The sequence below is a fragment of the Tauraco erythrolophus genome, chromosome 25, assembly GCF_009769465.1.
Source record: "Tauraco erythrolophus isolate bTauEry1 chromosome 25, bTauEry1.pri, whole genome shotgun sequence".
In the NCBI taxonomy this organism is placed as follows: Eukaryota; Metazoa; Chordata; class Aves; order Musophagiformes; family Musophagidae; genus Tauraco; species Tauraco erythrolophus.
In genome coordinates this window covers 8,168,377-8,240,465 of record NC_141489.1, presented here as the reverse complement: position 1 = coordinate 8,240,465, position 72,089 = coordinate 8,168,377, and the positions used below count along the sequence as shown (strand labels likewise).

The 72,089-nt window shown below is 47.4% G+C and overlaps 2 protein-coding genes across 2 annotated transcripts in view; one reads left to right on the top strand and one right to left on the bottom strand.

Annotated features, from left to right (window-relative positions):
* Positions 1 to 35,997: 35,997 nt before the first annotated feature.
* LOC104380242 (long-chain fatty acid transport protein 2) lies at positions 35,998 to 65,945 on the top strand. The gene is given in 10 exon segments (XM_086626358.1): positions 35,998 to 36,200; positions 36,293 to 36,371; positions 52,316 to 52,517; positions 53,068 to 53,226; positions 53,683 to 53,807; positions 53,906 to 54,100; positions 64,640 to 64,730; positions 64,966 to 65,167; positions 65,263 to 65,360; positions 65,926 to 65,945. Coding segments are annotated over 10 exon segments (1,374 nt in total).
* Positions 65,946 to 71,748: 5,803 nt separating this feature from the next.
* LOC104380243 (olfactory receptor 6B1) overlaps positions 71,749 to 72,089 on the bottom strand; it is a 954-nt gene continuing 613 nt past the window's right edge. Inside the window, exon 1 of the mRNA XM_009987694.2 lies at positions 71,749 to 72,089. This exon is cut by the window's right edge and continues 613 nt beyond it. Within this exon, the coding sequence (XP_009985996.1) occupies positions 71,749 to 72,089 (341 nt within the window).

Below are 72,089 nucleotides of genomic sequence, written 5' to 3'. Positions count from 1 at the left end.
TCTAGATCTTGATAGCTACATGCATTCCTCTAGTTCTATATAGGTATCATAAATCAATTTACAAATCAACTTGTGCTTTGTACTACATGTTACTACATGTTCTTACTAGATGATTCTGACCGATCCCTTTGGTCCTGGTACAGGGCTATACAGGAGTTCCATAGCAGCAGTTTCATAGCAGCATGTGTTTACTATACGAGCATACTTTTCATTAAAAGATTTCTTATAATTCTATATTATTAAAATCAGCTACTAACTAGTTTATAATTAAAACTATTGATTAAACGTTAATTACCAAAAATTCTAAGTATCAGTAACATGTGTAGTCTTAGTGTGTTTCTTAGTTTGTCATTCGCTTCGTCTGTCTCCAGCTGTTTCTGTCACGGGAGAACAGAACCGCGGATTCAGACTCCGCACTCGCTTCGTGCACAATTGCACGTCTCACTCACTCACATGTACGCTTTTACGATATCACACGCTTCGTTTGTCTCCGGCCACTCTCCTCACGGAGAACACGGAACCGCAGATCAGAACTCCACACTTGCTCCACAGCCGGGCTGCATCTCACTTGCTTAAACACTCACTCAGTGATTAATCACACAATCATACATATCAGGGCTGGCCCAGCAAACTTATACAAACATCAAAGGTCTTATTATATGCGCTGATATTAGACGGTATAAACTTTACGAAATACATGGTACCAGATTTTACAACAGATAGCAGTATACAGAGATTTCAAATCATCCCCCTTGGTTTCTGACACCTCTCACCCTTTTCGGGGTGTAGGGCCAGGTGCGGCTGGAATGAAATTTCTTCTTGTAGTGGTTTTAGGCTGATCCTGCAACTAAAACTCACACAGTCTCTCCTTCTCCAGTAAAGTAGAGAGGAGAGAAAAAAAAAACAAAGGGACTGAGGGTTGAGACAAGAACAGAGGGAGCACCCACCAACCATGGTCCTGGGCAAAACAGGCAGAGCTTTTCTCAAAGCAAAACAGTTTACTAATGATTACTTAGAAGGACAAAGGGAAACAAAAACCGATTACTTGAGAGGACAGAAAGAAACAAAACCAGATCTTAAAACCGACACCTTTCCCCCCCCCCACCCCCCCTTTTCCTCCCGGCTCTACCTCCTCCCCCCAGCAGCACAGGGGGCAGGGACTGGGGGAGTGCAGGTCAGTTCATTCCGTGCTGTTACTGCTGCTTCTTTCTTAAAGGAGAAGGAGTCCTTACACCCTTTTCCCCTGCTCCAATGGTTCCCCTACCCACGAGGAAAAATCCACAAACTTCTCCAGCGTGAGTCCAGCCCACTGGAAACAATCCTTCCCCACAGATTGCTCCGGTGTGGGCTATACCACAGTCTCGGATACTTAGGGAGCTGTAGCCACTCGCTCTGGCGTGGGTTGTCACGAAGACTCCAGATGCCTTTCTGCCTTGTCGTGCACCCCAACACGACCATCCTCGGGCTCAGGCATCTTCTCCCCATGGGCTGCGAGTGGGTCTCTGCTCCACCGAGGCCGTCCTGGTTGCAGGGGGGCCGCCTGCTATCTCACCATCAGCCGCAGGGGAAACTCGGCTCCGGCACACCTCCTCCCGCTCCATCCTCACTGACCTGCTGTCGATGCAGCTGTTTCTCTCAGATCTCAGTCCTCTCCAGGTGAACTCAGCCCAGTGGGCACCCCGGGAGTGGGATGTCCCCGAGTTCCCCAGCTGGCTCCGCCGCCGCCATTCTCCGTGGGCGGCGCCGGCCCGACGCAGGCAGCCGCCCGGCCGGGAGCCAGGGAGTGGGGGCAGTGCCCTCCTCCCTTCTCTGCTCGATCCTGGGTGAAGCACCTTTTCCGGTCCCTTTGTCCTGACTTAAATAGGGCAATTCGCAGAGGCGCCCTATTGGCTCAATCCCGAGGGGGATGGCAGTCTGATCTGGTGGCCGGAACCAAACCTAACCCGGTTCCAAAACCGGGGAGGTCGCAGGGAGCAAAACCCCTCTCCTGCCACCAGAACCACCCCCCCTCCACATCAAACCATGACACTTCTCTTGTTACTTACACAAAACATGGAACCCAGAGAAAAGTGGGATGGTTCCAGGATGGCCCGAACCACGAGGCCACACAGATGAGTGGCAGTCTGTGGTTGTGATCTCTACAGAACCTGTGGTTGTGACCTGCTACAGAACCTCCTCTTATTGCTGCATTTATCTGTTGATAAGATTGCTTCAAATCCCTTTGTAAGTCTTTACAGTAATTGGTAGGGGTGGGTTTCATCTCCTGTCCCTGCAGCCCTCTACAAGTCAGACCTCCGGACAGAAATTAGGCTCTACGTAGACAAATGGATGGAAGCACTCTCCTCCTAAGGCAAATGACAGCAACTGTCTATGGCTCACATGCTATGAACTTCAAAGCTAACGCTTTTAAATGGATAACATTTGGACTGATGAATCACAATCATCACCAAGAAAAGCCACTAAGAAGGTTAAAGACTAGCCAGGTAGATGCTGCTTAATGCCTGAAAGGTCAGAGGCTGGAAAAAGGAGAAGGAGAAGAGGCTGGGATCCATATCGGATGATGCTGTGCTATCTAGTTCAGCCAGCGTGATTCAGGCAGGTGGCTACAATGAATATTTAAAGAGATGCAGTAGGTGAATTGTAGTGGAAGCACAAGTAATGCTGGTGTCAACACAAAACCATACAAATATTGCTCAAGACCATCAGTTTGGAAGTTTTAACTTTTTAAATTTATCTTTCACTGTCCCAGGATCACAATGTCATTTTGATGCCATATCATATGAAAGATGTCTAACCAGAATGTTTCTACTCCCGTTTGTTGTTTGTTTGTTTGTTTTTTCTCCAAGGTGCTCTGTAAAAGATTCAAGTGAAAAATTTACTTTGCAAAGCAGGGCTATTTCCACCTCCGGCGGACTTACCAGCAGCTTGAAGCGCATGTCTGTCTACTGCAGACACACAGAAGCACACTTATCAACAGATTAACGCAGCATTAAGAGGAGGTTCTGTAGTAGGTTGCACACCACCCTTTTGCTTCTTAAAATACAAAACAGAACAAACAACCAGAATATATGTTCAATAAGATAGAAGCATTTTTTCTGTTGCTTTTCATAGTTAAATTAGGCTTAAATATTGTATTAAAAAGAAGGATGAATGCTTGAGTGTAACTAAAATTACTGCAGTGATCACTGTGCGGGGGTCCTGCTTTCATAATTCTTGCTTTACACAGCTGATCCAAACAGAGTACAGAATAACAAAAAATTGCAGACATAGAACTGAGTACGTCTGAGGCTTAACATCTGTAAAAACCAAATTAACTGTGTTATCACACACAGTGTAAATCTACCTGAAACTTTTTTTTCATCAACACCATTAAAAATCTACCAAACCAAGTTTCCATCCAGTTCTGACTGAGTTTTGTTATCCTGTTCTTACAGGTGGAGATCACAACCACAGACTGTCACTCATCTGTGTGGCCTCGTGGTTCGGGCCATCCTGGAACCATCCCCACTCGCTGCGCTTCGATTCCCTCCCCAGAGCAGTCACAGCGTGCAAACCAGATTCCTTTTGGATGTAACTGAACCGGAAAACGTGCTCCCAGAGTTGACCTTTTTTTGCTCCAGTTGCTTGTGGGTGCAAAGCCCATGGGACGGAACCAAAGTGATTCTAAAGCGAGCAAGATTCTAAAGCATCTGTAACGCAGACGCTGAATTTCCAACACTAGTTGCTTTGCTGCACTCGCACCACACCTCTCGCTGATGCCAACTTAACCAGACTTCACTTTTCTCTGTGTTTCAATACCTAGAAATCACTCCAGAATATGGATTTCTGCCACCTCACTCTGGTATGGTTGCACAAAGGTCAGAGTGTGAGGCAGAGATATTAATTTCATCACAGGAAGGTTTTGTGTTAGGTATTTTTGTCTGTCTTTTTTTTCCTCTTGTTTTTTGGTGTGGGGTTGGTTTTTTTCCAGTTGTATTCTGTTTTTATTTTCACAGTTCAATCACATGATGGAAAGATTCACAAGACATAAATTAAAAAAAAAAGCTGCAAAGAGTTATATTCATTTCTTTGCGACAACCACATGAAGAGGATGTAAAGGAAGTCTATGCACTGGTTGGCCCCAAGCACCTTTCCATGTATGGTTTGCAGCGAACCATCTCATTCACAAGGACATTGTCACCTTCATGTGTGTATCAAGTCATTGTGGTGCCCAGGGCGCTCAGAATAGCACCAGCTATGAATTTTCTGCTTCATTGTCTTTCTGAAACCTAACCATCTGCCATTCAGTGAGATTTAGTGGCCGTTTGAAGTGAAGCAGGAATTGGACTGTTGCCTTCTCAGGATTGCCACTACCTTGAGTACGAGCTTCTCTTGTACCACTGGGTAGCCTGACGAGCAGAAATGGTTTCAGTGTGATTTTTCTCGATGACAAATTTTGGCAGAGTGAAATCCTCAATTCTGTTTGCTTTCATGCCAATGACCCTGTGGAAAAACAACAGGAATTGGGGGAATGGGAGACTATTGTCCCCCAAAATTCAGCTTACATCTTAAACAATGAGCTGTAATAGTAGAGCAGCTTTGAGGTGATACACAGTTGCTGTTCCCAGGAATGGGTAAGACCTGCATCTGGCCGGATGGAACGTACAATATCCCTGAAATGGGGAGGAGAGTGGTGCGGAGGTACCATGGCTCGTCCCTGTTATCAGAGATAAAGAGGAAGATAACAGCACAGCTGCTGTCAAGAAAGATGGATCGCAACTGCCTCCTCAACAGCAGTGGTGGGATCATGCCCTGAAGCTGAACTTTGCTCATTATCATGTCATTGTAATATGTATGACTAGAGTCACTCAAGCTCCACCTAAAAGTAATGAAATAGTATAAAATGGTTAAAGAGAAGGGGGATGTTAGGGGAGAAGACCTCCATTGAAATGTCTGGGATCAGTCGACGGGCTGGACCTCTCTACCCGCCTCCACAGGGACGCCTGTTGGGCAAGAGCTCTGTGTTCTGCGTATTTACTTACCAACATCTTGCAGCTATTTAGTGTTATCGCTGATCAGTTCTAGTTTATATTGTTCTAAATCAAATCTTTTTTTGCCACTCCCCGTGCCAAATCCCACACAGCAGTCAGCCAGAAGTCTGCTATGGTGAGATGCAGTCGAAGGGAAGAAAAGAGACAAACTCTGCAACAAGTCCTGTCTTGGGAGAAAGAAAGATCGGAATTTTCTACAGTGAGAACATAAAACGAGGGATCCAGTTTCACTTCTTCTCCATGCTCAGAGGAGGAATGCTAAACTGCTGTTACTGGCTCCTTCACCAGGGAGAGTTTCCCATCCCAGCGCAGCGTGTGCCCAGCGAAGCAGACCAACCAGCCTGGGGCAGGGGATCTGGTGCGCTTGTGCGCGGCGAATGCTGGCACGACTGCCTGGAGTGAGCTGCCACCGTGGCAGATGGGTAAGCATCTGACACTGGGAGGAGAGGAGGGAAGGGAAGGGAAGGGAAGGGAAGGGAAGGGAAGGGAAGGGAAGGGAAGGGAAGGGAAGGGAAGGGAAGGGAAGGGAAGGGAAGGGAAGGGAAGGGAAGGGAAGGGAAGGGAAGGGAAGGGAAGGGAAGGGAAGGGAAGGGAAGGGAAGGGAAGGGAAGGGAAGGGAAGGGAAGGGAAGGGAAGGGAAGGGAAGGGAAAAGGCTGTTGCAGTGTGCTGGTGCAGAACCAGCCAGAGACATGCACAGCTGTCATGGTTTTAGGCTGATCCAGCAACTAAAACTCACACAGTCTCTCCTTCTCCAGTAAAGTGGAGAGGAGAAAAATATGATAAAGGGACTGAGGGATGAGACAAGAACAGAAGGAGCACCCACCAACCATGGTCCTGGGCAAAACAGACTTGGCTTTCTTAAAAGCAAAACAATTTATTGACAGTTACTTAAAAGGACAAAGGGAAACAAAACCGGTTACGTGAGAGGATAAAAAGAAACAAAGTCAGATCTTAAAAAAAAAACCACCTTCCGCCCCCCCACACTCCCCCACCCCCCAGTGGTGCAGGGGGCAGGGACTGGGGGAGTGCAGGTCAGTTCATTCCGTGCTGTTACTGCTGCTTCTCTCTTAAAGGAGGAGGAGTCCTTACACCCTTTTCCCCTGCTCCAATGGATCCCCTACCCATGAGGAAAAATCCACAAACTTCTCCAACGTGAGTCCAGCCCACTGGAAACAATCCTTCCCCACAGATTGCCCCAGTGTGGGCTTTACCACAGTCTCGGGTACTTAGGGAGCTGTAGCCACTCGCTCCAGCGTGGGTCGTCACGCAGACTACAGATGTCTCTCTGCCTTGTCGTGCGTCCCAACACGACCATCCTCAGGCTCAGGCATCTTCTCTCGGCTACGAGTGGGTCTCTGCTCCACCGAGGCCGTCCTGGTTGCAGGGGGGCTGCCTGCCATCTCACCACCAGCTGCAGGGGAACCTCCTCCCGCTCCATCCTCACTGACCTGGTGTCGATGCAGCTGTTTCTCTCAGATCTCAGTCCTCTCCAGGTGAACTCAGCCCAGTGGGCACCCCGGGAGTGGGGTGCCCCCGAGTTCCCCAGCCGGCTCCGCTGCCGCCATTCTCAGTGGGCGGCGCCGGCCCGACGCAGGCAGCTGCCCGGACGGGAGCCAGGGAGCAGGGGCAGTGCCCTCCTCCCTTCTCTGCTCGATCCTGGGCAAAGCACCTTTTCTGGTTCCTTTGTCCCAACTTAAATAGGGCAATTCGCAGAGGTGCTGATTGGCTCAAGCCTGAGCGGGATGGCAGTCTGATCTGGTGGCCAGAACCAGGTCTGACCCGATTCCAAAACCAGGGAGGTCACAGGGAGCAAAGCCCCTCTCCTGCCACCAGAACCCCCAACCCCTCCACATCAAACCATGACAACAGCACAGGATTTCTGCTGACACTCCGGTCGCTGCCACAGAGTGTAACCTGTGGGCTCCACACCTGGATACAGGACACTCGCCCCCAAGTCAGAAGTCACTGAGGTTCCACAGAAGGGGTTTTTCAAAGCTGCATCCTGCTTCTTCAAAACATTTTAATCGACTTTAAATTGGCTTTAAAATAGAGTTGCTACCTTCGAACAGCTTTGAACGGAAAAATGTTTACTCCGGTTCGTTAACCTGAAAACATCTTTCTCCCATTGCAGGAATCATGGGAAACGAGTGTGTACTGGAAGAATACACATCAGAAGTGAAGATTCATCGAGGACTGACTGAACCTTTGCATGGAGCCATTATAATCCCACCATCATTGCTCTTTTGTTGGTGAGGCTTGTATTAAAAGTTAGACAAAGATCTTTTGTGTGAAGAAGGAGTGGAGAGAAGCACCACCACACAAAGAGGCTGCAGAAAGAGGCTCTCCTTCGGGACCAGTCCAGCTTAATGCTTGAGTGTAATTTTCTTCTGGTAGTTTTAATGCCATGTTTCCCGACTGTAATTTTTGGTTGCGTTGAGTTGAGTAAGTAAAATCTCTTCCCATTAATGGCTTGGAGGATCCTGGTAAGTATAAGAACTGGTGAATTCCTCACTTTTTCCCAATTTGGTATTTTAGGGGTTTTAGAAAATAGGCCCGTTCTACTGACCCTGTCGCTCCTTTTACATTTATAATATCTTGGTCTGGGGGTAAGAGCTTTTCATTCAGCACTGAGAATGTGGCTCTGGTATCTACTAGAAATTCTACTTTTTGTTTATTTTTCCCCAGTTCTAATATAACCAGTGGATCCGCTGGGGATGATTCCCCTGGTCCCCCCTAATCTAGGTTTGCCTCTACATGATATGGCCGTTTGGGTTTCAGGAGTGGGTTTTGGGGAAAATCATTTTTCCAATGCCCAAATCCTTTGCAAAGGGTGCATTCGTTCTTTTTCAGGTGCTGCAGTAGCCTGTTTTTATTGCCTGGAGTCAGAGTTTGAGTCAGGGCTAGAATTCTCTTTTGTACTTACCGAGAATCCTCCTCCCTGTTCCGAAAAACCCTCCAAGCCTCTTCAAGTAGTACCTCTAAATTCCTTCCTTCATCTGCTCTCAATTTCTGTAATTTTCTCCTAATATCCTCTGTGGATTGACCAAGGAATAGCGAAACCAGTTGTTGGATCCCTATTTCAGACCCCAGGTCCAAGGGGGTGCTACACCTCATAGTTTCATGAAGGGGTTCAGATGGGGTTTCATTTGGTCCTTGTTTGATCGCATACATTATGGCCCAGTTTACTGATTTAGGTATTGCTTTTTCCATTCCTTCCGTGATCCAGTTTTGGTAATGGGAGAGGTATTCCTTACCGGTCGCAGTATTCGGGTCCCATTTCGGATCTGGGAGGTGGAAATACTCTTTTTCATCAAGCTCATGAGCTTTCAGCTCGTCTTTTGTTAAATCATTAGCAGTCTTAAGGACTAGTTGTTTTTCCCTTTCTGTCATTAGGTCTAATAACAGTTGTATGTCTTCCCAGTCGGGGTTATGTTGTTTTACTAAAAACTTGAATTGTTTGGTGACCCCAACTGGGTCTGATCTATAACCCCAAACAATTTCTTTCCCATTTTGCAAATCTACTGAATTAAAGGGAACCTTTATGAGGAGGGTTCCTCCTTCTGGGACTACCACCTGCCGGAGAGGTGTAATGGTAGTCTCTGTGTGACTGCGTGTTCTTAAAGAAATGGGTTGTTCCACATTCTTATTTTGGTCCATTTCTTTTTCCTCATTTTTATGAGTTTCCATTGCATTTCCCCGTGGCTTAACAGGAGGACCCAGAAGGTCTATTAGGTCCTCATCAATATTATAGTCTTCGACCCTACCCCCTGTCTTTTTATACATCTATGTCCTATTGAACAAGCAGAACAACATCTTTTCAGTTTTCCTTTATCATTTGCCTTAAAATCTCTTTCCATCGCTAGAACCAGGGGATCACTTGGTACGTGTAACCCACAATCCCGCTGCCATTCTGGATGGTCTCGCAATGTGAAAAACATATCTGCATATGGGATCTCATCCCATTTTTCTAATCTTCTCAAAAACATTAACTCTAATATAGTATTATAATTTAAGCTCCCATTTTGGGGCCATTTTTCTCCGTTTTCTAATTTGTATAATGGCCACCATTGATTACAATATTTAATTAGAATATTTTTGCTTTCAGTCCCACCCGGACCCCCCACAATATCCCACCAATGTTTCCTTCGAGCCTCCCAAACCCATATTCCCAGTATCTCGGAGATGTCAGCCTTGTCCATCGCCACCCTCTTATACAATCACTGGATGGTCCTTGAGATGCTGACGAAGCGAGATACTGGCCCCAAGGCGGACATCTCCGCACCCAAGGTCCTGCACCGGTGTCCCCAGCGACTTACGGGCCATTCCCTTAAAGATGCTCCAGCGCTTATCCCAGAAGGCGGCTCCTCCATGTTCAAGGATGCCCCGGAAAGCGTCTGGCCGAGGAATTCCTCAGGGCACCCCCAGGACCGCAGTCCGGTGCCCGCTGAGCACAGAGAAGACTCCTGCCTGGCTTGCCCAAACTGACACAGTGCTGGAAAAATTCAACTGACAAGCAGCTGAAAAACACCTTTATTTCTGCACAGGACACACGCCGGGGTCACCCCACCATACGTGTGTGCCTGCTTCTTGAAAGCGTGAGCCTTAAATACATTCCATTGTTGTGCAAGATACGCCTATACATACATCATTCCTAAGCCCGTCCTCTTCTCTCCATCATCTACGTGCTCTCTTTCCACCTTCTTCATGCTCTTTGTCCATCTTCTGGTCTTCTTGCAGTGGTGTTGCTAAGTCACTTTCATAACCTTTGGTTTCAGGTTTACACAAGTTCTTCTTTCTATTTCCCTTTTGGTACTTTTCCATCCCTTCTTTGAAACTCTTACAAATTTAACTTCTTTTATTCAATTACCCTTTTTTTTCAATTCCCTTCCTTAATTCAAGGGCAAGGGGGAGATGACCACCTACTTCCTCAACGCTGGCCCTGGAGGGAGCTAGGAGGGGCCCTGTGGTGTGTGTCCTGCCCCCCCCGGGCTGGTGCCCCCCCAACCTGCTCCGAGGTAAGGTGAAAAAGGAAAAATCCCCAAATCCACATGTTTAAAAAAAAAAAAGGGAGAAATGGACATAAGGGAGGTGGCTGGGGAGGGTGGGTGTGCCCCCCACCGTGCCTCCCCACCAGGGTGTTGTGTTGGGGGTACGTTTCACAGCCCTGCACCGAGGTGTTTGCCGGGGGGGGGGGGTGATAAATGATTGAGTCCCAAACAAAACTCCAATTCAAGTTTACCATTTATTAGGCGAATAAAAGCAAGCAAACAGCGCTGGGTGCGCCGGGAGTCTTCGCTCCACCAAGACGCACACCGTATAGTTCCTGTTTCTGGTTTCTATTTCTTTTACTAATACATATTCTTAATTATTTCCAAGAAAAGGTGGTCTTATTACAATGAGCTCAGAGAAGTCATCTCCATAGTCTCCACCCCTAACCCCCCCAGTTGCGCATGCGCAGTGTCTCCTGGTGGTCGTGAGTAGGGGTCTCAGGGATGAAGGCTGTATGTCTTCCTCGTGATGACTTTTTCACCTCCCCAGAAAACTAGCCAAGTCATCATGACTGTGCCCTGCGAAGTCATCAGGACCGTCCTTGTTCTCCATCTTGGCTCCTGCTTATCTTACACAAGGGTTATGCAACTTACAGATCTATGGCTTGAGCAAGTTAACTCAAAAGTGGTTAAGCGAGACTAGAGACTAAGTGTGTACAGGCCCCCAGGCCCCTCTTGTCTAACACCTTGCAACTGGCAGCAAAGCAAAAATGTTAGGTGGCTTTTGCAAGAAGCGAGAACTATGTACACACCATTCTGCTTCCTCTAGGGCTGCGGTTATACAAGAATGAACAGAATGGTTAAAGGTTACATATACAGAGAAGGTCATATTTCACAATTGGGGCTCCTGGTTAGCAGCATCATGAGGCATTTCGCAGGTTCACGTTTTTGCATTTCACAGAGATCTTTAACAAAGACAATCACGTATCTTGAATAGGCACACCTTGCTCCTCGCCACCTATTTGCACATCCATCCTTTGTCCCATATTGACACGAATCAAATGAACATTTTTCACAACCCCTGTTTTCTTTTTGATGGAATTGATTCATGTTTTTGTTTCCAATCGTGTCAACACTTGCTGAATGGGTGTCAGCCCCTGATCTTCCCTTGTTTTGACTGCTAGCAGGGGATGAGTTTTCCCTTTCTCTGATTCCGAATTAACAGGTACTGCAGATATCTGCATTCCCTGTATAGCCGAATGTACTAATCTAATGACACAAGGAATTATTAACAACCCTCCGAATGTTCCTAGTATAACTATTCCAATTTTGGTTAGCCAATCACCATTCATGAAATTTAAAAAAAATCCTCCTAACTCTCCTAGATCAATTCCATTCCAAGTTTGAACTGGGACATGAGCTACTTTTTTCATTCCCTTTACAAGTTCATCTATAGCTTTTCCTTCATGATCAATTGATAAACAATTACTAAGATTAAATTTTCTGCAAACACCTCCCTCTTGTGCCAACAAATAGTCTAAGGCTAGGCGATTCTGATACAAAGCTGTTCTTATTTTGGTCTCTTGTTTAGCAATTAATCCAAGCGCATCCCCAGTTTTGTTTACTATTTCCAGCACTGCTTGTAATCTTATTATCCTATTCAGCATATATATTGGGGTTCTGTAACCCCAGGACCCATTCTCTGCCCATGTAGCCGGTTCATAATAGGAAATAATTCTTTCAGGTGGCCATTCATTATCTTTCCAATTTCCAATTTGTAAATCCCGTCTTTGGCGCCTTTTTCTTAACTCCGTAGCTTCTGCATATCCCTGCACTCCCAACCGCTCTCCCCGACTCATGGGTAACAGAAAGAAACCGGGTCTTATTGTTCCCAATATACAGGATCCTGTCCAATTTTTTGGCAAATATGCATAGGCTAGTTTGCCACAAATCCAATAATGTCCTTCTGGTGTTAGCCACCCATTCGGTATATTTGTCCCATTGGTCCAATTTTTAAATTTTCTATTCATCCTCAGAGGGTTTCCCCACTTATTTCTTGTTCATTCCATAAGTATAACCTTCACATTCCAGGTTACCTACTTGCTTTCCACCGTCTTTCAGATTTTGCCAACAACTTTTTCCAATTATACTTGTTTCGAGTACCCATTGTTGCTTTCTGTTACCCTCTGTTGTAAGGTTTTCATTCTTCCATTGTCAGGGATCACTTATATTACTTTCCATAGCCTCCCATAGCCATTGGTCACCTTGATTTGTTCCACCACAAACATAACGGTCACATGTAACGACTTAGCAATGTTTTCACCAAGATTCACAAATAAATTCTTAGTCATTGTGGGAATTTCATATTTCACCCCTGTTTCTATTTCATGATGAAATGAATTAAAGAGTAGCTGATTTTTCACCAACTTTCTAGTCTTTTCTTTATATTCTATGAACAAGATGATCCCAGGATCCTTTCCTAAGCCATAAATTTTTAATCCCAGCTTCGCTTCCTGTTGTTTCCATTTGCCTAGGTTTATGAGTGTTAAGGTGATGGGATTGCAAGAGTGAGCTGTACAATTGGGTAAAGCTTTTCCTTTAACAATTTTTGCTTCAAGCCCTGTTCCTGCACAGAGTTGAGGCCATCCCCAGCTGGAAGCCGTGCTCCAGCAGGCACAGGCCCACATTCCGCCTTTCTCCCATACATGATTCTCACAAAAGTGAGTATCCCCATCTACACTTTCATATCTGTTGGGATAACAATAAGAGGGTCTATCCTTAGATCCAGGGCAAAGGTATTTTTCACAATTGCTATAATACTTTCTCCATTCTAAATCACCAAAGTTGGTAGAGTGGTCCTCATCAATGGCGGCACAAGCATCAAAAGCTATCGATACTAATAGTTTCCTTCCACTACTCGGGAGGAGCCAGCTATAAACAATACTTCTCCTTCTTCTAATTCAGCGTCTCTTAAATCTTGTCTCACTTTAGTTTGGGTTTCAATTGCCTCTAAACAGTTATGTTGCAATCCCCCCTGATGGTTCTCCAAACAGAAATTGTGCTGGGCTTTGAGCAGAGGTCACCCTCAGCTCTAAGTCAGGGGAGTCAATTAATATTGCTTCATATTTCAGGATCCAGCTATCCGTTAGCCATTTTTCTGCTTTTTGCTTTAAAATACTCCTAACATTATGTGGGGTGTATGCCTTTAAAGGAGCACTAAAAGTAATTTTTCTGGCTTCTTCTATTAATAATGCTGTGGCAACCAGAGCTTGAAGACAAGCGGGCCACCCTCTACTTACTGGATCTAATAATTTGGAACAATAACTCACAGTTTTTTTCATCCCTGTCCAGTCCTGAGTAAGGACTCCATCTGCTGTCTGATTTTCTACATTGACAAAAAGATAAAAAGGTTTTTCTAAATCCGGGAGGCTTAATACAGGTGCCTGTATTAATGTCCTTTTTATTTCTTCAAATTTTTTGTCATCTTCTGTAGACCACTTAAGTTGGTTATTAGTCAATTTTTCATACAAAAATTTTACTTTTTCACTGTAAAATGATATTGGCCACACGCCAACAACAAGGGCAGGATTTCTGTCACTGAACATGGTACCTACTGTCTTCCTCAAGACTACATGTGGACTGCATAGCCAGGCTGGGTTTCTCAGTATGTAGCACACAACAGGATCTACTCTGCCCACAGAAAACAGACGGTGAGGCTTTTCTCTCCAGGTACAGACCAGTTCCATCTGCAGATAGACTGTATCCAGGCAAAACATGCCTAGTTTTCACAGACTAGACACCATGAAGGCAGGGATTTTGGTCTGCTTGTACAGTGGACCCTGGATGTATAGAGAACAGAAAACAACAGAAGGGCGAGGGGAGGGCAATGCCTTTCTGGCACCATACGGATGATAAAACGGCTGTATGAAGAATATGTGGAGAGCACATTCCTGTCGGGACGCAGAACATATTCTGCCAGAGCAGAGACTGGCCAGGTGAGGGAGGGCTTTTCCACCCACCTGCATGTGAAATCTAGGGAGCCTGAGGGGTGAAGGGGGAGGTCTCTCTGGACATGAGGCACATTCTGCCTATAGCAGCACACAGACAGGGCAGGGGAGGCTCTCCTCTCTGCAGAGCACACAGGGAGTACGGGGCTCTTCTGCCTGTACGTGCAATGGAGGCTGCCTATAGACCAGAGCGGCGACTCACTGGCTGCTGTACTACAGTCTGTTCCAGAAGAAAGAGAAAGCAGAGATTCATTTCTGGGCTGCCATACACCAGAATACAGCAAATTCTGCGCCTTCCCGGCGGTGTCACCGGCGTCTGTGGGGAAAACGGGGGGGGTGTCAGTGCTGGCCTGGAGGGCCCCCCACAACCCCGCTGGGGTGCTGAGCCCCCATTGCAGCTTACCCAAGCGTGGGAGCATGCCTGGCACCATCGGCGGTGCCTCGCACACCCCCAGCACGCGGCACAGCGGGACACTGACCTTGGGGACCGGTGCGGAGGCTGTGTGGGCCACGGGGGCAATGGCGGGGGGGCTCCTCACCTTGTCCGGAGGCTCCCACACGTGTCCCACGATGCCATTGCGGGGCGGGTGGCAAAGCCGGGGGTCTTTGGCGTTGGGGAGGACCCACTGGAGGTCACACAGCTTCCATTCTACTTTGAGTAGAGGTCAGGGAGGACTTTTTGCTTTAAAGCTACAGTACCTGCCATTATGGCTTTCACCATCCCGCCTTTCACTGAGGTGAGGTATGTGTTTCTAGTGAAACATTGGATATTAGGAAAAATTTCTTCACCAAAAGGGTTGTCAAGCATTGGAACAGGCTGCCCAGGGAAGTGGTTCAGTCACTATCCTGAAGGTATTTAAGAGACATGTAGATGTGGCACTTGGAGACATGGTTTAGTGGCGGACTTGGCAGTGTTAGGTTAATGGCTGGACTCGATCTTACAGGTCTTTTCCCACCTAAATGTTTCTATGAGTCTACATTTCTCAGCGCAGGCAGAATCGAAACCGTCGTGGAAGAACAGGTAGATAAGTCTGATCCGTAACAGTTACATAAGTTGGACAACAGAGAGCAACACCAAGTCAAACTGCTTTCGAAGGCATCTGTGAACCAGCCATGTGGAGCATACCACCACAGCAGTGACCCACAACAGCCTTCTGCCCCAACATCAGCAGAGCAGCAAGCTGGGACTTACCCAGGCAGTCATAAGAAGGGAATGAAGTCTCATTGGTGATGGTGGAGGTAGAGCGTAGATGTTGGTGAGACACAGCTCTTTGAACTTCTTGCCGATCAGGCTCAGTACCTTTTCTACTTGCTGCATGGAGCCTGGAAGACAAAAATCCCCCAGAAAATCTGTAGCACAGATATGCTGAGGACACCCTCAGCTTGTGAAGCAATCGAGCTACCAGAAGCCTTCGGCACTACATCAACAATTCCCGTTTTAACAGATTGACCGTGTAACCTGGTATCAGACCGACATGAGCAGCTTCGACTGTGAGGCCTCAGTTTCAACAGCTTTAGCCTCCAGTATGAAGCCAATTCACTGGCAGATATTTTTCAGCCACAATTAATCTAACATCCTTCACGGTCAAGACCACGTTTGCTGATAGACATCCCAGAGCTCCTCCTTTGAGCCTGAAGTGACCCTGCAAAAGGTGCTGGTTCAAGTACAGCAGCCAAAGACATTAAAATGCATTCTCGCCTCTAGAATAGAGGGTTCCCACGCCAAGGCACAGGTGACTTGGCATCTACCTGTACTGTGACAGCACTGAGCAGAAACGTTTTGTAAAGCACTGGACTCTCGAAGACACCACATCTGTTTAAATTCTTTGCCCACCTAATCAAGGGCCCCGAGCTACGTATTAGACGATCAACAAAGAGACATTCCACTTACCTTCAATGTGACAGACTTTGGAGTCACGGAAAGAAGGCAGCTTTGCGACATAGATTTTGGCACCAGACGCTTGCCTCAAGCTGTTCATAAATATTCCTCATTTGCCAATCAAGCGGCCAACTAATTCCTTTGCGAAAGGGACAGGAAAGCAACAGTCAGGAAGAGAAACACAGACCAACCACCGCTGTTCCCTGTGGCTTCTTTCAGCCACGTTCCCAGCTCCCCTAGCACAGGGCCAGGCAGGATAAACGTAAGGCAACGCTGGAGCCGCGCAGAGCCCAGCTGCTCCGTGGTATGTCGAGGCACACACAGCTCAGTCAGCACAGCTCACTTCGACAGATCCCGCTTCGTGTCTTGGACAGCAACACAAAGACACAATGGGAGAAAACCGGGCCTGGTAAAGACTACTGTCTTCCTACAGCCAAGCAAAGTCACATCCTCTCCCAGTCTCACATTGCTTTTGTTTGTTTGTTTGTTTTAAAAAAAGCATGCTAGATGCATTTTTGATTCAAATACAAAATACAAAGTTTTCGCAATTTTTAAACAAGCTAATTCAGCCAGAAAGGCAGCAGACAAATTCACAAGAGTAAACCAGGCCATCATGCCCATTAGACTACAGAGGCCCTGGGCAGCTGTGCCAGGTGAGGAAGAGACATCTGTGCAAGCCCTGTCACGTCTACTCCTCCACTGGCACCTGCTGCCACTTACTGTCAGAGACCATACACCAGAGCAGCAGTGTTGGGCCACGGTAGTATGGATAATCCTGTACAATGCCAAGTTAACTAATTTAAGAAAAGTGACAGCCTGTCTTCACTAACCACTGAAACCTATTTTTCTGCTGCAGAACTGCTTCCTTAGCCTGTGTTTTACTCATCCACTAAAATGCATGTTAATGTGCCTTCGCTGGGATGGCAGCAGCCAGGCTCTCGAGGCAACACGCTTATCCTGCCGGGAGCTGCTGGCTCACGTTCCTGGCTGGCAGTATGCGGGTCTGCTGAGAAGCATAACTGCAAGAGCGATGCTGTGCAGGACAGCCACAGGTGATTTGGTATATACAAAGTGCGGAAGAAGGTATGAACACCGTCTTAAAAACCCACAATCTCTCTCAACCCAAGAGAAAGCTCGCTATAGAGACAGACACAGCAGCTCCACAGAACAGCTCAGATGAGCATTCAGCTTGCGAGGAAGGGTTTGGACAGGCAGTTGAAGCATAACCATTTCACACAGCAGAAAGAAAAAAATTCATCACTGCTCTCAATAATTGTGTGCCCTCACAGCCTTCTGAATGCTTTCAAAGCATCGGACTAACAGATTGGAGTGGAAGAGTCCAACAACCAACATTACCCCGGGAGTAGCCCTGGCATGCCTCTTGTTTACAGTTGTGTACTGGCTCTTCACTCTTGTTGAGTCCTAATAGGAGCTAAATGCTCAAATCCTTGTTGATTTGTCATTGATCTCCCTGGGATGATATTGAGCCAGCAGCACACTGGAAGAGCCAGAAGATGGCTAGGTAGGGCAGGGCAGGACGCGCAAGCAGGCCAGCGGCTGGTTACCTTTGGGACCTTGATTTCCCAGATAACGATGTCAGACTTGTTGGATTCTCCTCTCAGCTTAGAGTTCTGACGAGTCACTGTCTTCCTCATGGCACAGCCGCTGTCCACAAAATCCATGCAATTTACATCCGAACCTACAAGACAGGCACAAGTGTCAGCGTTCAGACAACCCACACAATCCAGCTACCAGACACAAGGCCATGAAAATACAACATTTCATAGAGAGGTTCCATCAGGCTCTTCCAATGCGTTCAGTTGGGTTGTTCCTGTACCAGGTTGTCCAGTATTTCAGAAGGGTGAAGCCCCGTCACGCATAGCCATATGAAAGTTTCCTCTTAGTCCTGGAGAAAAACCTGCACACCTCTGGGAACGCAACAGAAGGAGGCCTGAGTTCAGCAGGAGCCCTTCAAACACAGTGACACCTTACACAGCAGCAGAGACAAGGCACTCTGAGCCAAAGTCACCAGCTGAACGAGAGCTCTGCTCACATCCACGCTGAGCTGCTGCGGGGCATTTTGCATTTCCCCATCGCTTAAGCAGGGCTCTTTGCAGGCTGTTCAGCATGCAGAGAGGGACGTGCAACCTGTTCGTCTGCTCTTGGCACTGATGGCACGTTCCTGCCCCAAAAGGGGTTGCACAGGGACCCGAGTGCCAGCTGTGCCCACTACTAGCTGTGGTAAGGGATTGCCACCCTCCCAACCTGGTCATGTGCTTGAAGAAACAAGGTGCCAGAGCTGAGCTATGTTTTGTTCCCAAAATCAGTTGATACCAGGAAGAGTTCTACTGGGGAGGGGGACAAACTCAAAAAGTTTCCTCCTGGTCAGATCCCAGATACAGGCAGTGTATCCTCCCTCCAGATTAACAAGCAGAAGCATGAAGATACTCACTCGCAAGTATTCAGACCCTACAGTGCGAGACCAAAGGGAAAAATGAACCCAGCAGCTGCTTCACATTTGCCTCATCTTCACCACTAACACAGCACAGATGCCTGGAACGTCCAAGGCAAATGGTGCAGCTGTTTGCCATAGACTTCCTAGACAAGGATGAGGATTTAAGTCTCTCAGCCTGGCTGTGAAGGCCAGCTGTAGGACCTCTTATCCGACATAGCCACATTATCCACTTGACCTGCTCCATCCCCTCTCCCTGCCCTTCAGCCGTCTCAGCGCAGAGCTTTCGGCCCTTGTCTAGCCCCTGGGCTAGTTTTTGTTTTCCTTTCCTCCTTACCAATGCGTGGATCATGAGTTACAACTTTGCTGGTATTTGCCTTCTCTCTCACCAGCCTCCTCCCTGGGCCGCCAGCAGGGACTGGGACTTTACAACTCAATAATGGCAATCAATAATTCATACAGTAGTTAATGTAGCAGTTAGTATTTAATATTTAGGCAATAACTTGTTAGCATTTAAATATTTAAACAATAACTAATATATATATCCTCTTATGTGATTTTATGTCTACTCTTATATTCCCTCCATCAGTCCCCCCTTTTTATTAAATCAAGTAAATTCTTTTACTTATGTAAGTTTCCTGATTGATATAACACTTTGTGCATTGAAGATACCCTCTTAAACATGTGCCAAACCCATATGTACAGCAGTGTCAGTAACAATATTAAAGCAGCTGTAGCTATTAACAGTATTATCACAGGATGTTCTAAATGACTGAAAAATCCTGAAGCGGAAGGTGACCATCTGAAGAGTGCTTCCCAGCATCTATGTTCTCCATCCTTTTCTACTCTTTTTATAATTTCCTTTTATCTGGTTTTGCATCATGATGAACTGTCACCAGAGCTCTCTGCTCTGCAGTAACAGAGCATTCTGTGTATCAGTCTGGTGGTCGGCAGCATCAGAGGCATTTCGCAGGTTCACGTTTTTGCATTTCACAGAGATCTTAAACTAAGACAATCACTTATCTTGAATAGGCACACCCTGCTCCTCAACAGCTATTTGCACATCCATTGTCCCATACTGACACGAATCAAATGAACATTTTTCACAATCCCCTGTTTTCTTTTTGATGGAATCGATTCATGTTTTTGTTTCCAATCGTGTCAGCACTTGCTGAATGGGTGTCAGTCCTTGGTTTTCTCGTTTTTGATTACTAGCAGGGAATGAGTTTTCCCTTTCTCTAATTTCAAATTAACAGGTACTGCAGATATCTGCATTCCTTGTATAGCTGAATGTACTAGCTTAATGACACAAGGTATCAAACATGGAATTATTAACAATCTTCCGAATGTTCCTAGTAAAACTATGCCAATTTTGGTTAGCCAATCACCATTCATGATTTTTTTAAAAATCTTCTTAACTTTCCTAGATTGATTTCATTCCAAGTTTGAACTGGGACATGAGCTACCTTTTTATTTCCTCTTTACAAGTTCATTTATAGCTTTTCCTTCATCATCAATTGCTAAACAACAATTACTAAGATTAAATTTTCTGCCAACACCTCATTCTTGTGCTAGTAAATAATCCAAAGCCGAGCGATTTTGATATAAAGCACTTCTCATCTTGGTATTTTGTTTTGCAATTAATCCAAGTGCATCTCCAGTTTTATTCACAACTATTTCCATTACAGCTTGTAATCTTATTATTCTATTAAGCATATATATTGGGGTCCTGTAGCCCCAGGACCCGTCTTTTGCTCATGTAGCTGGATTATAATAGGCAATGATTTTCTCAGGTGGCTATTTATTATTTTTTCAATTTCCAATTCGCAAACTCTGCTTACAGCACCTTTTTTTTTAACTCATCGGTTTTTGTATATACTTGAACTCCCAGTCGCTCTCCCCGATTTATGGGTAACAGGAAAAAACTGGGTTTTATGGTTTCTAATACACAGGACTCTGTCCAATTTTCCGGCAAAAAATGCATAAGCTAATTTGCCACAAATCCAATAATATCTTCCAGGAGTTGGCTAACCATTTGGTATATTGGTTCCATTGGTTCAATTCTTAAATTGATTATTCATTTCCAGTGGGCTTCCCCACTTATCTCAATTATTCTGAGTTTCATTCTATAGGTAACCTCCTTCACACTTCAGGTTACCTGCGTGTCTTCCATAATCATTTAGATTTTGCCAACTCCTTCTAATTATACTTGTTTCGAGTACCCATTGTTGCTTTCTGTTACCTTCTGTTGTAATGTTTTCATTCGTCCATATTCGGGGATCACTTATATTACTTTCCATAGCCTTCCATGGCCACTGATCACTTTGATTTGTTCCACCACAAACATAACAGTTAGTTACATGTAACGACTTAGCAATCTTTTTACCAAGATTCACAAATAAATTCTTAGTCATTGTGGGAATTTCATATTTCATTCTTGTTTTTGTTTCACGATCTTCACTTGTTCCAATCAGTCTGCTTTCTTTTGAATTTGTTCTTATTTTTATCTAATATTGATAGGGGAGTTCTTTCGGATTATAACATACAGTTCTGTTTCTTTCTTTGCATAAATCATATTGAGTTAGGTTATAAATGCAGCTTCTTATTTTTTTGAGTTTTGCAGTCGTAAACAGTATGATATACCAAGGTTTGGAAGCTTACCCGTCCCCTTCTAGTAGTGACCACACATTGACTGCAATTGTTTGCTGCAGCCAGAGCCAAGAAACTCACCCTAAATAGGGTCAGAAGAGGTCCGGTAAGGGCCATAGTGGTCGGCGGTCACAGCCCGAAGGGGTTGCAGCCCTTGGCAGACCTTCTAAGCCGCACCACTGTTTCCCTATCCAGTCTTGCCCTCTTCCTTAAATTCGAAGGGGTGGTCCTTTTTAGCACCTGCAGGGCTACAAGGTTAGCTCTTTTTAATTGGTATATTACACTCAGTTTTTGTCGTCCTACTCTCTATTTATATCAAGGAAGTGGTAGCTCCACAGTGAATGCTCCGAAAAATTTGAATAATTCTGTAAATATTAAACATGCAGAACACTTAACACAAACAAACAACATTCTTTAAACAATCAACAGGCACAAGTGCCAACTCCTCTCCAGAGGCTTATAGAAATATTACCTCCTGCTAAGCTTTATTGGAGTTACCGCTATGAAATTCCTACAGTAACTTAGTTTATAATTTTTTTTTTTCGGTGAAGTTCTTTTAAGTTCTTCTGAAGGTAAGCTTAGTTTCTTCTGGTTCAGATGTTATTCTCCACTCCTTTCCTGGACCTTTCACTTGCGATGCGTGTGTCTATCATTTTTCAGCAGTTCTCACAGCCGTCTCTGTGGTTAACAAAACAAGAAAAAGTCCTTCCCCGAGGGGAGATAAGGTTTTTTCCTTCCACGTTTTTATCAAAACTTTATCTCCCACTTTTATTTGGTGAATTGCAAACCCTAAAGGCGGTGTTTGAGCTATCATTCCAATTTCTCTTAACTCTTTAAATCTTTTTCCAATAATGATTATATTTTTGGATATTATGATCTTCAATTACATGATTTCCCAAGGGCACTCCTCGGGAATAAGGCATACCGTATAACATTTCATATGGTGATAATCCAGTCTCACTGTGTGGTTTTGTTCTTATATTTAAAAGTGCCAAACGTAAGCACTTTGTCCAAGGCATTTGAATTTCAATCATTAATTTAGCCAATTGTTGCTTTATTGTTTGTTTCATTTTTTCCACTTTTCCTGAACTTTGTAGATGCCACGGAGTGTGGTACTCCCATTGAATACCTAACGATTGATATAACAGATTTATTATTTCAGAAGTGAAGTGTGTGTCCTGATTAGAATTGATGTACTAGATTATCCCATATCGAGGTATCAAGTGTTCTAACAAAATTTTTACCACCGTTTGTGCTGTAGCTCGTGCTACAGGGTGAGCTTCTACCCACCGTGTTAAATGATCTACTATTACTAATAAATATTTTGTTCTTCCTACCTTAGGCAGGTCAATGAAATTAACTTGTATTCTCTCAAAAGGTCTGTAAGCTGTTTTTTTTCCTCTCAAAGCCACTTGTCAAAACACTTTCTTATTTATCTTTTTGCAAGTTAAGCAGCTTTGTGTAATTTGCTTTGTTATTTTGTAAATCTCAATACAGTCGAATTGTTTAAGGAAGTGATCGCTTAATGCCTTTGTACCCCAATGTGTTTGTGCATGCAAACATTCCAATATTTGTCTAGCATAGGTTTTTGGCAGCATCTCCCGTCTGTCGGGCAGTGTCCATTTCCCTTGCTTTAATTTTACTCCTATCTTTTCCAATTTTGTTTGTTCCCCAGGGGTAAACTTTTTTCTTTTTCCCCTGTTTTTTCTTCTTCACTTATATCTTTTTCTGTTTGTACAACATTAATTCTAGTGACTTGAGTCCTTAAAGCTGCTTCCTGTGCTTCCTTATCTGCCAAATTATTTCCTCTGGTTCAGTAATCTAATCCTCTTTGGTGTCCTCTCACATGTACCATAGAATCATAGAATCAAAGAATCATAGAATGGTTAGGGCTGGAAGGGACCTTCAAAGGTCATCTAGTCCAACCCGCCTGCAAGGAACAGGGATATCTCCAACTAGATCAGGTTGCTCAGGGCCTCGTCCAACCTGGCCTTGAACGTCTCCAGGAATGGAGCATCCACCACCTCTCTGGGCAACCTGTTCCAGTGTTCTACAACTCTCATGCTAAAAAATTTTTTCCTAATATCCAATCTGAATCTACCTCCCTCTATTTTAAAACCATTACCCCTTGTCCTATCACAACTGGCCCTCCTGAATAGCCTCTCCCCATCTCTCCTGTAGGCCCCCTTGAGGTACTGGAAGACCGCTATAAGGTCACCCCAGAGCCTCCTCTTCTCCAGGCTGAACAGCCCCAACTCTTTCAGCCTGTCCTCATAGGAAAGGTGCTCCAGCCCTCTTATCATCTTCGTGGCCCTCCTCTGGACCCTCTCCAACTGGTCCATGTCCTTCTTATGTTGGGGGCTCCAGAACTGGACGCAGTACTCCAGGTGTGGTCTCATGAGGGCAGAGTAGAGGGGAAGAATCACCTCTCTCGACCTGCTGGCCACACTCCTCTTGATGCAGCCCAGGACGCGGTTGGCCTTCTGGGCCGCAAGAGCACATTGCCGGCTCATATTGAGCTTCTCGTCCACCAGTACTCCCAAGTCCTTCTCCTCAGGGCTGCTCTCGATCCATTCTCCGCCCAGTCTGTATTTGTGCCTGGGATTGCCACGACCCAGATGTAGGACCTTGCATTTGGCCTGGTTGAACTTCATGAGGTTGGTACAGGCCCACCTCTCCAGCCTGTCAAGGTCCCTCTGGATGGCATCCCTCCCTTCCAGCGTGTCGACAGCACCACACAGCTTGGTGTCATCGGCGAACTTGCTGAGGGTGCACTCCATGCCACTGTCCACGTCACCGACAAAGATGTTGAAGAGGGCCGGGCCCAACACGGGCCGGTACCACTGCTATCTCTTTTGGTTCCCTTAATGCTTTTAAGATTTTTACTATTAATTCCTGATGTATTAGATCTTTCCCTTGAGTATTAATTAAACCTCTTTCTTCCCAAATTTTTCCAAAGGTATGGGCTACCCCATATGCATACTTAGAGTCTGTGAATACAGTCCCACTTTTCCCTTTTAATAGCTCCAGGGCCCTACATAGGGCATACAGTTCACAAGCTTGGGCCGACCGTGATGGACTCAGAGGTCCCGATTCTACTGGCTCTAAATCCTTGTTGATAATTGCATACCCCGATTTTCTTTTTCCTTCCACTACTCGGGAGGAGCCATCTACAAAATACTTCTCCTTTTTCTAATTCAATATCCCTTAGATCTGGTCTCACTTTAGTCTGGGTTTCAGTTACCTCTAAACAGTTATGTTGCAATCCCCCCTGATAGTTCTCTAAACAGAAATTGTGCTGGGCTTTGAGCAGAGGTCACCCTCAGCTCTAGGTCAGGGGATTCAATTAATATTGCTTCATATTTCAGGATCCAGCTATCCGTTAGCCATTTTTTTTCTTTTTGTTGTAAAACACTCCTAACATTATGCGGGGTGTATGCCTTTAAAGGAGCACTAAAAGTAATTTTTCTGGCTTCTTCTATCAATAATGCTGTGGCAACCAGAGCTTGAAGACAAGTGGGCCACCCTCTACTTACTGGATCTAATAATTTGGAACAATAACTCACAGTTTTTTTTTATCCCTGCCCAGTCTTGGATAAGGACTCCATCTGCTGTCTGATTTTCTACATTGACAAAAAGATAAAAAGGTTTTTCTAAATCCGGGAGGCTTAATACAGGTGCCTGTATTAATGTCATTTTTATTTCTTCAAATTTTTTATCATCTTCTGTAGACCACTGAAGTTGGTTATTAGTCAATTTTTCATATAAAAATTTTACTTTTTCACTGCAACTTTCGAGCCATGGCCTACAATATCCTAGCAATCCTAATATTTGCTGGATTTCCTTTTTAGTTTGTGGGGGTCTTAAGGATAAAATCCCAGGTACCCTGTCAGGATCTAACTTCTTCTTTCCCTTACTGTCGTGGGTTATGTTGAACCGCCCCAGACACAGCCGGTCACTCCCCCTCCCCCACCCCCAGGAATGAGGGAGAGAATTAAAGGATAAACGTGAAACCCGTGGGTTGAGATAAGAGTGATTTAATACAGATGATTTAATACAATGTAGGTGCTCACCACCCCTCGTATGCGAAGCCCGTCTCGTCCCGAAAAACTGCAAATCCCGGACGAACGCGAGGCCCCGAAATAGAGAGGGGCAGAGAGGGAGAGAAAGAGAGAGAGAGAAAGGAAAAAAAAAACAGCAGAGCAACAGCGCAGCAAGCGCAAAAGAGCAAAAGTGCAAAAAGAGCAAAAGCGCAAAAGCCCTTCTTCCCGGCTGACCCTCGCTTTTATACTGGGCATGACGCTGCATGATATGGAATACTAATTGGCCAGTTTGGCCCTCAGTCTTAAGTTCCACACAAATGACAAGGGGAATCGTGTCCCCCTTGTCCCAGCTATGCTCCCCCCTTATCCTGCCGTGTTTCTGTACTCCGCACACTGAAAAGTCCTTGGAGTTTCACTTCCAACCACAAACATCAGCTTGCTATCAACATTCTTCTCAGAGTGAGCCTCTGAGTAAAACCAAAACAGGGAGCTCTTCTGGCTGTTAAAAAAAACTCTGTCCCAGCTAAAACTGGGACAGTATCCACCCCTTATTCCATACCATGCATGTCATGCTCAAACCTTACATATATACTATTCCCTTAGCCATGGGTCATCCCTCCAAAATGTGTCTTCATCTGTTACAGCAGTCTCTCAGGGCAGGAAAGATGACGTGGAATTCGCTCAGTCGGTAGAACGGATGACATGTAGTCTTTGTTGCGTGTGGCGCCTGGAGCTCGTAGTTGGTGTATCCGGCCGCTGTCTGCAGGTTGAAGATGTTGATCTTGAAGAAGTTGCTGGTAGTTTGGAATCAGTTCTGATTCTGACAAAGTTCATTCTTCATTAACCTGGATGATTCTTAATATAATGACATTAGTACAATGTGACAACCATAGTGATGATGGTATGCAGGGACAGGGTTATTCAGCAATTAATATCACACAATTCAATTCATTTTATCATCTATTTTCACCCAACATCAAATCCCCTTGAGGTACACATCGGACTTCCCCGTCCTTCTGCATCACCCACCAAGTACACCCAGGTCCCTGAGCAAAAGCAATCCCACGAATGGGTTTACCTTTACCCGAGGCAGGAATAACCCAAACTGTCTTCCCGAGTATATTCCTCATGTGCACTACAGGGACTTTGTCTCCTTCTACAGTACGTAGAAGTTCTGATTGCGCAGGACCAGCTCGATTGGCAGATCCTCTAGTGTTAACTAACCAGGTGGCTTTTGCTAAATGCATATCCCAATGTTTGAAGGTTCCACCACCCATTGCTTTCAGTGTGGTTTTTAGCAATCCATTATATCGTTCAATCTTCCCAGAAGCTGGTGCATGATAGGGGATGTGATATACCCACTCGATGCCATGCTCTTTGGCCCAGGTGTCTATAAGATTGTTACGGAAATGAGTCCCGTTGTCTGACTCAATTCTTTCTGGGGTGCCATGCCGCCACAAGACTTGCTTTTCAAGGCCCAAGATCGTGTTCCGGGCGGTGGCATGGGGCACAGCATAGGTTTCCAGCCATCCAGTGGTCGCTTCCACCATTGTAAGCACATAACGCTTGCCACTGCGAGTTTGTGGAAGTGTGACATAGTCAATTTGCCAAGCCTCTCCATATTGATATTTCGACCAACGCCCTCCATACCAAAGAGGTTTCAACCGCTTGGCTTGCTTGATTGCAGCACACGTTTCACATTCATGGATCACCTCTGCAATGGTGTCCATAGTTAGGTCCACCCCTCGATCACGAGCCCATTTGTACGTGGCGTCCCTTCCTTGATGGCCTGAGGCATCATGGGCCCAACGAGCTAGAAATTTTTCACCTTTATGTTGCCAGTCCAGATCCACCTGAGCCACTTTAATCTTGGCGGCCTGATCCACCTGTTGATTGTTTTCATGTTCTTCTGTGGCCCGACTCTTGGGTACATGGGCATCTACATGTCGTACTTTCACAATCAGCTTCTCTACTCGAGCAGCAATGTCTTTCCACAACGGGGCAGCCCAGATGGGTTTACCTCTGCGTTGCCAGCTGCTCTGCTTCCATTGCCGTAGCCATCCCCACAGGGCATTTGCTACCATCCAAGAGTCGGTATAGAGATAGAGCATTGGCCACTTTTCTCGTTCAGCGATGTCTAAAGCCAGTTGGATGGCTTTCACCTCTGCGAACTGGCTTGATTCGCCTTCTCCTTCGGTAGCTTCTGCGACCTGTCGAGTAGGACTCCATACAGCAGCTTTCCATTTTCGATGTTTTCCTACAAGGCGACAGGACCCGTCGGTAAACAGAGCGTATTTCTTCTCATTGTCTGATAGTTCATTATAAGGTGGAGCCTCCTCAGCACGTGTCACCTCCTCCTCCTCTGGTGACATTCCAAAGTCTTTACCTTCAGCCCAGTTAGTGATCACTTCCAAAATTCCTGGGCGATTGAGGTTTCCTATCCGAGCTCTTTGTGTGATCAGCGCGATCCACTTGCTCCATGTGGCATCAGTTGCGTGGTGTGTAGACGGGACGCTCCCTTTGAACATCCAGCTGAGCACTGGCAATCGGGGTGCCAGGAGCAACTGTGCTTCTGTACCAATCACTTCAGAAGCAGCTCGGACTCCTTCATATGCTGCCAATATCTCTTTTTCAGTTGGAGTATAGTTGGTTTCGGATCCTTTGTATCCTCGACTCCAAAACCCAAGAGGTCGACCTCGCGTCTCCCCTGGCGCTTTTTGCCAGAGACTCCAGGTGGGACCATTCTCCCCAGCTGCGGTGTAGAGCACGTTTTTGACATCTTGTCCTGTCCGGACTGGTCCCAGGGCTACCGCATGGACTATTTCTTGTTTAATTTGTTCAAAGGCTTGTTTTTGCTCTGGGCCCCATTCAAAATTATTCCTCTTTCGGGTTATTTGGTAGAGGGGTTTTACAATCTGGCTGTAGTCAGGAATATGCATTCGCCAGAAACCCACAATGCCTAAGAAAGCTTGTGCTTCCTTTTTGTTGGTTGGTGGGGACATAGCTGTTATTTTATTAATCACGTCCATCGGAATCTGACGACGCCCATCTTGCCATTTTATTCCCAAAAACTGAATCTCCTGGGCAGGTCCCTTGACTTTACTCTGTTTTATGGCAAAGCCTGCTTTCAGAAGGATTTGGATTATCTTTTCACCTTTCTCAAAAACTTCTTCTGCTGTGTTGCCCCATACAATGATGTCATCAATGTATTGCAGATGTTCTGGGGCATCACCCTGTTCCAGTGTGGTCTGGATCAGTCCATGGCAAATAGTGGGGCTGTGTTTCCACCCCTGGGGCAGTCGATTCCAGGTATACTGGATGCCCCTCCAAGTGAAAGCAAACTGTGGCCTGCATTCCGGTGCCAAAGGAATTGAGAAAAACGCATTAGCGATATCAATTGTAGCGTACCACCTGGCTGCCTTTGACTCCAGTTCATACTGAAGTTCCAGCATATCTGGCACGGCAGCACTCAACGGTGGTGTAACTTCATTCAAGCCACGATAGTCTACCGTCAGCCTCCACTCGCCATTGGACTTACGCACAGGCCATATAGGGCTGTTAAAAGGGGAGCGGGTCTTTGTGATGACTCCTTGACTCTCCAGTTGACGAATCAACTTATGGATAGGAATTAGAGAGTCTCGGTTGGTACGATATTGCCGTCGGTGCACTGTTGTATTAGCAATTGGCACCTGCTGTTCTTCGACCCTCAGTAACCCCACAGCAGAAGGGTCCGTTGAGAGACCAGGCAAAGTAGACAGCTGCCTGCCTTCTTCTGTCTCTACTGCAGCTATGCCAAAAGCCCACCGATACCCTTTTGGGTCTTTGAAATACCCTCTCTTAAGATAATCTATGCCAAGGATGCACGGGGCTTCTGGGCCAGTTACAATAGGGTGTTTTTGCCACTGCTGTCCAGTTAGGCTCACTTCAGCCTCTAACACAGTCAGTTGTTGAGACCCCCCTGTCACTCCAGAAATAGAGATGGATTCTGCTCCTCTGAAGTTCGATGGTATCAAAGTGCATTGGGCACCAGTATCCACTAAAGCCTTATACTTTCTAGGGTATGATGTGCCAGGCCACCGAATCCACACAGTCCAGTACACTCGATTATCCCTCTCCTCCACCTGGCTGGAGGCAGGGCCCCTCTAATGCCTGTTATCATATTCATCAGAGGAATCAGCAGGATTGGAGTCAAGATGGCTAGGAGGATCAGCCCTCCCATTTTGACTAGTGGACTGCTCACTGTAGACTGGGGCAACAGCTGTCCTGGAGGAATTGGAGAAAGTTCTATTCCTGTTGGTTCTTCCTCCCAACTGGCGTACCCTGGCCTCTAAAGCGGAGGTGGGTTTTCCATCCCACCTTCTCATGTCTTCTCCATGATCACGGAGGTAGAACCATAGCTCACCCCGTGATCTGTACCGTCTCTCTTGTCTCTCTCGAGGAGGGTAACGCCTGGTTCTGACAGCTGAAATTCTAGAACGTTCGGGTGGTGGGAAATCTACTTTTTCTCTTAATTCTCGGACCTCTTCAGACAGCTTTTCCACAGCCGCAACAGGTTCGTATAGAAGTGTCATCATCATATCGTCGGAGGTAGGTGACCAGATTACCTACGGATAGTGGTGCTTCATCGTCCCCGAAGTCCATTATTGCCAATGAGGTGGAATATGCGGCTGGCGCACTCCGTATAATCTTCTGCCACATTGGTCGTGTGCACCGGACGTCATCTGGATCTTCGAGTCTTGGTCCGCTTCTCGAGTCAAGATAAATCAATTCTCGCACAGCCAGTTCTCTCAGATACTGAATAGCTTTTTCTATGTTGGTCCACCTGCTTACATTACATGGCACCTCGTCCTTGTAGGGGTACCTTTCCTTTATGGCTGCCAGGAGTCGTCTCCAGAGGCTGCGGACTTGTGTCTGCCTTCCAATTGCTTTATCAATGCCTCCATCCATGGCAAGGGCTCCCAGCTGCCTAGCTTCACTACCATCTAACTCCAGACTATTGGCTCCCATGTCCCAGCATCTGAGCAACCAAGAGACAATGGGCTCACCTTTAAGGCGGCCATAATCTTTTCGAATATCTCGCAGCTCGCTCATTTTTAGAGACCTGGTGGTTATCCTCTCATCTATGATGTCACTCCTCCTCCATTGAGATTTCCTCTGGGGCGAAACAGAACGCTCCCGCTTCATTTCTCGTGATGGCCCTGGTCGCTCTTCATCATCATCATCATCCTCTCCTCTGCGTTCTGACTTTCGCAGACATTTCCTTGGTTTCTCTTCCTCCAATCGTTGTGATGGCCCCGGTTGTTCTTCTTTGTCTGGTTGCTTTGATGGTCCTGGTTGCTCTTCCTCATTTGGTTGTTGTGATGGCCCTGATTCCTCTTCTTCGTCGTCTAACTTTTGTATACATTTTCTTTTCCTTACGGGGGCAACTGATAACGTTGTAGTCTGAGTAGCTATAGTGCTTGTCATGGGAGTTGAAATGGCAAGCACAATAACCCGAGAAATAAATTGATATACACCCCTAAATGGCCGATTGATTTTGAATATATAGATAATTAAACATATATTCAGGAGACCTTGCAGGACAATCAAACCGGTTAAATTATTCCAATGATGTTCGGCATTATCAAAATCAACGTAAGCTTTTGTGAATGAAAAGTCACCGGTATAATTGGCGATGATATCCGCCAGGTGACGCTCAAAATTAATAAACGAGTTCCACATCACCATCCCCCTCTGCACCGCCGAATACAAAGACTGAGCCGGACCCAGCACCGATGATCTTATCAGAGTTACACCGTACAGTATAGCAAAACCCTTAATTACCGATAACATACTTTTCATGCCGGTCCAACACCCAGAGCCAGAAAAACGCATAAACATTCCGCCTAACATCATATAGGGTAGATAAGACAATAAATTATGAATGTCCGGTAACATGTACGCAAGCATAACAAACAGCATTCCGGCCAGCCACATCGTTATCTCAACCCCTTCGTGCCCCACGTTGGGCGCCAATTAAGACTGTCGTGGGTTATGTTGAACCGCCCCAGACACAGCCGGTCACTCCCCCTCCCCCACCCCCAGGAATGAGGGAGAGAATTAAAGGATAAACGTGAAACCCGTGGGTTGAGATAAGAGTGATTTAATACAGATGATTTAATACAATGTAGGTGCTCACCACCCCTCGTATGCGAAGCCCGTCTCGTCCCGAAAAACTGCAAATCCCGGACGAACGCGAGGCCCCGAAATAGAGAGGGGCAGAGAGGGAGAGAAAGAGAGAGAGAGAAAGGAAAAAAAAAACAGCAGAGCAACAGCCCAGCAAGCGCAAAAGAGCAAAAGTGCAAAAAGAGCAAAAGCGCAAAAGCCCTTCTTCCCGGCTGACCCTCGCTTTTATACTGGGCATGACGCTGCATGATATGGAATACTAATTGGCCAGTTTGGCCCTCAGTCTTAAGTTCCACACAAATGACAAGGGGAATCGTGTCCCCCTTGTCCCAGCTATGCTCCCCCCTTATCCTGCCGTGTTTCTGTACTCCGCACACTGAAAAGTCCTTGGAGTTTCACTTCCAACCACAAACATCAGCTTGCTATCAACATTCTTCTCAGAGTGAGCCTCTGAGTGAAACCAAAACAGGGAGCTCTTCTGGCTGTTAAAAAAAACTCTGTCCCAGCTAAAACTGGGACACTTACTTATCCAATGCCTTAAGTATTTTACATCCTGTTCTACGAATTGTAACTTCGGTTGGGACACCTTCAATCCCTTCTCTCCTAAAAAGTTTAGCAATTTAACTGTGGCTTCTCGGGTTTCTTCTTCTGTTTCTCCTGCTATTAATAAATCACCTACATATTGTATTAGTTTTATCCCTTTTGTTAATGTGAAATCTTGTAACATTCTTTCTAAAGCTTGTCCAAATAGATTTGGTGATTCTGTAAACCCCTGTGGTAGCACAGTCCATCTTAATTGTTGTTTTCGTCCTGTTTCGGGATCGTCCCATTCAAAAGCAAAATAATCTCTGGATCCTTCGTCCAGAGGACAGGCCCAAAAGGCATCTTTCAAATCTATTACACTATACCAAGTATATTTTGGGGATATATGACTCAGTAAAGTATAAGGATTTGCTACCACAGGGAATTTAGTGATGGTTCGCTGATTTACAGCTCTCAGATCTTGTACCATTCTATATGACCCATCCATTTTGTTTTGTTTTTTTTTTTTTATGGGAAGGATGGGTGTATGATGAGGCGACATGCATGGTTCCAGAGTTCCTTTTTCCAAAAGTTTTTCAACTACAGGTTTTAATCCTTTTCGACCCTCCATGGGTATAATGTATTGTTTGATTCTAATTGGGCGATGTAGATCTATTGTTTGAACTCTTATAGGGTCCATTTCTATTTTTCCAGTGTCCCTCTCTTTATACCACACCGAAGGGTTAATGGCTTTTTCATCTTCTTGTGTCAAAGTGTATAATTTAATTTGTAATTTGTCTCCTTGACTTTGAATGCCGAGATTTAATTTCAAAATCAAATCCCTTCCTAACAAATTATATTTGCTTCAGGGAGCAAAAGTAAATCGTTGAGGCAAAATTTCTTTTCTGTCTGTATTTCCACATCTTTTAAAATAGGTACCTTAAAAGGTTCTCCTTTTGCCCCTGTTACTGTAATACAATCCTTCCCTTTTTCTATTCCATTTGGCAATTTTTGAATAGTCGATTTTTCAGCCCCCATATCCACTAAAAATAGAACCTCCTCCTTATGGGGACCTATTGTTAATTTTATCAAGGGCTCTGTTGGTGTTGAAGTCCCCAGAAGATACAGCCCCTGAGACCCCTATTCTTCCTTAAACATTTTTTGATCTTGTTCTCGCTTACGGCAGTCTTTTTGAACATGTCCCTTCTTGTTACAGTAGTAACAAACGGGAACTGTGGACTTTTTCGAACAGGCTGCCCCCGGGGTATGTTCTCTATTTTTTTTCCTTCTTTTCCCCAAACGGGGCTTTATTCCTCTGACTTTCTCTCACTGCCGCTACAAAGATTTTTGCTTTCACTTTTTGTTTCTCTTCGTCTCTCCTCACATAAACCTTTTGAGCTTCTCTAAGTAATTCTTCTAGTCCTCTCTCCTGCCAATTTTCTAGTTTTTCTAGTTTTTTTCTTATATCTCCCCCCAGGATTTTGCTACAAATTGTATCCTAAGAAGCGCGGTTCCAGCTACTGTATTTGGATTGTGAAATATGTTCATTTGATTCGTGTCAATATGGACAATGGGTGTGCAAATAGGTGGTGAGGAGCAGGGTGTGCCTACTCAAGATAAGTGATTGTCTTAGTTTAAGATCTCTCTGAAATGCAAAAACGTAAACCTGCGAAATGCCTCATGATGCTGCTAACCAGGAGCCCCAATTGTGAAATATGACCTTCTCTGTATATGTAACCTTTAACCATTCTGTTCGTTCTTGTATAACCGCAGCCCTAGAGGAAGCAGAATGGTATGGATATAGCTCTCGCTTCTTGGAAAAGCCACCTAACGTTTTTGCTTTGGTGCCAGTTGCAAGGTGTTAGACAAGAGGAGCCTGGGGGCCTGTACGCGCTTAATGTCTAATCTCGCTTAACCACTTTTAAGTCAGCTCAGCTCAAGCCATAGATCTGTAAGTTGCATAACCCTTGTGTAAGATAAGCAGGAGCCAAGATGGAGAACAAGGACGATCCCGATGACTTCGCAGGGCACAGTCATGATGACTTGGCTAGTTTTCTGGGGAGGTGAAAAAGTCATCACGAGGAAGACATACAGCCTTCATCCCCGAGACCCCTACTCACAACCACCGGGCGACACTGCGCACGCGCAACTTGGGGGGGGTAGAGGTGGAGACTATGGAGATGACTTCTCTGAGCTCATTGTAATAAGACCACCTCTTCTCGGAAATAATTAAGAATATGTATTAGTAAAAGGAATATAAACCAGAAATAGGAACTATACAGTGTGCGTCTTGGTGGAGCAGAGACTCCCGGCGCACCCAGCGCTGTTTGCTTGCTTTTATTCGCCTAAATGGTAAACTTTAATTGGAGTTTTGTTTGGGACTCATTCATTTATCACAGGATCAACTCCAGAATACATTTGTAAACATTTCCTCAACTTCTCCAAACATTCTGTTGGAGATTTATCTTTCCTTTGTTGTTCATTAAATGCTTTATTAATGTTTTGCCCTCGGGGAACCGCTTCCTTTATTCTTTGTATGATTAATGTTCTCAGATCTCTCATCTTCTGTCTTCCTTGGGGTTGTTGATGATCCCAGTGGGGATCCAAATTTGACCATTTTTGATCTCCTGGGGGTCCTGCTTGATTCTGTCTTTCCCAAATTCTCATCCCAGCTTGTCTGATCATCCCTCTTTCCTCAGCAGTAAATAAAATCCCTAAGATGGATTGTATTTCTTCCTAGGTATAAGTATTAGGACCTAGGAATTGATCCAGTTTTTCCGCTACTTCGAGGGGGTCCTCTAATAAGGTTCCCATTTCTTTCTTAAAATTTCTTACATCTGTGGTATTTAATGGGACTGCTACGAACCCTATAGCCCCCGATTACTGCCGAGAGGGATCTCTCGTAAGGGACATAAAGAGGCTCCCTCGGATACGGCAGTCTTACTTCTTGTACAAGCAGCCGGGGGTTGTTCCAGCTCTGGTGCTGTTGGTGGGGGTGGCAGAGGTAAAGACAGTGCTGGTGGGGATACTACGGCCACCGGGGGGAAAACCACCACAGGAGGCGGATTGTTAAGATATGGAGGCGGTAAATTATCCAGCGGCTCCCATTCATCATCTCTTTTTTTTTCTTCTCTGCTTTTATCTCCTTCATTTTCCTCAAACTTCTCATCTATTTTTAATGTAAGTATGAGGCTGGAAAAGGACATGAAGTCTTAATCCATAATTCTGCATATTCACTTTCCTCCTGACTGAAAGGTTCCTTTGAATTAACATATATATTTAAGGCTTGGCAAATCCAGTCTTTGAAAGATCCAAAAATGGGCCAAAAAATGTGTGGCCTTAAAGGTTCTTTTGGCCATGTAATCATGCAGTACTGAACCAATTTTAATTTATTTTTTCCTTTTCTGGGGCCCCTTTCATCCCAATTTCTGATCATTATTCCTAATGGACTTTCTACCGGTATATCTGGTAATTTCCTCCCTTTTTCCTGGTCCTGGGTCTTTGACTTCTTTTGACCCATCTAGGAATTTTACTGTGGCAATTCCTACAGCCCTTGGTTGCTGGTGAGAGTGTCTGGCCGGGGGTTAGCGATCTATCACCCACCCATGAGTCCTATAGGAATCGCTTCAGTCCTTCATCGGCCAAGTCCCTCGCGGGAGATTGGAACCGCGGTTAGAAGACCTCCGCACTCGCTTCGGAACTACGTTCCGTCTCAGTCACACTCTCTTGCACACACAAGCAACCGAATCCCACCCCACCGAATGATCAACACCTTAAATACCTACGACTCCGTCGTCTTCTCACAACTCCATTGTCTGTCATTCGGGATCGAACCGAACAGTAAACGCACGGCCTTGGCCGTCTCTGTTCGGGATCCAACTGAACGGTGTATGCACGGCCTTGGATATGCACATCAACACGGCGTCACTCACAGCTTCTCTGTCTTCGAGATCAAACCGAACAGTCGCTCGGGTCGGCGTGCAGAGAGTTACGGGCAAAACAAAACTACTGAAGCCAGCAAGGGAGCTGAGCTCGTATAAAAATCAAATTCTTTGCTTGCTCCTATTCAAGTTCAGGATGGCGTTAGTCCCGATCCGACCCGATCTGATCAGGAGCCACCAAAAAGTAAACGGTGGGGCGCCCCTCCTAGATTAGGTCAGTTTTCAGGAACTAAGACCATCCCGGATGAGCCCCCCATTGTGATAAATGGGGGGAGACACTGGCTCCTCTGTGGCAGGAGGTCAAGTTGGCCACCTGCAAAATGGAAGCCGAGAGCCTCAACATCTGGAAGCTGATGGAAAAGGCGGGGGATCTGCGCAAGGCGCTGCGGGAGAAGCACATCTTCCTGCAGGGGCTGGTGCTGGAGAAAGGGCGGCCGCGTGGACCCCACTGTGGCCCCGGTGCCCTCCTGGTCATGCACCAGGAGGTGACGGCCAAGACCTTCGTGCAGCAGCTCCTCAACAGGTCAGCGGTGACATCCACCACCCACCCCGCCCCGGGCTGAGGGGGTGGGAGGGTAGGGGTATGGGGATGTCCTGACGCAGCGGCATCCCTAGGGTGGACGGGAAGGACGCGCCCTACGAGAGCCGCTTTGAGCACAAGCGGGAGCTGTGTGACCTCTGGCGGGTCCCCCCGGTGCCAAAGACCCCTGGCACTGCCACCCACCCTGCAACAGCATCGTGAGGCATGTGCGGGAGCCCCCAGACAAGGTGAGGACCCCCCTGCTACTGCCACTGGCCATGCACCCCGCTGCAGGGTGGGGGACCTCCACGGCTGCTCATTGTCTCCCACCGCCTCAGGTGCCGGACGTGGCACTCTGGGATGAGCTGCCGTCAGACAAGAACTTGTCTGAATCGGGGATGTTGCAGCACTTCGCCGGTGAGGGGTGCTGGCACGGGGAGGGGGGAGGATATGGTGGGGAGGGGAGTGCTGGGGAGGGCCCCCTGGTGGCCCCGGAGCCACTTATTAATCGACTGGCTGGATGATAACTTCCTTCTCCAAGTGGCAGAGGAACCAAGGAAGAGAGGTGCTTTGCTGGACCTTGTTCTCACCAACAATGAAGGGCTGGTGGGGAACGTGATGCTCAAGGACAGCCTTGGCTGCAGTGATCATGAAATGGTGGAATTCAACATTCTTAGGGAAGCAAGGAGGGTGCACAGCAGGCTCACTACCCTGGATTTCAGAAGAGCAGACTTTGGCCTCTTCAGGGATCTCCTTGCTAGAGTACTATGGGATGAAGCCCTGGAGGGAAGAGGGGCCCAAGAAAGCTGGTTAATATTCAAAGATCACCTCCTGCAAGCTCAGGAGTGGTGCATCCCAACAAAAAGAAAGTCAGGTAGGAACACCAGGAGGCCTGCATAGATGAACAAGGACCAACTCGGACAAAAGAAGAAGGCCTACAGAGGGTGGAGGCAAGGACAGGTAGCCTGGGAAGAATACAGAGCAATTGTCCGAGCAACCAGAGATCAGGTTAGGAAAGCTAAAGCCCTGATAGAGTTAAATCTGGCCAGGGACATCAAGGGCAACAGGAAAAACTTCTATAGATATGTCAGTGATAAAAAGAGATCTAGGGAAAACGTAGGCCCTCTCCGGAAGGAAACGGGGGACCTGACTACTCGGGATATGGGGAAGGCTGAGGTTCTCAATGACTTCTTTGCCTCAGTCTTCACTGACAAGAGCTCCAGCTGCAAAGCCCAAGCCACAGAAGGCAAAGGTAGGGAGTGGGAGAATGAAGAACCGCCGACTGTAGGAAAAGATCAGGTTCGAGAACCTGAAGGTGGACAAGTCCATGGGACCTCATGAGGTGCATCCGCGGGTCCTGAGGAAACTGGCAGATGAAGTTGCTAAGCCACTATCCATCATATTTCAGAAGTTGTGGCAATGTGGTGAAGTTCCCAATGACTGGAAAAGGGGAAACATAGCCCCCATCTTTAAAAAGGGAAAAAAAGAAGACCCAGGGAACTACAAGCCAGTCAGTCTCACCTCTGTGCCCGGCAACATCATGGAGCAGACCCTCATGGCGACTATGCTAAGGCACATGGAAAATAAGGACATGATTGATGACAGCCAACATGGCTTCACTAAGGGAAAATCCTGCCTGACTAATTTGGTGGCCTTCTATGATGAGGTTACAGCATTGATGGATAGGGGAAGAGCAACTGACATAATTTACCTGGACTTGTCCAAAGCATTTGTTACTGTCCCACACGACATCTTTGTCTCTAAACTGGAAAGACATGCTTTTGATGGATGGACCACTCGGTGGATAAGGAATTGGCTGGATGGTCGCACTCAAAGAGTTGTGGTCAACGGTTCAATGTCCACGTGGAGGCCTGTGACAAGTGGTGTTCCTCAGGGGTCAGTACTGGGACCAGTGCTATTTAACATCTTTGTTGGAGACATGGTCAGTGGGATTGAGTGCCCCCTCAGCAAGTTTGCAGACGACACCAAGTTGTGTGGTGTTGTGGACACGCTGGAGGGAAGGGATGCCATCCAGAGGGACCTTGACAGACTGGAGAGATGGGCCTGTGTGACCCTCATGAAGTTCAACAAGGCCAAGTGTAAGGTCCTGCACGTGGGTCGAGGCAATCCCAAGCACAAGTACAGGCTGGGCGGAGAATGGATTGAGTGCAGCCCTGAGGAAAAGGACTTGGGAGTGCTGGTGGATGAGAAGCTCAACATGAGCTGGCAATATGCGCTGGCAGCCCAGAAAGCCAACCGTGTCCTGGGCTGTATCAAACGAAGCATGGGCAGCAGGTCGAGGGATGTGATTCTGCCCCTCTACTCAGCTCTCGTGAGAACCCACCTGGAATACTGCGTTCAGCTCTGGGGTCTCCAACACAAGAAGGACATGGAGCTACTGGAGTGAGTCCACGGGAGGGCCACGAAGATGATGCGAAGGCTGGAGCACCTCTGCTATGAAGGCTGAGAGAGTTGGGGCTGTTCAGTCTGGAGAAGAGAAGACTCCGGGATGATCTTATAGCAGCTTTCCAGTACTTAAAGGGGGCCTACAGGAAAGCTGGAGGGGACTTTTTACAAGGGCATGTAGTGACAGGACAAGGGGCAATGGATTTAAACTGAAAGAGGGGAGATTTAGACTAGATATAAGGAAGAAATTTTTCACTGTGAGGATGGCGAGGCACTGGATCAGGTTGCCCAGAGAAGTTGTGGCTGCCCCATCCCTGGAAGTGTTCAAGGCCAAGCTGGATGAGGCTTTGGGCAACCTGGTGTAGTGGAGGGTTGGAACAGGGAACAACCCCTCTGGCAGGGTGGTTGGAACTAGATGATCTTTAAGGTCCCTTCCAACCTAAACCATTCTATGATTCGTGTCACACACACACACACACACACACGTGTCACACACACACGTGTCACAAAACATGTCACACACAGCCCATGTGTGAGACACACATACCACACACGCACATCACACACACATATGTACATGTAACCCACGTCACACACAAACGTGTCACACACACCACCCATGTGTGACACACACACACTTGTCACACGCAGATGTCACGCACAGACATGTCACACACATGCCTCACACACACGTCACACACAGCCCATGTGTGACATACACGTACCACACACACATCACACACACACGACACACACGCGTACATGTAACACACACACGTCACACACACATATATACGTCACACACCCCTCACACACACACTGACGTCACACACACTCGTCACACACACACGTGTCGCACACCCCCACATACGTCACACACCCCATGTGCGACACTCACACACTTATCACATGCAGATGCCACACACAGACGTCACACACAGACGTGTCACACACGTCACACACACGTCACACACAGAGCCCATGTGTGACACACACGTACCACACACACACACACGTACATGTAACACACGTCACACACAAACATGTCACACACACAGCCCATGTGTCACACACAAGTGTCACACACACGTCACACACATGTCACACACACACGTCTGTCCTGGTTTTAGCTGGGACAGAGTCAGCTCTTCTTTTTAGCAGCTAGAAGAGCTCCGTGTTTTGGTTTTACTCAGAGGCTCGCTCTGAGAAGAATGCTGATAGCAAGCTGATGTTTGTGGTTGGACGTGAGACTCCAAGGACTTTTCAGTGTGCCGGAGTGCAGAAGCACGGCAGGATAAGGGGGGAGCATAGCTGGGACAGGGGGACACGATTCCCCTTATGATTTGTGGTGGAACTTAAGACTGAGGGCCAAACTGGCCAATTAGTATTCCATATTATACGGTGTCATGCCCAGCATAGAAGCGAGGGTCAGCCGGAAAGAAGGGCCTTTTGTGCTTTTGCCCTTTCACTGCTTTTGCTCTTTTGCCCTTTTTCTCTTCCAGCACTCCCACTCTTGGAGTTCTCTCTCTTCCTCTCTCTCTCTCTCTCTCTCTCCCCCTCTCTATTTCGGGGCCTCGCCTTCGTCCAGGATTGCAGCTTCGGGACGAGACGGGCTGCGGATAAGAGGGGGTGGTGAGCATCTACCCTGTGTATTAAATCATCTGTATTAAATTGTTCTTATCTCAACCCACGGGTTTCCCGTTTCTTCTTTTAATTCTCTCCCTCATTCCTGGTGGAGGGTCAATGAGCGACTCTGTAGGGGTTGTTTGCCGGAGCGGCCTAACCCACGACACTAAGGAAAGGGCAGAGGCCAAAGCCCCAGTTCTCTCAGTGCATTCACTAGAGGGCAAAGGGTTAGTGAGAACCAGCCAAGGTTTTCCCTCCTGGCACCTTTGGTGTGGGAAGAATCACTGGACATTTAAGAATTGGGAGCAGGGCTCTTGCTCGAATGAGAAAGGGAAGGGTGCTTTAGGTGACTATGGAAAGGGCAGAGCCCAGAGCTGGCAGTTATACGTATATATGCAGTTACTGGCATGTAGACAAGCAACTTTCACACGCGTAATATACCAAACAATAAGAAACATAAAAAGTTTATATATAAACGTGAAATCTTCTGTTACGAGTCTTTTGAACCACTCTCCTCATTCAACGTTTCTGTGATCTCTGCTTGCTCTGCTAATTCTCGGATCTCCCTTTCTCTATCTGTAGTTTCAAAAGTCCTGGCTGGCTTTATGTTTCTCACCGGTAACCAGTATGGACCAGTGGGAAGAAGAACACAAGCAGACCCTCTTCCCCATGTAAGCAGAGGCACAGGGCCGTCCCAAGGAGTTGAGCCCAGTTCCTTATAATGTACCAGCGGTTTTTCTACAAAAATGGCACTGGTTTTAAAATGACGATCCACAGCCATAGTATGTTGCCTAGAAGCAGACAAATTAAGAAAATTTAAAACATATGTAGCTTTGTCTAATAATTCCTACTGGGAAGTGTACGGAAGGTTCCCCCTTTTTTGTTTGTCAAACATTTGTTTTAACATTACATGAGTTCATTCAACAATAGCTTGTCCCCTAGGCAAATGAGGGATACTGGTAGTGTGAGTCACTCCCGATCCTGCAAAAAGGCACCATAACGGACCATTGTCAGTTTTCTTCGGTACTCCCATGGTTTTCTCAAGTGCGAGCAGTAGCAACACAAAGGCAGAAAGCGTATCAACAGTTACATGTACGTATTTAGATCGACGAAACGATTGAATATAAGTAACACCATTTTGCCATAATTCATTGGCACATAAACCTCTTGGATTTACTCCTGCTGGAGTATTTGAAGGCACAATATGTGCCTCAGTCAGGGCAGGCGTGTACAATCTGCTGCGCTTGATCTGCTGCCTGACCTGATGGAGAGCATGATCTACCACCAACTGACAAACTGTAGGACTATTCATCATTCCCTGAGGCACTACAATCCAATGATATTGTTGCGTGGGTTGTTCATTGTTAAGCACTGGAACTGAAAAGGCAAATCTAGAACAATCGTTAGGGTGTAAATAAAAAAAAAAGTAAAAAAACAATCTTTTAAATCTGTCTCCATCAAATGCCAACATTCTGGAATCATAGTAGGATTTGGTACACCCAGTTCTAATGCACCCATTTGCTGACACGCTTGCATTAATAGCTCTTAAATCTTGTAATATAAATCTCCATTTTCCAGATTTCTTTGGGATAACAAATATTGGAGTATTCCATGGGCTAGTGGAGGGAACTATATGTTCTAATTTGAGCTGTTCATTGACCAATTTTTGCGCCCACTCCAGCCGCTTGCCTTTTAATGGCCACTGATTGACCCAGACCGGCTTGTCAGTCAACCAGTTCAGCTTGAGTCGGGGCTGAACATCAGTGACCTGCGCTAAAAATTTGTGGTTAGCCTCACATTCCACTGATTCAACAAATCCTGACCCCATAATGTACGTGGGACAGCAAGAACATATGGTTTCAAAATAGCTTGTTTGCTATCTGGGCCTACTACTAACAAGGACTGTGTGCTCCACTGTGGGATCTGTGTTCCACCTACTCCAGTCACAGTTGCCAGGGCTTGTATCAGAGGGCGGCCAGTCAGGTTTTTTTCCCTATAGATATATCAGTCCCTGTGTCAACTAGGCCAGAAAAAGCCTTCCCATTAATGGTTACTGTTAAAAATGGTTGTGCAGCTGTGACTTTCTGTCCAAAAAATTTTTGGTTTGCTTGTACTGCTAAATGCTTCTATATCTCTGTCTGTGTTACATAAGGGAGGTGATGTGGTGCTTCGAGGCATCAAAAGCAATTGTGCTATTTTTTCTCCAGTTGGAACAGTGTATGGTGGTGAAGGGGTCTATGCTATGATCTTTTTGGGTTTTTTATACTCAGAATCAATTACCCTCAAGAGTACAAACAATCCTGATTTCGTGGTGGATGATCGTCCCAGTGATAGTGCACATAATCCTTGTGGTATAGGACCAAAGACACCAGCAGGAATTAAATGCACTGACGTGTCAGTGATTACTGTTGATTGAAACATTTAGCTGCCAATATCTCTGCCGTATAGTGTTCCGAGCCCACATTCTGACACGCCTTTATTAATTCTGCCATTGTTTTTGCCCGCTTGCTAATAGGATCAAGAGCTCGCCGGCAGTCTGCATTAGCATTTTCAGTCCCTAACTGGAATGCCAACACATCTGCAGCAGCCGGATTTTCTATTTGTCTCTGAACTGCCATTTGCAGCAGATCAAGGAAATGTTCATAAGGTTCCTGTGCTCCCTGCCAGATGGAAGCAAAGGAAGCCTCCCCTGTCCCAAAATCAGGGACACGTCTTAATGCTCTCTTAGCCAATTCAGTCAGTTGTTGGAAAGCCACCTGCTGTAACCCTGCCTGTGCCTGATCTTGACTGATGTGTGACATTTTATCCATCCCAAAATGTTTAGCCATCGATTTAAGAAATTTAACACGTATAACACTTTAGCTATTCTTTCGTTGGGAGATTTCCCTATCATTCCCCCTTCTTGTTTTAAAAGCATATTTTTTAAAGTACCATGTGTGCATTATGATCTGGTAGCAATTACTGAGACTTGGTGGGACAGCTCGCATGGCTGGAATGTGGTCATGGATGTCTATGTCCTCTTCAGGAAAGACAGGCCAGCAAGGTGAGGTGGTGGACTTGCTCTTTACATGGGGGAGCAACTAGGGTGCATTGAGTTCTGTCCAGGGGCGGATCAGGAGCAAGTTGAGAGCTTGTGGGTGCGAATTAAACGACAATTTGGCATGTGTGATACTGTTATTGGTGTCTATTACAGACCACCGGATCAGGATGAGGAGGTTGATGAGGCCTTCTACAGGCAGCTGACAGCGGTCTCGCAAATGCAGGCCCTGGTTGTCATGGGGGACTTCAACTATCCTGCTATCTGCTGGAAGGCCCACTCAGCCAGCCATCCACAGTCCAGGAGGTTCCTTCAGTGCATTGATGATAACTTCCTGATGCAAATGGTGGATGAGCCTACCAGGACAGGAGCGCTGCTGGATCTTATTCTCACCAATAAGGAGGGTCTGGTTGAAACGCTGAAGGTCAAGGGTAGCCTCGTTTGTAGCGACCATGAAATGGTGGAGTTCCGGATCTCATGTGGCAGGAAGAGAATACCTAGCAGAACTAGAACCCTGGACTTCAGTAGGGCCGACTTTGATCTTTTCAAACACTGCTAGGAGAAATCCCATGGGACAGAGTACTGGAAGGTAAAGGGGCGCGAGAGAGCTGGTTAGCCTTCAAAGACCTCTTCTTCCGAGCTCAAGACTGGTGCATCCCAACAGGTAGGAACTCAAGAAAGGGCACCAAGAGACCTGCATGGTTAAATGGGGAAGTGGTGGGCAAACTCAAGTGGAAAAAGAGAGTGTACAGATCACGGAAGGAGGGGCAAGCCATTTGGGAGGAATATGGATCTGCTGTCAGAGGATGTAGGGAGGCAACTAGGAAAGCTAAGACATCCTTGGAATGAAACCTTGCAAGAAAGGTCAAGCACAACAGAAAGGGCTTCTTCAAATACACTGCAGATAAAACTAACACTAGAAGCAACGTAGGCCCACTGGGGAATGAGGAGGGTGCCCTGGTTGATAGGGGGATAGGTATAGGAGTAGGTATAAGACCATATAAAACTATATTAGCTGTTATGTCTACAGCTAGGTATAAGTATAGGCCTAAGGCTACATAATACTCTGGAATACATAGCTCTGTAAAACGTTGGAAGTTATCAAATAATAATCCCTGCTTTGAAATACTACCCGAAAAGAAGGCTGGTAAGAGAGACAAAATAAATGATGGCAAGGTTGTAACTCGTGACCCATAGGGAGAAAGAAAAGTCAAAGAGGAGAGATAAGGACTAACAAGAACTAACATTCGTCTTCAAACAATAAGAAGTAGGAGACAACCAGGTGTCCACTCAAGGCCAGGCCAGGCTGGGAACCGGTTTGGCTTTGCAAGCTGTCCCAGTTTTAGCTGGGACAGAGTTTTTTGGGTTTTTTTAACAGCCAGAAGAGCTCCGTGTTTTGGTTTTACTCAGAGGCTCACTCTGAGAAAAATGTTGATAGCAAGCTGATGTTTGTGGTTGGAAGTGAAACTCCAAGGACTTTTCAGTGTGCGGAGTACAGAAACACGGCGGGATAAGGGGGGAGCATAGCTGGGACAAGGGGGACACGATTCCCCTTGTCATTTGTGGTGGAACTTAAGATTGAGGGCCAAACTGGCCAATCAGTATTCCATATCATGCAGCGTCATGCCCAGTATAAAAGTGAGGGGCAGCCGGGAAGAAGGGCTTTTGCGCTTTGGCTCTTTTGCGCTTTGGCTTTTGCGCTTGCTGTGCTTTCGCTCTGTTGCTTTTCCTTCCTTCTCTCTCTCTCTCTCTCTCTGCCCCTCTCTATTTCATAGAATCATAGAATCATAGAATGGTTAGGGCTGGAAGGGACCTTCAAAGGTCATCTAGTCCAACCCGCCTGCAAGGAACAGGGATATCTCCAACTAGATCAGGTTGCTCAGGGCCTTGTCCAACCTGGCCTTGAACATCTCCAGGGATGGAGCATCCACCACCTCTCTGGGCAACCTGTTCCAGTGTTCTACCACTCTCATAGTAAAAAATTTTTTCCTAATATCCAACCTGAACCTACCTCCCTCTATTTTAAAACCATTACCCCTTGTCCTATCATAACTGGCCCTCCTGAACAGCCTCTCTCCATCTTTCCTGTAGGCCCCCTTGAGGTACTGGAAGACCGCTATAAGGTCACCCCGGAGCTTCCTCTTCTCCAGGCTGAACAGCCCCAACTCTTTCAGCCTGTCCTCATAGGAAAGGTGCTCCAGCCCTCTTATCATCTTCGTGGCCCTCCTCTGGACCCTCTCCAACTGGTCCATGTCCTTCTTATGTTGGGGACTCCAGAACTGGACGCAGTACTCCAAGTGAGGTCTCACGAGGGCAGAGTAGAGGGAGAGAATCACCTCCCTCGACCTGCTGGCCACGCTCCTCTTGATGCAGCCCAGGACGCGGTTGGCCTTCTGGGCCGCAAGAGCACATTGCCGGCTCATATCGAGCTTCTCGTCCACCAGTACTCCCAAGTCCTTCTCCTCAGGGCTGCTCTCGATCCAATCACCACCCAGTCTGTATTTATGCCTGGGATTGCCACGACCCAGATGTAGGACCTTGCATTTGGCCTGGTTAAACTTCATGAGGTTGGTACGGGCCCACCTCTCCAGCCTGTCAAGGTCCCTCTGGATGGCATCCCTCCCTTCCAGCGTGTCGACGGCACCACACAGCTTGGTGTCATCGGCGAACTTGCTGAGGGTGCACTCCATGCCACTGTCCACGTCACCGACAAAGATGTTGAAGAGGGCCGGGCCCAACACGGACCCCTGAGGGACGCCACTCGTGACCGGTCTCCACTTGGACATTGAGCCGTTGACCACTACTCTCTGAGTGCGGCCATTGAGCCAATTCCTTATCCACCGAGTGGTCCATCCATCAAACCCATGACTCTCTAATTTAGAGAGAAGAATGTCGTGCGGGACAGTGTCAAAAGCTTTGCACAAGTCCAGGTAGATGATATCCGTTGGTCGACCCTTTTCCACCGATGCTGTCACCCCATCATAAAAGGCCACCAAGTTGGTCAGGCACGATCTGCCTTTGGTGAAGCCATGTTGGCTGTCACCCACCACCTCCTTGCTCTCCATGTGCCTTAGCATGGTTCCCAGGAGAATCTGCTCCATGACCTTGCCAGGCACAGAGGTGAGGCTGACCGGTCTGTAGTTGCCCGGGTCCTCCTTGTTCCCCTTTTTAAAAATGGGGGTTATGTTCCCTCTCTTCCAGTCATTGGGGACCTCGCCAGACCGCCACGACTTCTCGAATACAATAGCCAGTGGCTTGGCAACTTCATCCGCCAGTTCCTTCAGGACCCGCGGATGGATCTCATCAGGTCCCATGGACTTGTGCACCCTCAAGTGCATTTCGGGGCCTCGCGTTCGTCCAGGATTGCAGCTTCGGGACGAGACGGGCTTCGCATACGAGGGGGTGGTGAGCACATACACTGTATTGAATCATCTGTATTAAATCATTGTTATCTCAAGCCATGGGTTTCCCATTTTTCTTTAATTCTCTCCCTCATTCCTGGGGGTGGGGGAGGGGGAGTGACCAGCTGTGTGTGTGGGGTGGTTTACAACCTAACCCACGACAGGGGGTCTCAACAACTGACTGTGTTAGAGGCTGAAGTGAGCCTAACTGGTCAGCAGTGGCAAAAACACCCTATTGTAACTGGCCCAGAAGCACCGTGCATCCTTGGCATAGATTATCTTAAGAGAGGGTATTTCAAAGACCCAAAAGGGTATCAGTGGGCTTTTGGCATAGCTGCAGTAGAGGCAGAAGAAGGCAGACAGCTGTCTACTTTGCCTGGTCTCTCAACGGACCCTTCTGCTGTGGGGTTACTGAGGGTCGAAGAACACCAGGTGCCAATTGCTACTGCAACAGTGCACCGACGGCAATATCGTACCAACCGAGACTCTCTAATTCCTATCCATAAGTTGATTCATCAACTGGAGAGTCAAGGAGTCATCACAAAGACCCGCTCACCTTTTAACAGCCCTATATGGCCTGTACGTAAGTCCAATGGCGAGTGGAGGCTGACGGTAGACTATTGTGGCTTGAATGAAGTTACACCACCATTGAGTGCTGCCGTGCCAGATATGCTGGAACTTCAGTATGAACTGGAGTCAAAGGCAGCCAGGTGGTACGCTACAATTGATATCGCTAATGCGTTTTTCTCAATTCCTTTGGCACCGGAATGCAGGCCACAGTTTGCTTTCACTTGGAGGGGCATCCAGTATACCTGGAATCGACTGCCCCAGGGGTGGAAACACAGCCCCACTATTTGCCATGGACTGATCCAGACCACACTGGAACAGGGTGATGCCCCAGAACATTTGCAATACTTTGATGACATCATTGAATGGGGCAACACAGCAGAAGAAGTTTTTGAGAAAGGTGAAAAGATAATACAAATCCTTCTGAAAGCAGGCTTTGCCATAAAACAGAGTAAGGTCAAGGGACCTGCACAGGAGATTCAGTTTCTGGGAATAAAATGGCAAGATGGGCGTCATCAGATTCCAATGGACGTGATTAATAAAATAACAGCTATGTCCCCACCAACCAACAAAAAGGAAGCACAAGCTTTCTTAGGCATTGTGGGTTTCTGGCAAATGCATATTCCTGACTACAGCCAGATTGTAAAACCCCTCTATCAAATAACGCGGAAGAAGAACAATTTTGAATGGGGCCCAGAGCAAAAACAAGCCTTTGAACAAATTAAACAAGAAATAGTCCATGCGGTAGCCCTGGGACCGGTCCAGACAGGACAAAATGTCAAAAACGTGCTCTACACTGCAGCCGGGGAGAATGGTCCTACCTGGAGTCTCTGGCAAAAAGCGCCAGGGGAGACGCGAGGTCGACCTCTTGGGTTTTGGAGTCGAGGATACAAAGGATCCGAAACCAACTATACTCCAACTGAAAAAGAGATACTGGCAGCATATGAAGGAGTCCGAGCTGCTTCTGAAGTGATTGGTACGGAAGCACAGTTGCTCCTGGCACCCCGATTGCCAGTGCTCGGCTGGATGTTCAAAGGGAGCGTCTCGTCTACACACCACTCAACTGATGCCACATGAAGCAAGTGGATTGCGCTGATCACACAAAGAGCTCGGATAGGAAACCTCAATCGCCCAGGAATTTTGGAAGTGATCACTAACTGGGCTGAAGGTAAAGACTTTGGAATGTCACCAGAGGAGGAGGAGGTGACACGTGCTGAGGAGGCTCCACCTTATAATGAACTATCAGACAATGAGAAGAAATGCGTTCTGTTTACCGACGGATCCTGTCGCCTTGTAGGAAAACATCGAAAATGGAAAGCTGCTGTATGGAGTCCTACTCGACGGGTCGCAGAAGCTACCGAAGGAGAAGGCGAATCAAGTCAGTTCGCAGAGGTGAAAGCCATCCAACTGGCTTTAGACATCACTGAACGAGAAAAGTGGCCAATGCTCTATCTCTATACCGACTCTTGGATGGTAGCAAATGCCCTGTGGGGATGGCTACGGCAATGGAAGCAGAGTGACTGGCAACGCAGAGGTAAACCCATCTGGGCTGCCCCGTTGTGGAAAGACATTGCTGCTCGAGTAGAGAAGCTGATTGTGAAAGTATGACATGTAGACGCCCATGTACCCAAGAGTCGGGCCACAGAAGAACATGAAAACAATCAACAGGTGGATCAGGCCGCCAAGATTAAAGTGGCTCAAGTGGATCTGGACTGGCAACATAAAGGTGAAAAATTTCTAGCTCGTTGGGCCCATGATGCCTCAGGCCATCAAGGAAGGGACGCCACATACAAATGGGCTCGCGATCGAGGGGTGGACCTAACTATGGACACTATTGCAGAGGTGATCCATGAATGTGAAACGTGTGCTGCAATCAAGCAAGCCAAGCGGTTAAAACCTCTTTGGTATGGAGGGCGTTGGTCGAAATATCAATATGGAGAGGCTTGGCAAATTGACTATGTCACACTTCCACAAACTCGCAGTGGCAAGCGTTATGTGCTTACAATGGTGGAAGCGACCACTGGATGGCTGGAAACCTATGCTGTGCCCCATGCCACCGCCCGGAACACGATCTTGGGCCTTGAAAAGCAAGTCTTGTGGCGGCATGGCACCCCAGAAAGAATTGAGTCGGACAACGGGACTCATTTCCGTAACAATCTTATAGACACCTGGGCCAAAGAGCATGGCATCGAGTGGGTATATCACATCCCTTATCATGCACCAGCTTCTGGAAAGATTGAACGATATAATGGATTGCTAAAAACCACACTGAAAGCAATGGGTGGTGGAACCTTCAAACATTGGGATACGCATTTAGCAAAAGCCACCTGGTTAGTTAACACTAGAGGATCTGCCAATCGAGCTGGTCCTGCGCAATCAGAACTTCTACGTACTGTAGAAGGAGACAAAGTCCCTGTAGTGCACATGAGGAATATACTCGGGAAGACAGTTTGGGTTATTCCTGCCTCGGGTAAAGGTAAACCCATTCGTGGGATTGCTTTTGCTCAGGGACCTGGGTGTACTTGGTGGGTGATGCAGAAGGACGGGGAAGTCCGATGTGTACCTCAAGGGGATTTGATGTTGGGTGAAAATAGATGATAAAATGAATTGAATTGCGTGATATTAATTGCTGAATAATCCTGTCCCTGCATACCATCATCGCTATGGTTGTCAGATTGTACTAATGTCATTATATTAAGAATCATCCAGGTTAATGAACAATGAACTTCGTCAGAATCAGAACTGATTCCAAACACCCAGCAACTTCTTCAAGATCAAAATCTTCAACCTGCAGACAGCAGCCGGATACACCAACTACGAGCTCCAGGCGCCACACGCAACAAAGACTACATGTCATCCGTTCTACCGACTGAGCGAATTCCACGTCATCTTTCCTGCCCTGAGAGACTGCTATGACAGATGAAGACACATTTTGGAGGGATGACCCATGGCTAAGGGAATAGTAGATATGTTAGGTTTGAGCATGACGTGCATGGTATGGAATAAGGGGTGGATACTGTCCTGGTTTTAGCTGGGACAGAGTTTTTTTTTTAACAGCCAGAAGAGCTCCGTGTTTTGGTTTTACTCAGAGGCTCGCTCTGAGAAGAATGTTGATAGCAAGCTGATGTTTGTGGTTGGAAGTGAAACTCCAAGGACTTTTCAGTGTGCGGAGTACAGAAACACGGCGGGATAAGGGGGGAGCATAGCTGGGACAAGGGGGCCACGATTCCCCTTGTGATTTGTGGTGGAACTTAAGATTGAGGGCCAAACTGGCCAATCAGTATTCCATATCATGCAGTGTCATGCCCAGTATAAAAGTGAGGGTCAGCCGGACAGAAGGGCTTTTGCGCTTTGGCTCTTTTGCGCTTTGGCTTTTGCGCTTGCTGCGCTTTTGCTCTGTTGCTTTTCCTTCCTTCTCTCTCTCTTTCTCTCTCTCTCTGCCCCTCTCTATTTCGGGGCCTCGCGTTCGTCCAGGATTGCAGCTTCGGGACGAGACGGGCTTCGCATACGAGGGGGTGGTGAGCACATACACTGTATTAAATCATCTGTATTAAATCATTGTTATCTCAACCCACGGGTTTCCTGTTTCTTCTTTAATTCTCTCCTTCATTCCTGGGGGTGGGGGAGGGGGAGTGACCAGCTGTGTGTGTGGGGTGGTTTACAACCTAACCCATGACACAAGCCCAGCCAAAACAGGAGTTTTAGGGAAGAAGTGAAAACACACAGCGAGGAAGACCTACGGCCTTCATCCCAAAGACCCCTGCCCACGACCACCAGGAGGCGTGTCAAGGAGGAGCCTGAGGCGGATCCTGAGGCGGGGACTATGGAAATGATCTCCTGGAAGAGACTGACCTTTTGGGGAGGGGGTTGAGTGTGTCTGTATAAATACAAGAAAAACTGCTACGACGGGTGTGCACATTTGTGGTGGAGCGATCCCCCGTGCACCCAGCGCTGCAATAAATGTACTTGCTTTACAACTTTCCAAGTTGTGGAGTCTGTTTCCGCACGCCATGGTGACAGAGGATAAGAAGAAGGCAGAGTTACTGACTGCCTTCTTTGCCTCGGTCTATACTGCTGGAGGCTATCCTGATGAGCCCTGGAACCCTGAGGCTCCTGAGGAAGTCAGGATAGAGGAGAAGTCTACCCTGGTTGATGAGGACTTGGTTAGGGACCAGTGAAGCAATCTGGCCATCCATAAGTCCATGTGTCCTGATGGAATGCACCCGCGGGTGCTGAGGGAGCTGGCGGATGTCATTGCCAGGCCACTCGCCATCGTATTTGCTAAATTGTGGGGAACGGGAGAGGTGCCTGAGGACTGGAGGAAATCAAATGTCACTCCGGTCTTCAAAAAGGGCAAGAAGGAAGACCCAGGTAACTATAGACTGGTCAGCCTCACCTCCATTCCTGGAAAGATAATGGAACAACTTCTCCTTGGTGCTGTCTCTAGGAATATCAAGGATAAGAGGGTCATTGGGGCAGTCAACATGGCTTCACTAAGGGGAAGTCATGCTTGACAGACCTGCTAGCCTTTTATGAGGACATCACCCAGTGGGTGGATGATGGTAGAGCAGTGGATATGGTCTATCTTGACTTCAGTAAAGCATTTGACACAGTCTCCCACAGCATCCTCACAACTAAACTGGGGAAGTGTGGTCTGGATGATTGGGTAGTGAGGTGGATTGTGAACTGGCTGAAGGATAGAAGCCAGAGAGTAGTGGTCAATGGGACAGAGTCCAGTTGGAAGCCTGTATCCAGTGGAGTCCCTCAAGGGTTGGTACTGGGACCAGTATGGTTCAACATATTCATCGATGACTTGGATGAGGGAATAGAGTGCATGGCCAGCAAGTTTGCTGATGACACTAAACTGGGAGTGGTGGCCATTTGGAGAGCACTGCGTGCCCATCTGGGATCCTTGGGACACCTATCCCTCCCACCTGGGGTACCCACTTGACTGGGGTGCCCATTTGAGGTCCATGGGGCACCCATCCTTGACCCTTTGTCTTCCCCACTTGGATGTTCATCCATCTGGGGACCCCCATCGGGTCGGTGTCCCCCTTTTCGACCCCACTGCAGATCTCTAGGCCGCTGTGGAGGAGGTGCTGCTGGCCCTTCAGAGTGATGGCATCCATGTCTTCTACCTGAGCTCCACGTTGCCCACGCTGGGTGTTGAGGCCCTGCTGCCCGCCATCGAGGCGACCTCCGATGAGCCTCTTCCCGCCCATTACCGCATTGGCATCACCGCTGACTCCAAGGACATGTACATCTACACCTTCAGTACCACCGGTGAGGTCATGGGGACAGGAAGCCCAAAGGCAGAAGGGTCTGCTCCTTAGAGAACAGCAACTGGGAGGGTTTGGGGGCAAGGGGTGAGGACCCAAAGGAGGTGGTCCCCTGTGGTTTGGGTAGGCAAGGTGGTGCAGGTGAAGTCGGGGAGGTCAGAGGGGTCTCGTGGAGACCTTTTCCAACCCCGACCATTGTGTGTCCACCTCGGCTGGGTTCCTCCTGGCTGCGTCCATGCAAGGGTTGGGTATCTCCAAGGACAGAGACCCACCACGGCCCTGGGTCTGTCTTCATTGGGATGGGGTGGGGTGGGGTGAGATCTCCCTCATCTAACCCTGAACTCAACCCCGATCCCACTCCACCCAACACAGGAACATCTAGACAAGGTTCCTCACAGCTCCTCCTAACAAAGTCTGGAAGACCTCTAGGGATGAGGATCCACTACCCTGGGAAGGGTTTCGCCCTCCCATGCCATCCCCCATCCCCAAGACCTCCCATCCCACACAATCACCTCCAAGGAGGATATTTCCCACTCTCTGCTCCCAACTCCCAGGGCTGCCCAAGGCAGTGGTGATCACAGAGATGAAGTTGATGGCTGTGGCTAATATGGGCCAGCTCCGTGGCCTGCGGCCTGATGACGTCATCTACACAACACTGCTGCTCTACCGCTTGGTCAGGCTGTTCATCAGGGTGGGAGGGTGCTTTGAGGTCGGTACGTACCCTCATGCCCCATGTGGCCTGTCCTGGCCAGTGTAGGTGGGGGTAGTAGGCAAGGACAAGTAGAGAGAGGTGGTGGAGATGGATGGATGGAAAGACAGATGGATGAATGGACAGATAGACGGACAGGTGAAAGGTGTGGAGAGAGGGGAAAGGAAGAAGGGAGAGGGGAAGTTGTGTCTGTAGATGGGTGAGGGATGGAGAGATGGAAGGGTGGACATTTAGATGGATGGACAGATGGTTTATGGAGCTGGATGGTTCATGGAGCTGGACAGATAGATGTTTTATGGAGATGGATGTTTTAAAGAGATGGACATATGGATGTTTCATATAAAGAGATGGTTGTTTTATGGAGATGGATGGATGGATGGATGGATGGATGGATGGATGGATAAAAAAAAGAAAGAGAGAAAAGAAGAGGGGTAATCATCACTTCATCGTGTCCCCACAGGAGCCACCTGTGTCCTATGGGCCAAGTTCTCCGTCTCTCAGTTCTGAGACGTCTGCTGCCGCTACAAAGTCTCTGTCATCCAGTATATGGGTGAGATTATGTGCTACCTCTACAACACGTCCCAGGTAAGGTCCCCACCAGCCTGAAGCCCACCCCGGGGCAGGGGTGAAGGTGATACCATGGGGCGCACCCTGAGACCGCCCCTTCCTTTGTCACCCCACAGCGTGCCGATGCCTGGAAACATGGGGTGCGCTTGGCCTTGGGCAACTGCCTGTGGGCAGAGGTGTGGAAGGAGTTTCTCCAGCGCTTCAGCCCCATCTGCATTTGGGAGTTCTACAGGGCCACCGAGGGCAACGCTGGCTTCATCAGCTAGACCAGCAAGATCGGGGCCGTGGGCAGAGACAACGCATTCATCAAGGCAATGACGAGGGTTGAACTTAAATGAACTTAAATGAACTTACACTGCCGTCCAAGAGAACCCCTGTTGCTCCAGCCAGCGAGTCGGCTTTGTTGGGGGCCCAGCTGAAGTGTATGTACACCAACGCACGCAGCATGGGAAATAAACAGGATGAGCTGGAGATGCATGCACATGAGCAGGGCTACGACCTTATTGGCATCACGGAGACATGGTGGGACGACTCCTATGACTGGAGTGTCAACATGGAGGGGTATAAGCTTTTTAGAAAGGACAGGAAGGGGAGACAAGGAGGGGGTGTCGCTCTCTACGTCAGCAACTGGCTGGAGTGCGTGGACCTTCGCCTGGGGTCGGAGGAGGAGCTGACAGAGAGCTTATGGGTCAAGATTAGAGGACAGGGATGGATAGGGGATGTTACAGTAGGGGTCTGTTGCAGGACGCCTGGCCAGGAGGACAGAGCAGATGAGGTGCTTTATAGCCAGACAGGTGCAGCCTCGTGGTCACAAGCCCTGGTCCTCATGGGGGGCTTCAACCACCCTGACATCTGTTGGAGAGACAATACGGCAGGGCACAGGCAGTCCAGGAGGTTCCTGGAATGCGTGGACGACAACTTCCTCCTGCAGGTGATAGAGGAGCCGACAAGGAGGGTGTCGTGGGTTAGGTTGAACCCCTCCCCCCCCAGCCTGTCACTCCCCCTCCCCCACCCCCAGGAATGAGGGATAGAATTAAAGGAGAAACGGGAAACCCGTGGGTTGAGATAAGAACAATTTAATACAGATGATTTAATACACAGTGTAGATGCTCACCACCCCATCGTATGCGAAGCCCGTCTCATCCCGAAGCTGCAATCCCGGACGAAGGCGAGGCCCTGAAATAGAGAGGGGCAGAGAGGGGGAGAGAGAGAGAGAGTACTCCGAGAGTGGGAGTACTGGGAGAGAGAGAAAAAAAAGGCAATAGAGCAAAAGCGCAGCAAGTGCAAAAGAGCAAAAGCGGTGGAAGAGCCAAAGTGCAAAAAGCCCTTCTGTCCGGCTGCCCCTCACTGTTATACTGGGCATGACGCTGCATGATATGGAATACTAATTGACCAGTTTGGCCTCAATCTTAAGTTCCACCACAAATGACAAGGGGAATCGTGTCCCCCTTGTCCCAGCTATGCTCCCCCCTTATCCCGCCGTGCTTCTGTACTCCGCACACTGAAAAGTCCTTGGAGTTTCACTTCCAACCACAAACATCAGCTTGCTATCAACATTCTTCTCAGAGTGAGCCTCTGAGTAAAACCAAAACACAGAGCTCTTCTGGCTGTTAAAAACTCTGTCCCAGCTAAAACCAGGACAGTATCCACCCCTTATTCCATACCATGCACGTCATGCTCAAACCTTACATATATACTATTCCCTTAGCCATGGGTCATCCCTCCAAAATGTGTCTTCATCTGTCATAGCAGTCTCTCAGGGCAGGAAAGATGACGTGGAATTCGCTCAGTCGGTAGAACGGATGACATGTAGTCTTTGTTGTGTGTGGTATCTGGAGCTCGTAGTTGGTGTATCTGGCCGCCGTCTGCAGGTTGAAGATGTTGATCTCGAAGAAGTTGCTGGGTGTTTGGAATCAGTTCTGATTCTGACGAAGTTCATTGTTCATTAACCTGGATGATTCTTAATATAATGACATTAGTACAATCTGACAACCATAGCGATGATGGTATGCAGGGACAGGATTATTCAGCAATGAATATCACGCAATTCAATTCATTTTATCATCTATTTTCACCCAACATCAAATCCCCTTGAGGCACACATCGGACTTCCCCGTCCTTCTGCATCACCCACCAAGTGCACCCAGGTCCCTGAGCAAAAGCAATCCCACGAATGGGTTTACCTTTACCCGAGGCAGGAATAACCCAAACTGTCTTCCCGAGTATATTCCTCATGCGCACTACAGGGACTTTATCTCCTTCTACAGTACGTAGAAGTTCTGATTGGGCAGGACCAGCTCGATTGGCAGATCCTCTAGTGTTGACTAACCAGGTGGCTTTTGCTAAATGCGCATCCCAATGTTTGAAGGTTCCACCACCCATTGCTTTCAGTGTGGTTTTAGCAATCCGCTATATCATTCAATCTTCCCAGAAGCTGGTGCATGATAGAGGATGTGATATACCCACTCGATATGGTGGGCCTTTGGCCCAGGTGTCTATAAGATTGTTACGGAAATGAGTCCCGTTGTCTGACTCAATTCTTTCTGGGGTGCCATGCCGCCACAAGACTTGCTTTTCAAGGCCCAAGACAGTGTTCTGGGCGGTGGCATGGGGCACAGCATAGGTTTCCAGCCATCCAGTGGTCGCTTCCACCATTGTAAGCACGTAACGCTTGCCACTGCGAGTTTGTGGAAGTGTGACATAGTCAATTTGCCAAGCCTCTCCATATTGATATTTCAACCAACGCCCTCCATACCAAAGAGGTTTTAACCGCTTGGCTTGCTTGATTGCAGCACACGTTTCACATTCATGGATCACCTCTGAAATAGTGTCCATAGTTAGGTCCACCCCTCGATCGCGAGCCCATTTGTATGTGGCGTCCCTTCCTTGATGGTCTGAGGCATCATGGGCCCAACGAGCTAGAAATTTTTCACCTTTATGTTGCCAGTCCAGATCCACCTGAGCCACTTTAATTTCGGCGGCCTGATCCACCTGTTGATTGCTTTCATGTTCTTCTGTGGCCCGACTCTTGGGTACATGGGCATCTACATGTCATACTTTTACAACCAGCTTCTCTACTCGAGCAGCAATGTCTTTCCACAACGGGGCAGCCCAGATGGGTTTACCTCTGCGTTGCCAGTCACTCTGCTTCCATTGCTGTAGCCATCCCCACAGGGCATTTGCTACCATCCAAGAGTCGGTATAGAGATAGAGCATTGGCCACTTTTCTCGTTCAGTGATGTCTAAAGCCAGTTGGATGGCTTTCACCTCTGCGAACTGACTTGATTCGCCTTCTCCTTCGGTAGCTTCTGCGACCCGTCGAGTAGGACTCCATACAGCAGCTTTCCATTTTCGATGTTTTCCTACAAGGCGACAGGATCCGTTGGTAAACAGAACGCATTTCTTCTCATTGTCTGATAGTTCATTATAAGGTGGAGCCTCCTCAGCACGTGTCACCTCCTCCTCCTCTGGTGACATTCCAAAGTCTTTACCTTCAGCCCAGTTAGTGATCACTTCCAAAATTCCTGGGCGATTGAGGTTTCCTATCCGAGCTCTTTGTGTGATCAGTGCGATCCACTTGCTTCATGTAGCATCAGTTGCGTGGTGTGCAGACGGGACGCTCCCTTTGAACATCCAGCCGAGCACTGGCAATCGGGGTGCCAGGAGCAACTGTGCTTCCGTACCAATCACTTCAGAAGCAGCTCGGACTCCTTCATATGCTGCCAATATCTCTTTTTCAGTTGGAGTATAGTTGGTTTCGGATCCTTTGCATCCTCGACTCCGAAACCCAAGAGGTCGACCTTGCGTCTCCCCTGGCGCTTTTTGCCAGAGTCTCCAGGTAGGACCATTCTCCCCGGCTGCAGTGTAGAGCACGTTTTTGACATTTTGTCCTGTCTGGACCGGTCCCAGGGCTACCGCATGGACTATTTCTTGTTTAATTTGTTCAAAGGCTTGTTTTTGCTCTGGGCTCCATTCAAAATTGTTCTTCTTCCGCGTTATTTGATAGAGGGGTTTTACAATCTGGCTGTACTCGGGAATATGCATTTGCCAGAAACCCACAATGCCTAAGAAAGCTTGTGCTTCCTTTTTGTTGGTTGGTGGGGACATAGCTGTTATTTTATTAATCACGTCCATTGGAATCTGATGACGCCCATCTTGCCATTTTATTCCCAGAAACTGAATCTCCTGTGCAGGTCCCTTGACCTTACTCTGTTTTATGGCAAAGCCTGCTTTCAGAAGGATTTGGATTATCTTTTCACCTTTCTCAAAAACTTCTTCTGCTGTGTTGCCCCATACAATGATGTCATCAATGTATTGCAAATGTTCTGGGGCATCACCCTTTCAGAAGGATTTGGATTATCTTTTCACCTTTCTCAAAAACTTCTTCTGCTGTGTTGCCCCATACAATGATGTCATCAATGTATTGCAAATGTTCTGGGGCATCACCCTGTTCCAGTGTGGTCTGGATCAGTCCATGGCAAATAGTGGGGCTGTGTTTCCACCCCTGGGCAGTCGATTCCAGGTATACTGGATGCCCCTCCAAGTGAAAGCAAACTGTGGCCTGCATTCCGGTGCCAAAGGAATTGAGAAAAATGCATTAGCGATATCAATTGTAGCGTACCACCTGGCTGCCTTTGACTCCAGTTCATACTGAAGTTCCAGTATATCTGGCACGGCAGCACTCAATGGTGGCGTAACTTCATTCAAGCCACGATAGTCTACCGTCAGTCTCCACTCGCCATTGGACATACGTACAGGCCATATAGGGCTGTTAAAAGGTGAGCGGGTCTTTGTGATGACTCCTTGACTCTCCAGTTGATGAATCAACTTATGGATAGGAATTAGAGAGTCTCGGTTGGTACGATATTGTCGTTGGTGCACTGTTGCAGTAGCAATTGGTACCTATTGTTCTTCGACCCTCAGTAACCCCACAGCAGAAGGGTCCGTTGAGAGACCAGGCAAAGCAGACAGCTGTCTGCCTTCTTCTGTCTCTACTGCAGCTATGCCAAAAGCCCACCGATACCCTTTTGGGTCTTTGAAATACCCTCTCTTAAGATAATCTATGCCAAGGATGCACGGTGCTTCTGGGCCAGTTACAATAGGGTGTTTTTGCCACTGCTGACCAGTTAGGCTCACTTCAGCCTCTAACACAGTCAGTTGTTGAGACCCCCCTGTCACTCCAGAAATACAGATAGATTCTGCCCCTCTAAAGTTCGACGGTATCAAGGTGCATTGGGCACCAGTATCCACTAAAGCCTTATACTTTCTGGGGTATGATGTGCCACGCCACCGAATCCACACAGTCCAGTAAACTCGATTATCCCTCTCCTCCACCTGGCTGGAGGCAGGGCCCCTCTAATGCCTGTTATCATATTCATCAGAGGAATCAGCAGGATTGGAGTAAGGGTGGCTAGGAGGATCAGCCCTCCCATTTTGACTAGTTGACTGCTCACTGTAGACTGGGGCAACAGCTGTCCTGGAGGAATTGGAGAAAGTTCTATTTCTGTTGGTTCTTCCTCCCAACTGATGTACCCTGGCCTCTAAAGCGGAGGTGGGTTTTCCATCCCACCTTCTCATGTCTTCTCCATGATGACGCCCATCTTGCCATTTTATTCCCAAAAACTGAATCTCCTGGGCAGGTACCATCTCTCTTGTCTCTTTCGAGGAGGGTAACGCCTGGTTTTGACAGCTGAAATTCTAGAACGTTCAGGTGGTGGGAAATCTACTTTTTCTCTTAATTCTCAGATCTCCTCAGACAGCTTTTCCACAGCTGCAACACAGGTTCGTATAGAAGTATTATCATCATATTGTCGGAGGTAGGTGACCAGATTACCTACGGATAGTGGTGCTTCATCTTCCCCGAAGTCCATTATTGCCAATGAGGTGGAATATGCTGGTGGTGCACTCCGTATAATCTTCTGCCAAATTGGTCGTGTGCACTGGATGTCATCTGGATCTTCGAGTCTTGGTCCGCTTCTCGAGTCAAGATAAATCAACTCTCGCACAGCCAGTTCTCTCAGATATTGAATAGCTTTTTCTATGTTGGTCCACTTGCTTACATTACATGGCACCTCGTCCTTGTAGGGATACCTTTCCTTTATAGCTGCCAGGAGCCGTCTCCAGAGGCTGCGGACTTGTGTCTGCCTTCCAATTGCTTTATCAATGCCTCCATCCATGGCAAGGGCTCCCAGCTGCCTGGCTTCATTACCATCTAACTCCAGACTATTGGCTCCCATGTCCCAGCATCTGAGCAACCAAGAGACAATGGGCTCACCTTTAAGACGGCCATAATCTTTTCGAATATCTCGCAGCTCGCTCATTTTTAGAGATCTGGTGGTTATTGTCTCATCTATGATGTCACTCCTCCTCCATTAACATTTTCTCTGGGGTGAAACAGAACGCTCCCGCTTCATTTCTCGTGATGGCCCTGGTCGCTCTTCATCATCATCATCCTCTCCTCTGCGTTCTGACTTTCGCACACATTTGCTCGGTTGTTCTTCCTCCAATCGTTGTGATGGCCCTGATTGCTCTTCCTCATTTGGTTGTGATGGCCCTGATTGGTGGTCTTCATCTTCTAACTTTTGTATACATTTTCTTTTCCTTACGGGGGCAACTGATACCGTTGTAGTCTGAGTAGCTATAGTGCTTGTCATGGGAGTTGAGATGGCAAGCACAATAACCCGAGAAATAAATTGATATACACCCCTAAATGGCCGATTGATTTTGAATATATAGATAATTAAACATATATTCAGGAGAGCTTGCAGGACAATCAAACCCGTTAAATTATTCCAGTGATGTTCGGCATTATCAAAATCAACATAAGCTTTTGTGAATGAAAAGTCACCGGTATAATTGGCGATGATATCCGCCAGGTGACGCTCAAAATTAATAAACGAGCTCCACATCACCATCCCCCTCTGCACCGCCGAATACAAAGACTGAGCCGGTCCCAGCACCGATGATCTTATCAGAGTTACACCATACAGTATAGCAAAACCCTTAATTACCGATAACGTACTTTTCATGCCGGTCCAACACCCAGAGCCAGAAAACCGCAAACATTCCGCCTAACATCATATAGGGTAAATAAGGCAATAAATTATAAATGTCCAGTAACATGTATGCAAGCATAAAAAACAGCATCCAGCCAGCAACATCGTTATCTCAACCCCTTCGAGCCCCACGTTGGGCGTCAATTAAGACTGTCGTGGGTTAGGTTGAACCGTCCCCACACACAGCCGGTCACTCCCTCTCCCCCACCCCCAGGAATGAGGGAGAGAATTAAAGGAGAAATGGGAAACCCGTGGGTTGAGATAAGAACAATTTAATACAGATGATTTAATACAGTGTAGGTGCTCACCACCCCCTCGTATGCGAAGCCCGTCTCGTCCCGAAGCTGCAATCCCGGACGAATGTGAGGCCCCGAAATAGAGAGGAGCAGAGAGAGAGAGAGAGAGAGAAAGGAAAGAAAAACAACAGAGCAAAAGCACGGCAAGAGCAGAAGAGCCAAAGCGCAAAAGAGCCAAAGCGCAAAAGCCCTTCTGTCCGGCTGACCCTCACTTTTATACTGGGCATGATGCTGCATGATATGGAATACTAATTGGCCACTTTGGCCCTCAATCTTAAGTTCCACCACAAATGACAAGGGGAATCGTGTCCCCCTTGTCCCAGCTATGCTCCCCCCTTATCCCGCCGTGCTTCTGCACTCCGGCACACTGAAAAGCCCTTGGAGTCTCACGTCCAACCACAAACATCAACTTGCTATCAACATTCTTCTCAGAGCGAGCCTCTGAGTAAAACCAAAACACGGAGCTCTTCTGGCTGTTAAAAACTCTGTCCCAGCTAAAACTAGGACAGAGGGGTGCCATACTTGACCTTGTGCTCACCAACAGGGAGGGACTGGTGGGCGATGTGAAACTTAAGGACAGCCTCGGCTGCAGTGACCACGACACGGTGGAGTTCAAGATCCATGGGGCAGCAAGGAAACTATACCGCAAGCTCTGTGCCCTAGACTTCAAGAAGGCAGACTTCGGCCTCTTCAAGGACCTGATGGGCAAAGTGCCGTGGGAGGCGGCCCTGGAGGGACGAGGGGCCCAGGAAAGTTGGTCCACATTCAAGGAGCACCTTCTCCAAGCTCAGCAGAGGTGCATCCCGATGAAGAACAAGTTGGGCAAAAACACCAGGAAGCCCGCGTGGATGAGCAAGGAGCTCCTGGACCAACTGAAAATGAAGAGGATAGCCTATAGAGGGTGGAAGCGGAGACAGCCTGGGAGGAATACAGAGAAGCTGTACGAGTGACCAGGGATCAAGTGAGGAAGGCTAAAGCCCTGAAGGAATTGAATTTGGCAAGGGATATAAAAAGCAATAAGAAAAGCTTCTATAGGTATGTAGGGGACAAAAGGAAGTTCAAGGAGAATGTAGGCCCCCTCCGGAAGGATACTGGTGCTCTGGTTACCCGCGACATAGAGAAGGCTGAGTTACTCAATGAATTTTTTGCCTCAGTCTTCACTGATAAAGCCTCTTGTCTTACCACCCAAGCTGTGGAAAGAACTAGCAGGGACTGTGAGGATGAACCACCGCCCACTGTACTTGAAGAGCAGGATCGGGAACATCTGAGGAACTTGAAGGTGCACAAGTCCATGGGACCTGATGAGATCCATCCGCGGGTCCTGAAGGAACTGGCGGATGAAGTTGCCAAGCCACTGGCCATTGTATTTGAGAAGTCGTGGCGGTCTGGCGAGGTCCCCGATGACTGGAAGAGAGGGAACATAACCCCCATTTTTAAAAAGGGGAACAAGGAGGACCCAGGCAACTACAGGCCGGTCAGCCTCACCTCTGTGCCTGGCAAGGTCATGGAGCAGATTCTCCTGGGAACCATGCTAAGGCACATGGAGAGCAAGGAGGTGGTGGGTGACAGCCAACATGGCTTCACCAAAGGCAGATCGTGCCTGACCAACTTGGTGGCCTTTTATGATGGGGTGACAGCATCGGTGGAAAAGGGTCGACCAACGGATATCATCTACCTGGACTTGTGCAAAGCTTTTGACACTGTCCCGCACGACATTCTTCTCTCTAAACTAGAGAGGCATGGGTTTGATGGATGGACCACTCAGTGGATAAGGAATTGGCTCAATGGCCGCACTCAGAGAGTGGTGGTCAACGGCTCGATGTCCAAGTGGAGACCGGTCACAAGTGGCGTCCCTCAGGGGTCCGTGTTGGGCCCGGCCCTCTTCAACATCTTTGTCGGTGACGTGGACAGTGGCATGGAGTGCACCCTCAGCAAGTTCGCCGATGACACCAAGCTGTGTGGTGCCGTCGACACGCTGGAAGGGAGGGATGCCATCCAGAGGGACCTCGATAGGCTGGAGAGGGCCCGTGTCAACCTCATGAAGTTCAACCAGGCCAAATGCAAGGTCCTACATCTGGGTCGTGGCAATCCCAGGCACAAATACAGACTGGGCGGAGAATGGATCGAGAGCAGCCCTGAGGAGAAGGACTTGGGAGTACTGATGGACGAGAAGCTCAATATGAGCCGGCAATGTGCTCTTGTGGCCCAGAAGGCCAACCGCATCCTGGGCTGCATCAAGAAGAGCGTGGCCAGCAGGTCGAGGGAGGTGATTCTCCTCCTCTACCCTGCCCTCGTGAGACCTCACTTGGAGTATTGCGTCCAGTTCTGGAGCCCCCAACATAAGAAGGACATGGACCAGTTGGAGAGGGTCCAGAGGAGGGCCACGAAGATGATAAGAGGGCTGGAGCACCTTTCCTATGAGGACAGGCTGAAAGAGTTGGGGCTGTTCAGCCTGGAGAAGAGGAAGCTCCGGGGTGACCTTATAGCGGTCTTCCAGTACCTCAAGGGGGCCTACAAGAAAGATGGGGAGAGGCTGTTCAGGAGGGCCTGTTGTGATAGGACAAGGGGTAATGGTTTTAAAATAGAGGGAGGTAGATTCAGATTGGATATTAGGAAAATTTTTTTACCATGAGAGTTGTAGAACAGGTTGCCCAGAGAGGTGGTGGATGCTCCATCCCTGGAGACGTTCAAGGCCAGGTTGGACGAGGCCCTGAGCAACCTGATGTAGTGGAGATATCCCTGTTCCTTGCAGGAGGGTTGGACTAGATGACCTTTGAAGGTCCCTTCCAGCCCTAACCATTCTATGATTCTATGAGGGTTGAGGGGGGAAGCAAATGCCGATCGCCTTGGGGAGACCAATACCGCATCTCAAGCTGGGTTGATGTCAAGAGCGGGGAATTTGTGGAACAACCTCTTCATGGTGGTGCAGACGGTGACCTCCTTGGGGAAGCCAGCACTTTCCCATCGGGTTGGGTTGATATAAAAGCAGGATCCCCAGGACCCCCCTGTTTCACGTCGGAAAGGAATTCCCTCCACTTGGTTCGCCAACATTGACTCAACAGCACTGACTCAACAGTTTGGAGTGTCCGTGGTGACCCGGCCATCTCTGTAGCCCTGATGACTTTGGTGTCATTTTTCTGTTCCCAGCCACCCACCCATTGAACAAAAGCTGTGAAAATCAGGTTTTCTTCACCCTTCTCCCCCAGCTGCAGTGCTCAGCTCCCACAGGTCTTTGAGTTGAAAGATGATGAGTTGGGTCAACGGTTGGATCTACTAGATTAAATCTTGATTAAATCTAAAGGGCAATTAGCTCGGATGGAAAGCAAGTGACTATCCAAGATGTTGGGATTTGGAGGGGCATTGGTGCATTTCTCTGGGTTGTAATGAGTGAGTAATGGAGGATTGGACCCGGCACTGCAAGGAAAGTCATCTTCTCACTTTCTTTCGTCCTCCGTTCCTCTTCCACCTGCCAGTTTCTCTCTTTCTTTTGCCCCTCCAGAGTTTCGCTCCTTTTGAATTGATCAAATACAACATGGAGGAGGACGCACCCATACGTGACAAACGAGGTCTGTGCATCCAAGTCCATCCTGGTAAGAAATGAGCTTTACAAAGGTCTTTTTGGGAGGAAAGGGGGGCAGACGGAGAGTTGAGACACATCAAAGCCACCTCTCGGTCCTTATCACCATCATCTTGGTGGCTGGAAGCCATCAGAAACTCCTCAAACAATGTTATCCCCAAGCACCCAGTGGGACACTGAGGTGGGACATGGAGCACTGAGGCAGTTGCTGACTGACCAGCCTCCAACCCTCTTCTTCCTCCCTGAAGGCGAGACGGGGCTGCTTGTCCCGATCAAAATCACTAAGGACACCCCTTTCCATGGCTACGCGGGCGATTCCCAGAACACAGAGAAGAAGGTCTTGAGGGACATCTTGGTCAAAGGCGATAACTTCTTCAACAGCAATGATGTCCTCATGATTGACCGTGAAAGATTCACCTACTTCCAGGATCGAGTAGGAGACACATTTTGGTAACTCTGATGCTCTCACCCCTACATCTGCGTGGGTGATGCCACCTGCCAGCCCAAATCCCACCTCTCACAGCTTGATCCTTTCTCTTCCCTAGGTGGAAAGGTGAGAACATGGCCATGACAGAGGTGGAGGCCACTCTCGCCATGGTGAACTTCATCCAGGAGGTCAATGTCTATGGAGTGTCCGTGCTGGGTGAGTACTGGGTAGCACAGCACGGAGTGAGTTGGACCAAAAGAAGCATCTACTGATGTTTCAGCCATGGGATGTGTCTCCAAATGGTCTGAGTGACCACCGAGAAGCCTAAAGTAGAATAGAATAGAATAGAATAGAATAGAATAGAATAGAATAGAATGGACATACAACGACCATCTTGTCCCACTGCCTGACCCCTTCCGTGCTGACCAAGTAGGACTCATTGACCCAAAAGAAGAGTCTGGAATTGTTTTGGGTTCATGATTACTGTCACAATAGTCCAAAAAGCCACCAAAAAGAGTAAAGCAGGACTGGGTTGCCCAGAAGAAGCATCCAATGTTGTTTGGGGCAAGTAATATGTCCATGTAACAGTCCAACTGACGACCAAGAAGGCTAAAGTAGGACTTACTGACCCAAAATAAGTTTCTGGCATGGCTTTGGCACACAACATCCTCTTGTAAAGGTCTCAGTGGCCACCAGAAAGGTTAAAGAGGGACTTGGTCATCATAATCAAGCGTTCAGCATTGTTTTGGGCACACATAACACTTTTGTATGTCTTTAACAGATGAGCTGAAGTTACCGTAGATGGAGTCTGGCCTACAGACAAAACATCTCGTCACCTGATCAAAAGCCCTGAATGACTGGCAGAGATGAATTATGAAGGTAGACTGGAATCTGTGTGTCGGAAGCAGGGTGCTCGATTCAAGGAATACCGCCCAAAGACTGGCTCTTGGGTGTTTAAGGTAATGTTTTTGTTCTAAAGTGACTTCCAAGAATATTGAGTAATTTGGAATGAGAAGCTCCTGAGAATTTAAAATTCAAAAGCTTTGCTAAACTTCTGTAAACTGTCTCAAGTCCTTCAACTGTCATGCATGTGTGAGGTGGACAGATACACCGACTCCTTGCTCTGGCCTTTCAGAAATGGATGCCTGCAATCTCTCTTCCAAAGTACGACATATTTGCCCTTCTCATTACACAGGTGCCACACTTTTCCAAGTACAGCTTACAAGATTCGGACGAGGAAGAGGAAGAGCATCCTTCAAAAGTGGACACGAGGAAGTTAAAAAACTGCACCTGTGCCAACCCCAGGGCATCTGCCGCCCCAGCAAATGACCCTAAATGGCAAGCCAATGCCTCCATCTCAGGTAGAATGAGGACAGTGACTAAAAGGGAGTTCATAAAAGGAAAATGGAAGAATAGCTGCTGCCTGGGGAGGAGTTGTTGAAGTAACAAGTAGCCTGGAAGACAAAGAGCAAAACCTTAAACACTTGCATGAACTTAGCAGCTCTTCTGACCTCTTGATGAGTGCTTGCATGTGCTCTCCAAGCTTGCAGCTCACTGAGATGTGGATCATGTGCCAAGGTGCTGCTTGGCGTGTGGCCAGTGTTCATGAAGTGTCCTGTCAGGGGAAGCAGAGGAGGATGTCACCGAAAATCCAGACAGAAACTCCCTAACACAGTTTGCAGTGTCGGACAGTGGCATTGCTTTATTGCGGTGCAGGTGCACAGGGGATGTCTCCTCCTGGCTGCACCCCTGGACAGAAACTTAGTGACACACTGCGGTCATGTGTGTTCATCACATGTTTACATAGTCATTGTTATTCTCTTAAACAATCGATTCATTTTCTCTTGCTTTACATGGAAATTCCTTCCCATGCTCAGTTCTCTCCTCTGCCCCTTTCTTTAGGGTCTGGGGTGTGTTTAGGGCAGGTGGTCCATGAGTCAGTGGTCGCCATCTCCACAGGCCAGAATTGCCTTTTCCCAAGTCACTGCTGCGCATGTTCACAGCTCAGAAAAACATCAGAACAAAGTTTATCCATTCTCTGGGATGTTCCCTTCAAGGGCAGACAGCTCTGGATAAACAATCTCCTTCCTAATCACTTCTGGCAGCTTCAAGGATGGTTATCTTGTTATGTTCCTTAGGTGTGTGCAAACAGCTAGTAAACCCTTCCTGAAATTCTTACAAAAATTTTAACCCCTTTATTGTTGAATAACAGTTCCCCTCTTTGAGACTTATCTGTCGCTCACCAGCCTGGGCTGCGGCACCAAGGACGCTGTTGCACCCTCCACAGCCAGGAGGAAACGGCCTGCCTCTTGTAGGCAGGATCGGTACCTTGAGTTGATTAGTAATTGGTTTCATTATCTCAACTCAGTCCAGCTGGGTAATAATGATTGGTTGCCATAATTCCCCCTTTTTGTTTTACCTTTTTTTTTTTCATGAAGGCTTTAGGGTGAGCAGAGACCCGGCCCATTCATCCAACTCCAGCACGCTTCCCTCCCACGAATATCACATCGGGGCTTGCGGCTTTGCCTTCTTCTCCGAAGGGCTCTCGCTCAGGCTCCTGGCTCCGGCTCTTTTGGCTCAGGCTCTCAGCTCCGGCGAGGGAGTCGGGGCTTCATGGGGTCTCACCAATGTATCACATCGGGGTCACCAGTTGTCACTCACCAGCCTGGGCTGCAGCACCAAGGACACTGTTGCATCCTCCACAGCCAGGAGGAAATGGCCTGCCTCTTGTAGGCAGGGTCGGTACCTTGGGTTGATTAGTAATTGGTTTCATTATCTCAACTCAGTCCAGCTGGGTAATAATGGTTGGTTGCCATACTTATCTAATTTCAATTTTAGATGAGTCTCACCTTTTGTGGCTTTTGTACAACATTTTCACACAACTTATCATCTATAATAAGCAAAGCAACTATTATAAATTAAGAAAATGAATCTTATTCATGCTTCTGAACTATCGAAAGTCCTCTAAACTAACAAAAGTAAATTGTATTCATGCTTCTAGTGTATCTTATTATTTCCATACCTTATTCTCAATTACTCTTCTCATACATCCAGTCCTGATTGCAATGATCATAATTATGAGAAGTAGCAGTATTATTCCTTCTAACAGAGTGGACAGCCACCCTTTGAATGACCATCCCTCTATACTTTGTAAGATTTTGTTGAGCCAATTGCTTTCAACTGAGTCCTTAATAGCTTTACTGTCCTCTGCTACTTGTTTCACCCTTGGAGTTGTCACATTACGACACAAGGTCAGGTCAATAGAGGACAGAGAGGACGCTTACCTTGAGCCTTTTTCAATGTGACCAGTCTACCAGCTTCCCAAGAAAGACGAGACCCTTGTACCTGACCTGCCTGCCCCCCTGGGCAGCCCGCTAAGTCGGAGGGTGTTCGCCTGACGTGTTCAGGGACCCCATGGGCAGCACAATGGGCCAAATCCCTATATCCTCTATATCAATTATGGAGTTTCTGGAAACTTATATTTATAGAAATTTTATTACTGATGCTCGTGACAGGATACAGATTTGAAGACAGCCGGCAGGGTCTGACTGCAAAACCACAACTTGTCAATAGTAATTATAAATAGCTGCGAGGTGTTAGTAACTAAGTCCACATAATGCTTGATATGAGCCAGCAGTGTGCCCAGGTGGCCAAAAAGGCCAATGGGATACTGGCGTGTATCAAGAATAGTGTAACCAGCAGGAACAGGGAAGCGATCCTGCCTCTGTACTCGGCACTGGTGAGGCCACACCTGGAATATTGTGCCCAGTTTTGGGCCCCTCGCTTTAAGAGCGATATTGAGCTCCTGGAGCGGGTCCAGAGAAGGGCAACTAAACTGGTCAAGGGGCTGGGAATAAAACTTATGAGGAGAGGCTGAGGGAGTTGGGGCTGTTTAGCCTGGAGAAGAGGAGGCTGAGGGGAGACCTGATTACGGCCTATAAATACTTGAGAAAAGATGGTGGGGAGGTAGGGGAAGGACTCTTTACATTAGTGATGGGTGATAGAACAAGAGGAAATGGGCATAAGCTTAGTCAGGGGAGATTCAGGTTGGATGTTAGGAAGTATTTCTTCTCTGAAAGGGTTGTCAGCCACTGGAATAGGCTGCCCAGGAAGGTGGTTGAGTCCCCATCCCTGGATGTGTTTAAGGATAGGGTGGATGAACTACTTAGGGAAATGGTTTAATGGGAGATTAGGGACGGTTGGACTGGATGATCTCTAAGGTCTTTTCCAACCTAGAAATCTATGAAATTTGAAATAACACAGAGCTCTTACCCAATAGGCATCCCTACGGGGAGGGGAAGGAAGAGAGGTCCAGCCCGTTGACTGATCCCAGACATTCCGATGGAGGTCTTCCTCAACATCCCCTTTCTCTTAAACCATTTTTGTACTTTTTGATGAGGCTTGAGTGACTGGTCAAGTGTGTCTTTGTCAGGATTGGTGCAAATTTTCCTCGCTTCAATTTAAAGGTGCAGACAAGGAGAAATTCAGGACACATGCTCAGTGGAGGGTTTTCACAGCCTGGAGGCAGGTAGCTTTTGGGATGGAGGTATGTTTTGGTATTCTAATGACATTATAATGAGCAAAGTTCACCCCAAAGGCCAGCCATTTGGCAACTTGTTGAATATCGACATGGACATGGAGCTGCTGGTGCGGGTCCAGAGGAGGGCCACGAAGATGATCCGAGAGCTGGAGCACCTCTGCTATGAAGACAGGCTGAGAGAGTTGGGGCTGTTCAGCCTGGAGAAGAGAAGGCTCCGGGGTGATCTTATTGCAGCCTTCCAGTACTTAAAGGGGGCCTGCAGGAAAGCTGGAGAGGGACATTTTACAAGGGCGTGTAGTGATAGAATAAGGGACAATGGATTTAAACTGAAAGAGAGGAGATTTTGATTAGATATAAGGAAGAAATTTTTCACTCAGAGGGTGGTGAAGCACTGGACCAGGTTGCCCAGAGACATTGTGGATGCCCCATCCCTGGAAGTGTTCAAGGCCAGGTTGGATGAGGATTTGGGCAACCTGGTGTAGTGGAGGGTTTCACTGCCCATGGCAGGGAAGTTGGAATTAGATGATCTGTAACATTATCACTTGAAATGCTATTTATTGGAGCTAACAATATAAAGAAAATTTGGATGATGTAGGTAATCCTATCTCCTTTCAGATGCTGGGAACCCTGAGCCATGCAACATCAAACAGACCTCTAATCAGGGAACAGTATGCTGTGCAGATCCATCTGTGGAAATGTTAACCATTTTTGGTCACTCCAGCTACTAAAAGATTTTCTTAAAAGGGAAAAATTCTACCCAGCGCTACTGTAAAACAGGAAGGATGTTCAAATAAGAAGTTCTCGCGGCACTTTTAGGGGAAGGCAGACACACAAGCGTAATTACAAGTAGCAAGTGGAAGCTATTGCAGGCTATACTGTTAAATTCAACTGGCAAAGTTTATCATAGAATCATAGAATGGCATAGGCTGGAAGGGACCTTAGAGATCATCTAATCCAGCCTCCTTGTCATGGGCAGGGACGCCTCTCAACTAGATCAGGCTGCTCAAGGCTCTGTCCAACCTGGCCTTGAACACCTCCAGGGAGGGGGCATCCACAACTTCGCTGGGCAATTTATTCCAAAGTCTCACCACCCTCGTACTGAAGAATTTCTTCCTAAGATCTAATCTAAATCTTTTCTCTTTCAACTTAAACCCATTTCCCCTTGTCCTATCAGTGGGCACTCTTGTAAAAAGTCCCTCCCCAGCCTTCCTTCAGGTATTGGAAGGCAGCTATTAGGTCCCCCTGAAGTCTTCTCTTTTCAAGGCTGAACAATCCCAGCTCCCGCAACCTGTCCTCATAGCAGAGATGCTCCAGCCCCTGGATCATCTTTGTGGCCCTCCTCTGAACACGCTCCAACAGATCTACATCTCTTTTATGGTGGGGACTGCAGCCCCACCTGCAGCCAACGGATATTCACAGCACAAATGGCCTTTAGGCCAGGATGCACGTGCAGGATATGCCTGGGCCTACTCAGGTTAAATGTCACTTGGATCGCTAATTCCTCAGTGTACAATGGTCTTCAAGTCCGGTTTACTATACAGTGTCATATGCCAAACATAGGTTTTTGTGAAGGTACGGCTATACAAATAGTATAGTTACAGCAAGAATAACATTTTCTGTTCACAGTAAGATTGTGACATAATAAGGAAGACAGCCTATATCTTCAACAGGAGTTTTAGCTCTCTTTACCTGTGTCTGTGGGATTTGATTAACTGATTTTCAATGATATCCAATGCTCCTACATAGTTTTGAAAATTAAAAATATTGATTTTGTTTTCAAAAGAAAGTTATCTATCAGCTAGAGTTCTAGTATGACTTATTACATTGCTATTGTAGTGGAAAAATTTACAGCCAGGTGTAGTTCAGTCATCAAAGCACCCTCATGAATGAGAAGGAGACATTTCCGCATGGAAACGATACAATTTCTTCCTTGCCAGACATCAGTGCAGTGAGATGGTGATGGCTGAGTCAGCAATGGACAAGTTGTAGTGATCTTACTCAACTACACTTCAAGGAGACTTTGTACTACTGTCCATGGTTCCTCTGTATCCTTAACCTAGGAACTTAGCAGTGTGCAGAGTAGCTTCTGCCTATGATCTTACTCAGAATCTCTTTCACCTCCTTGTTCCTTAAACAATAGATCAGAGGGTTCAGTGCTGGAGTGAATACAGCATAAAAGATAGACACTATTTTGTTGAGGTTGAACGGATGGATCCTTCTGGGCCTGGCATACATGAAGAGAGTGGCTGAGAAAAAGATAATGACTACTGTGAAATGGGAGGTACACGTGGAAAATGCTTTTCTCCTTCCCTGAGCTGAAGGCATACACAAGATAGTTGACAAGATACAGCAGTAGGAGAAAACAATGATCAAGAGAGGCACCAGCAGGATCACCAAGGCTAAGG